Here is a 71,387-nt window from a genome sequence, read left to right on the forward strand (position 1 = left end):
TTTTGCACAAAAAGTAAGTACAATTTGACAAGGCAAAAAAGTAAAAAGGGAGAAAAAATACAAATTCTGTTTTCAACAAAGCATTAAAAAACTTTATGTTTTAATCCAAACATTTGTTGGTCTGAATAAATCATAATTGTTTTAGAAATATGACCTATAGATAATGGTGTATAATATATTTGCTGGTGTATTCATAAAGTTTAAGTTGTTTTTGAATAACATTTATGCGTATAGTGTGATATGCGACTCTGTTGTGAAACTATGTATTTAAGACAGTTCTTTGCAAAGGAAAATCTACTACTGGGGAAATGCTTGGTGTGGTTCAACACATCTGATATATATCCTAGATTTGTAAGTGTCTCCCCAAGACGAAAGCAGCTGTCACTTGACGTTAGACCAAGATTGTTGAAGCAATTGCGAGAATGTTTGACGGGTTTGCATAGTAGGCTAGCGGGAGTGTCTTTGAGTGTTTTTTTAATCAGTTTATAAGCACATCACCAAAGTGATTATTCATAGATCTATTAAAAAAATTGAAAGCCAATTTTTTTCTGAAAATAACATTTGGTTGTGGCTCATCTTGCGTAATGAGATGACCAAAATATATATTATGGCCAAAGGAAAATGAGTGGGTGATACGATTTGTAGTTTCTTTGTTGAGGAGGAAACAATTCATTATTTGTATTTCCGGTGTGTTGCGACTGTGTATGTAGTGTGGCTAGCAATGTGATTACGGCTTGAACTAGACCTGGGAATTACACACAACTTTTCAGGTGGATACCTCAAATTCACTTGCGCCGCTGCGATCTGTTTGCGGATATGGCAAATGAGAAATAGCGCTTGTTTTGAGGATAAACTAGTCAGGTGTCTAGGGGAGCTAATCCACCCTGCTCGTGTTTTCTTAAATATGTTGGATTTGCATAATTCACATGAAAACAATTAGCTGGAATAGGGAGCCAATGTTCTTCAAAGCATTTCTCTGGATGTACACAGAAAAGAAAATGAGGATGTTGGACCAAGGACGCTGATTGCACCGATTGAGAGGCAGTGAACCAGATGCCATTTAAGCTGGTGAAAGATGATGTTGGAGGTTTTGTGCTTTCGCTGCTCTCTAAGATTATGTTAAGCTTAGTTCTTGGCTTTGCGGCCCTAGGTGCTACTGTAATACTATTGTTTATGCCATGCATGGTTGCATCGAGTTGTTTTGATAGTGTTACATTAGCATTAGGCGGTGCGTTGAACCACTAGTGGAAAAAATGCCTTCCATCCCAACCCATTAGTCCCCAAATACTTTGACCCGGGACTAATGGGTCTTTAGTCCCGGTTCTGCTGGTGAACCGAGACTAATGCTTGGAACAACCGGGACTAAAGGGCTATGGTGGGCAGCGGCCAGGGCAAGAACCTTTAATCCCGTTTAGTCCCGGTTGGTGTCCCCAACCGGGATTAAAGGTTTTTTTTTCTGATTTTTGGCTCCCCACGCACCTCCACCCCCCCTGTGGATCACCTTTTTTAGCACTGTAAAATAAAAAATAAAATGATAGAAAATTCAAAAAATAAAATGTTTTCAGATTCTTGTATGTTATGCAACCTAGTATTAGGGAAAATTAACAAATTTGAATTTTCACTTTTTTTGCAAAAAAGTTTTGAAAAATGGTAAAACCGCAATAACTTTTGCATACGACGTCGAAAAAAAACGTATAATATATCAAAATGATCGTGGGAAAAAAGTTACATTCGAATTCACCCGGGTTAACCCGGTTAGCCAATTTTTAGATTCTCAAAATTCCAAATGGAAATACAAAAGCAGGAAGATTTTAGTTTTTGCTATAAATTATGGATTTTATATTTTTTTTATTTTTTAAAACCTAAAATTAATAATTGCATCCTGCATAAAGATTACTTTCATTTTTACCCAATTTTTAGATTTTCAAATTTTTAGGTTTTAGGTTTGGCAAAAAAAAATTAATTAATTAATAAAATTAAAAATAATACAAATTAAAAAGTTAATGTTTATTTATTTATTCAAGATTATTATTACATCATTACTTTTGTTTATTAAAAGAATTATTTGAAATTCAAACAATAAAGAAATGTGACATCGATCAACATGTTAATAGGATTGATATGATACTACTATCACATACATGCGCGTGAAGCACTTGGATGCGGAACGGGATGGAACTCGGAAGTTAAGCGTGCTAGTACTAGAGTAGTGGGAGGATGGGTGACCAAGCTGGAAATTTGACCACGAGTATGTAATTTGACTAGAGATAAGTGTAGTTAGAGATAGAGACTAAACTATGCAAATACCTGAAATAGTAGAAATTCTGAAAAAATAGAAAAAAAGAGGGAGTGAAAAATAATTAGAAACCCAAATGAATTAAAAAAATTAACTCAAAATAGCCTTTAGTCCCGGTTCGTGTTACAAACCGGGACTAAAGGTCCTTCGCGCCGGCGCATGCCAGCCGCCCACGTGGCGGGGCCTTTAGTCCCGGTTCGTAAGCAACCGGGACTAAAGGGGGGGCCTTTAGTCGCGCATAATTAGTCCTGGTTGCGCAACCGGGATTAATGGCCCTTGCGAACCGGGACTAAAGCCCCTTTTTCTACTAGTGAACTATTTTCTTTTCGCTGCCCTTGAATGCTGAACCTCAGTTTTTCTTTTTGACGGGGAAATGTTAAACCTCAATTATATTGTCTTTTATTTGTCGGTAGTGAAACCTGCCCTTTTGGTAGTAGGGAAAAAATCCATAAATATGTCTCTAAATTATGTAATAGGGATAGGAGTTTTTTTTTTTTTTTTTTGCGGAAAATAGGGATAGGAGTTGGGGGTGCGATGCTGGAAGACTTCCGGTCCTGCATGTCGGCCTATTGTAAGATTGTTGTATGTTTTCCAAAAAGAAGTCTTCAATACATAAAAGGTAACACATCTTCCCATCATCTCAATTTATCTGTCTGTATATATTATTTCAATATTATAACAATTGCACAAATTATGACTACAATGAGTGAGCATGCGTATTTAAAAGACAGTTCTTATCATAATGGCATCCACCGGACACCTTAATTATACAAGGCCAGATATCAGGGGCGGCTAGCCATCGAAACATGGTTTTTAACTGGCCCTGGTAGTGACCATGGAGATCCCGGCCTGGTGGCCGAACCTAGCCACCTTGCAGTCGGTGGCGAAGATATCGGAGGTGACGTAGTTCGGAGCACCACCCATGATTGGCATGTTTGCGCTAACACTGAGCTTGTTGACATAGTCAGTGCGGTAAGTTTGGCCGAGCACGCCGTGGACATCATCGGTCAGGTCATAGAACTTGAAGCCGAGGTCGAAGTGGGCAAGGCTGTCATCCTCCGTCACACCGTAGTTGTGGATAATAGAGTCTTCCACGGTGATGGGTACCACACTAGCATGGATGCTGAACACTCCCTTGAGCTCAACTTTGATGCGGTTGGTCATGGAGGTCCTCGTAACGGTCAATGCCGGCACGGTGGTGGGTTGCCATGTCTCGTCAATCTCAGCGGGGATGTCGACTTGCATGCCATCAAATGTCAGCTCGAGGCGGTCCACATCATCATCCCACATGACGGTCTTTTGGGCACCCATGTATAGGCGGTGATCGGCGAAACGGATGCCAAGAGCCTGGATCCAAGTGAAGTCACGACGCATAGCAGGGTTGCGTTTACCGATGAAATGGGCATTGATGTGGAGGCCAGCATCAGAGACGACACAGAAGTTCTGATCCTTCTTTCCATGGAAGTAGAAGTTGTTCCCGTCAGCGCCCGTGAAACGCGGGTCCCCACATGACGTGCCGGGGAATAAGTCGCACTCTTGAAAAGAAGGTAGCTAGTAAATGTAAATATCTAGCTAGTAAATGTAAATAGGATGAAGGAAGCATAAGTGTGCATCCATGCCTACCACAGTATGTCTTGCAGCCTGGGCAGAGGACCAGGCACTTGCCGGGGCACTTGATGGGGCAGGTGCCCTCGCAGTACTGGCTGTTTTTGTCACCTTTGCAGGTGAGCTGTTGGTCCCTCTTCCCGAACTTCGACAGAGGCGGTAAAGTGGTGCCGGCGGCGTCGACGGCGCCGGCCAGGGCGCACATGCCAACCAAAGCGGCGAACACTGCCACAACCAGCTGCTGCCGGGCCATCTTTGGCACGACAACCAGTTGCTAGGCTGGTTTCTGTGTGGTGGACTGGTGGCGATGGTGGACATGTGATGATGGTGCCAATTTATAGTGCCGGGCACTTGAATGAATTGCTAGCTAGCTTATTTGTTTGATGGAGTACTACCTTGGATTCAGAATCCGGGAAAGGGGGACGCGTATGGGTTTAGGCACCCTCATAAAACTCTAGCTACACCTTCATATCTTGGTCAACATATAGGGGTTCCTTGTTTCTCAGTTAAACAAGATGATTCGATGCCATGCATTGGGTTATACGTAGAGACAGAGTACGTACTTGATTAAGATCACTTCGTGGCTAAGCAACTAGCGGTTTGTAAGTTTGTTACGCATAGTTGTAGGACACAATCAGTACTTCCTTATGTTGTTCTTGCCAGCAAGGCCAAACGCAAGAAAAATGAAAATTTTCAATTAGCTCAACTTGCAAAAATAGAATTGCAACCTGTATAAGTCTGGTGTTCCTTTTCCTTGATCCATACCCCCTCCACAGTAGAAAAAAACACATGTGTACTAAAAACACTCACGTTGTCACTTTTTCTAAAGATATTCCAATATAAGTAAACCTAGGGGCGGAGCAATGTTCAAGACCCGCCAAGCCCAAACACTAAAGAGTGAGGGACAAATTGGTCCAGGAAAGCAAAGGAAAATATGGTCTTCATTGGGCAGGCCCACCCAACACTTCTGTTGTCACTACAGGAATGGAGCTAGACGCCGACGGCCACCACGTACGCCGACGGCTTTTTATCGGGGCCGTCGGCGTACGGCCTCGCCAGGGCACCTCCGGAGGACGACCGTCGGCGTACCGATGCCGTCGGCGTAGAGGTGGCTACGCCGAGGGCTGCTCTCGGCGTCTACCAGGCCCTCGGCGTAGAGGTCTCCATCACCTCCCCTCGCTCCCGCGCCGTCACCGCCCTCTCACGGCGTCAGCCAGACGCCGAGGGCTACCCTCGGCATAGGGCATGGCCCCCCTATGCCGACGGCCACCCTCGGCATATAGGGTTTTTTTTTATTTTATTTTTATTTTCTCTCTCTCATATTACTTTATATTATGTTTCTATTATTTATTTACTAGTATGAATTATGTAAAAAATGGTTCTATTTTTTAAGAATTCGTAGATGGCATACATTGCTAACTTTAACCCTAACTCTAACCCTAACCCTAACCCTAACTCTAGCCCTAACCCTAACCCTAGGGTTTCCACATACATTGCTAACGCTAACTCTAACCCTAACTCTAACCCTAACCCTAGGGTTTCCGCATACATTGCTAACCCTAACTATAACCCTAACCCTAACCCTAGGGGTTGATCTGCGGGGTCCCGCCCTAGGGTTTTCCAAGATACAGATCACCGGAGGGTCAGAATTGTTGGAAAACTTGCATCTGCCCCTAACATATATGTACACGTGTGATGTAAGGTTTGGCTAACCTTGGATGTATCCGGCGTTGACGATTTCCGCATAATGGGCTACCACTTGGTAAAATCCAGGATCTGTATGTGGAAACCCCCGTCATGGCTCAAACGGAGCCTATTTTATGGTAAAGTATGCCCAACCTATAGTTTCAATGTACATATGTCCTAAACAAAGCAAAACAAATAAAAAAGTCCACTAGTAAACCCTCGCACGGAGATAGCTATAGGGGTAGATCTGTGGGGTCCCCGTCCCAGGGTTTTCCAAGTTACAGACCACCGGAGCGTCGGAATCGCTGGAAAACTTGTGTGTGCCCACATGGCATGCCCAAAAGTGATTTGAGATGGTTTGATATCCAAGGATACCCCCAAGGTGTGTCCGGCTTCTCGGACATGGGGTTCCTACACTTAGGCAGATTCTGGATGTATAGGGGGAACTCCCTCGGAGGTGAACTGGAGAGAAAAGTGATACATTTAAGAACTTAAGACCCACACACGATACAAAACACTTAAATAACTAGACCCACACACATACCAAAGCGCTTAAAGTACTAGACCCACACACGAACCGAAACACTTAAAGAACTACACCCACACACAGGAACCAAAACACTTAAAGAAACTAAACCCACACAGGAACCAAAACACTTAAAGACACACGGACTCGACACATACACATATTAATCAGAGAAGTCGAAATCTTCATCCTCGCTGGGGGTGTCCTCTGAAGCGGTGGTTGTGAGGTTCCACGAGCACCGTTCATCATTCTCCCCCCATGTCGACGCCTCTCCTTTGGCGTACTCTGCTTCAACCTCGGCCTTCCTCTGCCGCTTTCCCGCCCTCCTCTCTCTCCTGTACGCCTGCTTGTCCTTCCAGAATGCGCGCATTGCCTCGACGTCTCCAGGATGGTCTTTGTGCCACTGTGCCATGAACTTCTCGTCCGCCTCGGTGGTATCAATCCGCCGCTGGCCAGCCCTGTACCGCCGCTTCACCCTGTGAGCGAAGTAGCGGCTCAGTAGAGAGACTCTGAGCTTCCGTCAGAGACCTGACCTCCGGGAAGTTCATTTCGTGGCGCGGCCGGCCAAACCTCCAAGCCGCAATGTCGTATGCACGGGCAGCAGCCTCCTTCGTGTAGAAGGTGCTGAGCCACACACGCGTTCCACCGGCGGTGATTTCAGCCACGAAATGCCCCGCAGGCCGCCGGCGAACGCCGATGAAGCCCGTGTTGCTACGGCGACGAGGAGCCATCTCAGCGGCAGCTCAACTCAGAGGATTTTGTGGTGCTGTTGGATGAGAGAAGTGATGAGGGGAGAAATGTTGCTGGTGCTGTTAGTGGAGAAGACATGGCTATATATAGGCCGACGAGGGGCCGAAACGGCGGGAAAACTTGGCGGGAGAAAATGGGCGGGAAAGGGTGGGCGGGAAAAACTTGGCGGGAGAGAATGAGCGGGAAAGGGTGGGCGGGAAAACTTGGCGGGAAATCATGGCGGGAAAAAAGGGCGGGAGAGAAGCAGCGGGAAAGGGTGGGCGGGAAAAAAGGGCGGGATTCCTACACTTAGGCAGATTCTGCATGTATAGGGGGGAACTCCCTCGGAGTTGAACCGGAGAGAAACTTGAGATCATATGGGATGATCCTTGTTTCCACATGTACCTATGACCTAACCAAGCTCAAAAGGAGGCATATGGCCACCGGGGGACCCCCGATGGGATGCAGTCAAAGGGGTAGAACGCGCGGTCAACAGAACTACGGTTTCGTCGGAAATCGAGCATCGGATGTAGGGAAATGGCCCGAAAACTTGTGTGTGTCCACATGGAATGCACAAAAGTGGTTTGAGATGGTTTTATATCCAAGGCTACCCCCCCCCCCCCAGGTGTGTCTGGCTTCTCGGACAGGGGGTTCCTACACTTAGGCAGATTCTGCATGTATAGGGGGGAACTCCCTCGGAGTTGAACCGGAGAGAAACTTGAGATCATATGGGATGATCCTTGTTTCCACATGTACCTATGACCTAACCAAGCTCAAATGGAGGCATATTCCCACCGGGGGACCCCCGATGGGATGCAGTCAAAGGGGTAGAACGCGCGGTCAACAGAACTACGGTTTCGTCGGAAATCGAGCATCGGATCTAGGGAAATGGCCCCAAAACTTGTGTGTGTCCACATGGAATGCACAAAAGTGATTTGAGATGGTTTTATATCCAAGGCTACCCCCCCAGGTGTGTCCGGCTTCTCGGACAGGGGGTTCCTACACTTAGGCAGATTCTGCATGTATAGGGGGGAACTCCCTCGGAGTTGAACCGGAGATAAACTTGAGATCATATGGGATGATCCTTGTTTCCACATGTACCTATGACCTAACCAAGCTCAAATGGAGGCATATGCCCACCGGGAGACCCCCGATGGGATGCAGTCAAAGGGGTAGACCGCGCGGTCAACAGAACTAGGGTTTCGTCGGAAATCGAGCATCGGATCTAGGGAAATGGCCCCAAAACTTGTGTGTGTCCACATGGAATGCACAAAAGTGATTTTAGATGGTTTTATATCCAAGGCTACCCCCCCCAGGTGTGTTCGGCTTCTCGGACAGGGGGTTCCTACACTTAGGCAGATTCTGCATGTATAGGGGGGAACTCCCTCGGAGTTGAACCGGAGATAAACTTGATATCATATGGGATGATCCTTGTTTCCACATGTACCTATGACCTAACCAAGCTCAAATGGAGGCATATGCCCACCGGGGGACCCCCGATGGGATGCAGTCAAAGGGGTAGACCGCGCGGTCAACAGAACTAGGGTTTCATCGGAAATCGAGCATCGGATGTAGGGAATGGCCCCAAAACTTGTGTGTGTCCACATGGAATGCACAAAAGTGATTTTAGATGGTTTTATATCCAAGGCTACCCCCCCCAGGTGTGTCCGGCTTCTCGGACAGGGGGTTCCTACACTTAGGCAGATTCTGCATGTATAGGGGGGAACTCCCTCGGAGTTGAACCGGAGATAAACTTGATATCATATGGGATGATCCTTGTTTCCACATGTACCTATGACCTAACCAAGCTCAAATGGAGGCATATCCCCACCGGGGGACCCCCGATGGGATGCAGTCAAAGGGGTAGACCGCGCGGTCAACATAACTAGGGTTTCATCGGAAATCGAGCATCGGATGTAGGGAATGGCCCCAAAACTTGTGTGTGTCCACATGGAATGCACAAAAGAGATTTGAGATGGTTTTATATCCAAGTCTACCCCCCCAGGTGTGTCCGGCTTCTCGGACAGGGGGTTCCTACACTTAGGCAGATTCTGCATGTATAGGGGGGAACTCCCTCGGAGTTGAACCGGAGATAAACTTGATATCATATGGGATGATCCTTGTTTCCATATGTACCAATGACCTAACCAAGCTCAAATGGAGGCATATCCCCACCGGGGGACCCCCGATGGGATGCAGTCAAAGGGGTAGACCGCGCGGTCAACAGAACTAGGGTTTCATCGAAAATCGAGCATCGGATCTAGGGAATGGCCCCAAAACTTGTGTGTGTCCACATGGAATGCACAAAAGTGATTTGAGATGGTTTTATATCCAAGTCTACCCCCCCCAGGTGTGTCCGGCTTCTCGGACCGGGGGTTCATACACTTAGGCAGATTCTGCATGTATAGGGGGAACTCCCTCGTAAGTGAACCGGAGATAAACTTGATATCATATGGGATGATCCTTGTTTCCACATGTACCTATGACCTAACCAAGCTCAAATGGAGGCATATGCCCACCGGGGGAACCCCGATGGGATGCAGTCAAAGGGGTAGACCGCGCGGTCAACAGAACTAGGGTTTCGTCGGAAATCGAGCATCAGATCTAGGGAATGGCCCCAAAACTTGTGTGTGTCCACATGGAATGCACAAAAGTGATTTGATATGGTTTTATATCCAAGGCTACCCCCAGGTGTGTCCGTCTTCTCGGACAGGGGGTTCCTACACTTAGGCAGATTCTGCATGTATAGGGGGGAACTCCCTCGGAGTTGAACCGGAGATAAACTTGATATCATATGGGATGATCCTTGTTTCCACATGTACCTATGACCTAACCAAGCTCAAATGGAGGCATATGCCCACCGGGGGACCCCCGATGGGATGCAGTCAAAGGGGTAGACCGCGCGGTCAACAGAACTAGGGTTTCATCGGAAATCGAGCGTCGGATGTAGGGAATGGCCCCAAAACTTGTGTGTGTCCACATGGAATGCACAAATGTGATTTTAGATGGTTTTATATCCAATGCTACCCCCCAGGTGTGTCCGGCTTCTCGGACAGGGGGTTCCTACACTTAGGCAGATTCTGCATGTATAGGGGGGAACTCCCTCGTACGTGAACCGGAGATAAACTTGATATCATATGGGATGATCCTTGTTTCCACATGTACCTATGACCTAATCAATCTCAAATGGAGGCATATGCCCACCGGGGGACCCCCGATGGGATGCAGTCAAAGGGGTAGATCGCGCGGTCAACAGAACTAGGGTTTCATCGGAAATCGAGCATCGGATCTACGGAATGGCCCCAAAACTTGTGTGTGTCCACATGGAATGCACAAAAGTGATTTGAGATGGTTTTATATCCATGTCTACCCCCCCAGGTGTGTCCGTCTTCTCGGACAGGGGGTTCCTACACTTAGGCAGATTCTGCATGTATAGGGGGAAACTCCCTCGGAGTTGAACCGGAGATAAACTTGATATCATATGGGATGATCCTTGTTTCCACATGTACCTATGACCTAAACAAGCTCAAATGGAGGCATATGCCCACCGGGGGACCCCCGATGGGATGAAGTCAAAGGGGTAGACCGCGCGGTCAACAGAACTAGGGTTTCGTCAGAAATCGAGCATCGGATCTAGGGAATGGCCCCAAAACTTGTGTGTGTCCACATGGAATGCACAAAAGTGATTTGAGATGGTTTTATATCCAAGGCTACCCCCCCAGGTGTGTCCGTCTTCTCGGACAGGGGGTTCCTACACTTAGGCAGATTCTGCATGTATAGGGGGGAACTCCCTCGGAGTTGAACCGGAGAGAAACTTGAGATCATATGGGATGATCCTTGTTTCCACATGTACCTATGACCTAACCAAGCTCAAATGGAGGCATATGCCCACCGGGGGACCCCCGATGGGATGCAGTCAAAGGGGTAGACCGCGCGGTCAACAGAACTAGGGTTTCGTCGGAAATCGAGCATCGGATGTAGGGAAATGGCCCCAAAACTTGTGTGTGTCCACATGGAATGCACAAAAGTGATTTCAGATGGTTTTATATCCAAGGCTACCCCCCCAGGTGTGTCCGGCTTCTCGGACAGGGGGTTCCTACACTTAGGCAGATTCTGCATGTATAGGTGACATAGGCATCCCATTTGGGCCTGCCGAAGATGGTACCCGGGGTTTACTGGAAGCCCAATACCCGAAGAATAAGAAGATTCGGGAGCCCAAGATTTACTAAGGAAAGATAGAGTTGTAATAGGAAGTGTTGTTTGTAATCTGGCGGGACGAGTTAGAAAACGTCCCGGACTCTGTAAACTTGTATAGCACGAATCCCTCGGCTTCACCTCTTATATAAGGGGGAGTCGAGGGACAAAAGAATCAACCGAATCATTGTCTGCAAATCCTAGTTTTCACAATCGTCGAGTACTTTTCGGCTGAAACCTTCGAGATCTACTTACCCTCTACTTCTAACTAAACCCTAGCCTACAATCCATAGGCATTGACAAGTTAATCCCTTGTCAATTGGCGCCGTCTGTGGGAATTAGAGGCGTAAGGAGCTGATCTCGATGGCACGCTCAAGATCTTCGACATCGTCAACCGCAAGCAACACAATGGATCGAGGTAAACAGATCGCTACTGGTCTTGTCGATTTTGTTCCTCACCCACCCTCCCGTTTGGATGCATATGCGTATCTGGCGGAGCCCATGGAGATGACGTTCGGAAGGTTCCACTTTCGCGTCGAGAAGGAAGGATCGTATCGTGTCGAAATTCCGATTTCGTCGGGATCATCAGTGGCCGATTCCGATTTTTCAAGCTATGCATCGTCAAACGAGTCAGAAGAAGAAGAAACCTCGGCGACACGCTACGTCGATGTCGAGCAAGAGAGAAACTCGCCAAGATCTTCAACGACATATCGTTTGAGTCATCTGCGGACTCGTATATAAGCGATGGCTCAAGCGATGTCGACAGTCATGACTTCATCGACAAATCTCTCACAGTGGGCAAGGTCTTCATCAATCTCAACGATGATGTCACCAAACCCAACATAGATCTGAGTACAAGGTATCATCAGATTTACGCCATTGAAGGTCAAGAGGAGACATCGAGGCTTTCGACAGGTTTGGGAAATCCATACGTCGATCCCTCCAATCTGCGACAAGGCTTGGGCAACAAATACGTCGGGCCGAGCCGCGAGATAGAGTTCAACTTTCACAAGCAGCGTGGGATAGAGCTGCGAGAGCTATGAACGGCACTGAGAACCAATGGCTACCACAGCCACACCGGAAGAATTGCAAGCATATCAATATAGGCTCGCACGAGCTGCCAGGGAATTGGAAAAACAGACGGCTGAGTTGAACAGGAGAAAGGAGGCAGCACGCATCCGGCGGGAGAAGGGCAGATCTAAGTCGACAATCTAGAACTACGGGTGATAGCCATCGGGAGGCGCGGAACAGAGCAAGATCAAGGCTGCAACACATACCCGAGGCAGAAAGAGAACACTTGGTTCAAAACCTCGACATGTCCTTTATGTCGATAGATACAAGAGGAAACATCATCCCTAAGACACCAGAGGCTGGGTATATGGCGACACATGCTTTTATCCTTGCATCTAAACCACCTACGGGTGATCCAAGGGAAACACGTACAATATGGCGGTAGCAGAGTTGGAGCTATGGGGACGGCGTTTATATCAACGCCTCCCGAAGGAGTGGCAAGGCAAAATAGTCCACGACCCGCAGCGACAACGGCGGCAAAGACCGAAGGGCCAAGTGGAGCAAGAGACACAGCAGCACAAGCAAGAGTCGACAGAGCGCGGCAAAGCGAAGGGATCATCGGCAATCCCCGAACTTAACGACGAAGATATGTGCGGCTTACCATGCTTCACGAGGAGAGTCCGAAAAACGCGAGTCCCCTCGGGATTCAAGTTACCCGATAATTTCAAGAAATTCGACGGCCTTCAAGATCCGGAGGATTGGCTAGTCGACTATCCGGAGACGGTGAAGGCGACGGGGAGGAACTAGGGCAACAGCCATGCCAAGCATCCAGGTGCACCCGAGTGGTGCCGCACGATCATGGATAAAGAAACTCGCTCCAGGATCCATCGACAGTGGGAAAGTTTCGAGGACGTGTTCGTCAAGAACTTCAGATCCACGTGCAAAAAACCCGCATCGTTAGAGGAGTTGAGAGCGTGTCGACAAAAGCGGATGAGCCAATGAGAAAGTACATCCAGAGATGGAATATCATCAAAAACTCGGCGAGAAAACATATCCGACGAGAGAGCAATAGATGCGTTTGTCGCAGAGTCGCGTGGAGACTTTGTCGAGGATTTGGGAAGGACCAATCCAAGGACGGTATCCGCGTTGATGGAGATAGCAAATAAATGGGCGAGATGGAGAAGACGCTGTCCACAACAAACGACACAGTCGCCGAGAGGAGGACCGTGGTCGAAACTATCAACCGAGGCGAAGATTTCCTCGGACGTACCAGAACTACGACGCCCCAGGACAAATTTCGGCAGGTTTTCGGACAAATACAGGAGGCAACAGAGATGATTACCAAAGAAGCAGTGAACAGCGAGGTGATAATAGGGATGATTCACGCAACAGGCAAAATAGTGGGCCGAGGTTTCCAAGACCTTTCGTGTCCCCCGAGGAAATGCTGAACGGACCGTGCCAGATGCATTTCTTCCTCGACAAAGAACGGGAAAAGACAGTCAGGGCACCTGCAGAAAGGCTGTCGAAATTTTCGTGCAATGTTCGGATACGCGAGAAAATGCTCACGCTCGAGCAGCACAGAGAAACCCTCGGGAGCCTAGGAGCGAGGTTCATCTACCGCCACCTCCCGCGATTACAGAGGACAATCGACACCAGCTAAGAATAGCGGCAGCACCTGCACCACCACCCTATGTTGATCCTAACTCCAACGGAGCAGTGTTGATGATTCAGAAGGGAAGGCCGTCCAATAGAGCTCAAAAAGTAATCTCACGACAGGTGTTTATGGCAGAGAAAATGCCTCCACCAACGATTGAGTACCTTAATTGGTCGGGACAAGATATCGGCTTCACAATAGCGAGATCATCCGCAGCAAGTTCCTCGACCAGGGCAGTCGGCACTTATTCTCGCGGCGATTATCGCAGGATTTGATGTCTCTCGAGTGTTCATAGACGGCGGCAGCAGCTTGAACCTCATGTATGCAGATACATTGAGGAAGATGAACATATCCTTAGCAAACTTGAAACCAACAGACACAAGGTTCCACGGCATCACACCAGAGAAACCAAGTTATCCATTGGGAAAAATCAACCTCGATGTTCAATTTGGGACCCGAGAAAATTATAGAATCGAGAAGCTCGAATTTGAAGTCGTGGATTTTCCATCACAATACCACGCTCTGTTGGGACGACCAGCATATGCTAGATTTATGGCAGTACCACACTATACATACCTGTTGTGGAGGTTGCCTGGACCAAGAGGACCAATCACAGTCAAGGGAAGCTTTGCCTTAGCCGATAAGTGCGACAAGGATTTTCACAGGTTGGCAGAAACTTTCGGGATGCAAGCCGAGTACTTGGCGTCAAAAAGCATGACTGATTACGACGTACTGCCAGACGTTGGAAGGCCAAATAAAGAATCAACTTTCAACACAGAGAAAAATTCTAAGGAGGTGCAGATTCACCCGACAGATCCAAAAAGACGACATCTATCGCAAACGATATGGATATCGCATAGGAAAGCGCGCTCGTCAAGTTCCTCCGTGAGAACTGGAAAATCTTTGCATGGTGTCCAGCTGACATGCCAGGAGTACCCAGGGAACTTGCCGAGCACCACCTAAATTTGGATCCAACAGTGAAACCAATCGAGACAACCTTTGCGGCGTTTTTGAACCAAACCGCAAAGCCATGCTTTCAGAAATAAATCGACTCGAAGAAGCTGGTTTTATCGGAGAAATATCTACGAAGCCACATGGGTAGCTAACCCGGTGATGGTGCCGAAGAAAAACACGACAGTCCTTCGCATGTGCGTCGACTTTACGTGTCTCAATAAACATTGTCCTAAGGATCACTTTCCCCTCCCAAGGATCGATCAAATTATCGACTCCACGGCAGGTTGCGAACGTCTTTCCTTCTTGGATGCATACTCTGGTTATAACCAGATCAGATTAAAAGAAGATGATGAAGCCAAGACAGCGTTTATTACACCTTACGGCGTGTTTTGCTACAAGACAATGCCCTTTGGTCTAAAAAATGCGGGAGCAACATATCAGAGGATGATGCAGAAGTGTTTAGCAACACAGATCGGGAAAAACGTGCAAGTATACATCGATGATGTCGTCATAACATCAAAAAAGGGGACAACGTTGATTGAGGATCTCAAAGAAACTTTTGACAACCTCGACAAATTCTGCCTCAAACTGAACCCGACGAAGTGTTCTTTTGGCGTCCCAGCAGGAGAACTTACGGGGTTTCTAGTTTCGGCAAGAGGGATTGAAGCAAATCCCGACAAAATACAAGCCATAGTAACAATGAGAAAGCCAACAAAGTTGAAAGAAATACAGCAGCTAACTGGGCGAGTCGCAGCTTTGAGCAGGTTCGTCGCCAGGTTAGGAGAAAAAGCGTTACCATTTTATGCGCTGATAAAACAAGGAGATAAATTCCAGTGGAACGAAGAGGCCGACAGAGCTTTCGAGGATCTGAAGCGAAAAATCTCGACACCACCAATCCTGGTGGCTCCAAAGGAAAAGGAACCTCTCTGCTATATATTGCAGCCACGCCCCAAGTGGTTAGCACGGTATTAGTTGTCGAAAGAGAAGAAGAAGGGAAAATCCATGGAGTGCACGGCCAAGATACTTCGTGAGCGAAGTCTTGTCACCTTCAAAACAAAGGTACCCTCGGTACCAAAAACTAGCATATGGAGTGTTCACGACGCACGAAAAATTGCGCCACTATTTTTCGGCACACCCGATCATAGTGGTCAATGAAGCTCCCTTATCAAATATCTTGAATAACCCGGAAGCTACGGGTCGTGTCTCCCTTTGGGGAATAGAACTTTCCCCTCGGGACATCACGTATGAAAAAGAAAAGCAATAAAGTCGCAAATACGCCGGACTTCATCGCAGAATGGATGGAGTTGCAAAATACAGGACCTCCAGATTTATCGAGAACTTGGACCATGAACTTTGATGGGTCCAAGAGACTAGAAGGAGCTGGCGCAGGAGTAGTACTCATATCACCTGAAGGCGACAAATTGAAGTACATCCTCCGGATGACGTTCCTTAACGCATCTAACAATGAAGCGAGAATATGAGGCTCTCATACACGGGATGAAGATGGCGAAAGCACTGCGAGCAACTCGATTAAAAATCTTTGGCGACTCACAGTTGGTGGCTCAGCAAGTTATGAACCAATGTGATGCAATCAATGATAGCATGATGGCATACAAGGAGGTGTACAACGAGCTTGAGAAGTTATTCGATGGATGCGAAGTAAATCATATTAGCAGGTTGAGCAACGACGAAGCCGACGTTCTTGCAAACATCGGGTCACAGTGCCTTCCAGTCCCGCCAGGTCTATTCGGGGAAGAGATAACAGAGAGATCCACTAAGCCTACGAAGTCAAAAACGAAGGAGAAGAAACCCTAGGGAGCTGCCAAGGAAAAGCAAGAGGACGAAGAAGAGGATCGGGACTTGGTCATGGTGATACGGATACCGTGGATGCAGCCGTACATATCATACATCATGAGGAAAGAAATACCCGATGATCCAGTTGAAGCAAGGCGAGTAATTCGACGCTCCAAAGCTTTTACGGTGGTCAAGGGAGAATTGTATAAGCGAAGTATTTCAGGCGTTTTGCAAAGGTGCGTTACACCCGAAGAAGGAAGAATAATCCTGAAGGATGTACACGAAGGAATATGTGGCCACCACGCAAGTAGTCGAGCTATCGCAGCCAAGGTTTTTCGGGCAGGATTCTCTTGGTTGACAGCAATCGAGGACGCCAAGGACATAGTAAGAACTTGCGACGCATGTCAAAGGTTCGCCGCAAAACCTCACTCTCCAGCAGCGAGCTAGCACCAATACCATTGTCTTGGCCCTTTGCTCAATGGGGACTTGATATGGTGGGTAAGTTACACAAATCCTGGCCAGGAGGAAAGGAGTACATGCTAGTAGTCGTCGATAAGTTTACAAAGTGGATAGAAGCGAAGCCGATAAATTCACCGAGATGGAGCATCCGCGATAAAATTTGTAAAAGGCCTCGTCTTCAGATTTGGAGTGCCCCACAAAGATCGTCACGGACAACGGCAGCAACTTCACATCCCATGAATTCAAAGATTATTGCGAAGAGGTGGGTATTAAGCTGAACTTTGCGTCAGTTGCACATCCTCAAACCAATGGGCAAGTCGAGAAAGCCAATGGCATCATTTGCAATGGTATCAAGAAGCGCTTGTTAGGACCCTTTGGAAAAAGCTCGACATACCTGGCCGGAAGAACTACCAAGCGTGTTGTGGAGCATCCGAACAACACCAAACACGGCAACGCAGAAACTCCGTTTTCTGGTTCATGGAGCAGAGGCGGTACTACCAATCGAGATAGAGCACAACTCTCCACGTGTCGCTGAATATGATGAAGAAACGTCGAGAAGAGTGCTAGTAGACGACGTCGACGCACTTGATGAAGCTCGAGATGAAGTATTATCTCGGGTCCCCAAATATCACCGGGGGTTGAAGAATTACCACAGTCGACGTTTGCGGCCAAGATCTTTTCAGGTGGGAGACCTAGTTCTTCGGCTCACGCAAAAAAGTCATGAAAAACTCGAGTCACCATGGCTTGGCCCTTACATTGTCACGGAAGTAATTGGAGGAGGAGCATACAGAATAAAGGACAAGAAGACAGGGGTGGAGGAGCCAAACCCCCGGAACGTGGCGCAACTTAGGCGTTTTACGCCTAGAGTCAAAATATAGTCTTTGTAAAGCTTCAATGTACTGAAACGCCCGCGAGTTTTCAGACGCACTCTTTTCCTTTTTCGGGGCACCGAGTGGGGCCGGAGAAGGTTTTTAATGAGGCGGGCTCGCGGTGCTGCAATATAATAAAGATAGTGACAATATAACTTTTCTTCCTTATCGACATGACCAAAGTCTTCGCTCCGACGAATTTCAATATAGTTCATCGACAAAAGGAAAAACTTGCCTTGGTATTCAAATACCTCGTGAGTCAACAAAAATACAAAATAGTGCTCAATAAAAAGCTTGGGGGCTCATATTCGCCTTAAATATATAAATGTCTTGGTTCAAAACCTCGCAAGTATACAAATATAGTAAAGAGTCACCGAAACACTCGGGGGCTAAACAAACAGAGAAATATAATGATTGCTTTACAATATAGTCATGGATTACAAAGAAGAAATATCTACAAGAAGAAACTAACTAGTCTTGATTCAATATGTCATCAAGAGTAACCCTGTTTTCCTCGGGAGCAGCACCAAGAAAATCGGCATAATGGCCATCGGCAAAAAGTCGGCATCCATCCGAAGTAGGTCCTCAATCATTTCTTCGGCTATAGGCGTAACCTTCGTGTTAATCCTGTCAACACCAACTCTCCGCCGTTTTACTTTTTGGTGAACCTTCTCGACAACCTGGGTAAGGTCAAGCTTCGAGTGGCAGATTTGGAGCATGATAAGAGCAAATCGGCACCAGCTACTAGTTGAGCTTTGACAAAATCATGGATCTGCGAGCATCCTTGAACCTTTCCATCAATTCAGGAAGAGTTTTTGTTTGGACGTTGCGTGGAAACATGGTGTTGTTAACCATGGACAAGGTCTTGGTAGAGAAGTCGAGGAAATCGCGAGTTTGAGAGGCGCGATCTTGAAATCGACAATTTGGCGGGTCCTTTGCGGGTAGCCCAAAACAAAGAACCATGGTCCAAGGAGAGATTAACAAGGAGGGTTGTCCTAGCATTCACCCTCTCTTCCTCGGCAGCAGCATCAGTAAAGGCACCTATCAAAACAAAAAAGCGGAAACCTTCAAAGAAACAATAGTATGCAAATAAAGGATATCAGCGGATGAAACAGGCATACCCGACATATCTGCACTGGCTTCATTCATTAATTCGAGCATGAAATTTTCTCGAATAGTCGCCTTTTCAGCCTCGGAAGCAGCAATTTCCTTAGCAGCTACGGCCTCGCGAGCTTGTTGAAGAGCAATTTTTTCGGCTTCAGATGACTTACGAGATTGCTCCATCATCACAAGTGTTTGCTTCTTCGCATACTGAAGTTGTTGCCGAAGTTCATCCAGTTCTTGCGACAAGGTATCGTCGACAGAGCGGTATCACCAAAAGCTTTCCTCGCGCGGGAAGAAGAAGGCGAAACATTGGAAGGAGCAGAAGATGGAGTATAGTTATCAAATATCAACTGAAAAATAAACAAGACAACATCAAATAACAAGCAAAGATAGAAGTCTTCATTAATCTCTTGGAATAATTACAAGGGCATTACAGTGGAGTTAAGAAAGTACGTGTCGCCAAATGACTACTTTGGCGACAGAAGCAAAAGAAACAGAAAGAAAAACAGAGGCATGCAACTAGACCTCCGGCCTCGAGGAGCTAGGAGTTGAAGCTGGCTTGATCCCCGAGATACGCCAATATCTTCTTCGTGTTGGGCTTGGCCGCCTTGATCAGCGACCTCCATCTTGATCGCTCTATCTCGATCGGTGTCGCCAACCTTCATCCAATCAAGCGTCCGTTGGCTGTCGGCAACCAGGGCAACAAGATTCTCGACAGCAACCTTCATATTCTCCTGACGCATCTTCAATCCCAGGTCTTCCGAAGCATTAAACATCTTGGCGAGGTTAAGGAAAGTTGCGGGTTCTTCTTTCTTCGGAAAGAAATAAGGGAACAACGCTGACAATCCTGCATTAGCATTTGCCACGCCTTCACGAATTTCGCGCCCGTGAAACTCCAGAAGAGAAAGTGCGTCAAGGAGAGGATCGTTGACAGGATTATCCAGATCAAAATCCTGGTTTGTTTGGGCTGCCACACGAGACAAGACATCAGTCAAACAACCAAGAAACAGGAAGTGCAGTAAAATAAAAGGGATTGATAATATTACTCAGAGTACGTCGACTTTGCGACTTCAAACGCTTGAGGATTCCTTCGTCACGAGAAGCTTGTGCAGCTTTGTGCTCATCCAAGGCAGCTGTCGCATCCTCAAGTTTCTTCTGCAGTTCCTCGACACCAGCAGCTTTCGCCTTAGCTTCATCAGCTTCGACCTTGGCTTTGCTAGCAGCGAGTTCAGCTTTCTTGCGAGCCGCCTCACTTTGCTCAAGTTTTTGAGCCAGTGCGTCGGCGCGTTCGTTAGCCTCTGCAAGTTTCTCTGTCGAGATATGGAAAAAAGAGAGAAGAAAGATCAAAAAATCGCGGCAAGTAACAGGAGTGACAAATTAAGGAAAAACGACAAGTATGAAAGTCGTTACCTTCGGCTCTATTAGCATATTCACGGTACCCAATAAATTGGGAACCGATGCGGAGAAGATCCTTGATCATAGGCTGTTCAACGTGAACACAGTAAGAGAAACATCGGCATAAAAAAAAAAAAAAAAAAAAAAAAAAGATGTGAAGAAACAAAATAAAGAAAATATAGATGTCGACAAACTTACATCATCTAGGAGAGGGGGCGACGAACTGCCCAACTGAGGGGCAGGATCAACAATATTTTCAATCCGTGCCCTTTTTGGTGAAGGGGCACGGGGGCTCGAAGGAGTAGATGTATCAACATTTTTTGAGGAGGCGACGATTCCTCCCCTTCAACTGGTTTTTAAAATAACTAAAGTATGTGACGTGCTCGTTCGAGCAGCCACATCTAAAGTTGGTGTTTCTTCATCATCACTGTGACAAAATAGTGGCAGCATAAAAGCAAGGCAAAATAAAATTCTTCAAATAAAAAAGGAAAAGAGCAAGGAACCTACGAGCTGATGATACTCTCGATGTATGGATCATAAGCTGCTTTTCGAGGTGCAGGAGCAGTTTCTTCGGGTTTCGAGGTCCGGAATCTTCGGCAGTGCTCCTTTTCCTTTTGCTCTTCGGAGAAACAGCAGGAGGAGGAGAGTGTGCTGATGTTGTATCTTCAGAGGCAGCATCCTTCTCAGTAGATCCCGCAGATTTTCGAGAATCTGCGGGTTCATTCACAAAAGAGGGGTCTCCTGGTTGACATCATCGACAACGGCTCTTTCTTCGACCTCTCCATCCTCAGGAAGAGGAGGAAGGGAAGCCATAGTAGGATGATTCTACAAAGAAATAGTGACAAAAGAGAATAAGTGAGATACCACTGCAAATAAGATACGAGGAACAGTTCAAAACAAGATAAAACTTCGAGAAGAGAAAATACCTCGGGAAGAGGATTGGAAGCACTGTATGGTTCCACTCGACAGGAGGAGGGAATAGGATCCTTCTTGCCTAATCGAGAAATTCTTCGAACCAATTTTTCCAAGTCCTTTACAGAAAGAACACTCGGAGATTCTGTTGGCGTCATTTTCACGAGAATACGTCCAAAGGGGATTTTTACGAGCCTGAAGAGGCTGCACTCTAATCCTAAGGAAGTAGGCAGTAATTTGAACACCAGATAGCTCTTTGCCTCGAGTGTTTTGAAGATGACGGATACGAGCCATGAGCGCCTCTGTCGCTTTTTTCTCTTCTTCAGAAGCTTCGGCATCCCAGGAACGGCGACGCTGAATCCTGGCACTTCCGTCGAAAGGAACTATGTTGTGCTCCACAGAATTGGCGCTTTCTTCGTGGATGTAGAGCCACTTTTTGCGCCATCCTTGGACAGAATCAGGAAACTTGACGTCGAAATAATCGACATCAGTCCGAACACAGATAACAACGCCACCTATGTTATAAGTGACGTTGTGGGAGCCATTACGGCGGAGGCGAGAAAATGCGCTTCCACGAGCCCAATTGGGAGTGATTCCGAGGAAGCATTCGCAAAGTGTGATAAAAATAGAAATGTGAAGGATGGAATTGGGAGTCAGCGGGTGCGGTTGAATCCCATAAACAAAAAGAAGGCCGCGGAGGAAATCGTGGATTGGGGTTGAAAGGCCGCGGATCAGGTGATCAACAAAACTAACCCGATACTCCATTGGAGGCTTGGGGTAGCTTTCTTCGCTAGGAAAGCGGATGGCGTCCTCCTTCGTCATGAGGCCGAGCCTCTTCAGCGTGTTGATGTCTTGATTGGAGATTTTGGATCTCTCCCACTCAAGATCCTCGGCGGCCATCTTGGATTCCGGCGTCTGTGGCGAGTCGAGACGCGTGCGCGGTGGCATCAACGGCGGTGGGCGAGCAATGTGTATGTGCGTACGGAAGATTGGAGAGAGTTGGGCGCAGGGGAAGTTTTGCGAAGAGAAACAGGTGAGCGGCGCAAGCGAGGGGATGAACGAAGGTTGAAGAAGGGTTTATATAAGATTCGGGTGAAGCAGTGTGCCGTTGGATGAAGAAATCGTGTGGTGAGGATGGATCTTCTAGACACAAGGGCAAAAGAGTATTTTCTTGAAATAGGCGTTACCGTACGTGCGCCGGGGAAAAGCGGAGGACGTGTGTCCACTACTTGCACGACGTGTCAACGTAGTCGAAGCAATGGACCCACAGGGCAGAAAAATCACGACTATTCGAGGAGGATGAAGTAAATTTGATTAAGGGAAGTATGTCGACAAGAAAAACGGCGACAGAAAGAATTATTCAATACCTCGGGAACCTTTGGTCAAATACAAGTTTTTGCCCAAATGCTCGGGGGCTACTTCAGAAAAAAGTAAATTTTCGAGTATGATAAATATAGAAATTGCGGGAGCCTACAACCAAGCACAAGTCCTTGGCTGTAGCCTCGGGGGCTACTCCCATCGGGAGCGCTGTTCGCGCACCCGAGAGATAAAAAAAAGAGAGAAGAAGAAAGAGATCATATTGGGAAGTAATGAAAATATAGCGACAAGGTGGACTAACATGTTGAGCCTACAACCAAGCACAAGTTCTTGGTTGTAGCCTCGAAACTACTCCCATCGGGAACGCTGTTCGCGTGCCCGATGAAATTAACAAAAATAGAAAAACAAGAGAGTATATTTCGAGTTATAATTAACTCTACATATACTCCCATCGGGAGAACAATATAAGTCATATATGACTCGATAAAATGTGCCATTCCAACAGCCGGAAAAGCACTCGACAATATATTCTCAGAACGCCGAAGTTGCGATCAATTTCTGAATGCCGCAAATTTGCGAAGGTAAGACCCCAGATCCGTTCTGCTGGGCGTGGCATCGCCAAAGACTGCGCTCTGCTACTTTTATCCGTATCAACAGATACGAAGAAAAATCCTAACGGACGCGTTAGGTACCCGATAAATTTGACTGGGACTCGACAGAATGGTAAGACCTTAAGCGGCACCTGTCGACGTTTACACCAGTATCCCGAGATCATGTCCGGGACGTGATTTTGAAGTAGGTTTTTGCGGATTGCCACTAGAGCAGTTAACTAGTACCTGATCCGTCAGATGAACTAGCCCCAATTACCAGTATCCCTGTACAATATAGAATTTTATGTGAAGAAATATAAAAGGTTAAAGCTTTCGAGTAAAAATAAACAATGGAGATTTTCCCTGACTCTACGATTCAAGCAAAATCTCGGGGGCTACTGACATAGGCATCCCATTTGGGCCTGCCGAAGATGGTACCCGGGGTTTACTGGAAGCCCAATACCCGAAGAATAAGAAGATTCGGGAGCCCAAGATTTACTAAGGAAAGATAGAGTTGTAATAGGAAGTGTTGTTTGTAATCTGGCGGGACGAGTTAGAAAACGTCCCGGACTCTGTAAACTTGTATAGCACGAATCCCTCGGCTTCACCTCTTATATAAGGGGGAGTCGAGGGACAAAAGAATCAACCGAATCATTGTCTGCAAATCCTAGTTTTCACAATCGTCGAGTACTTTTCGGCTGAAACCTTCGAGATCTACTTACCCTCTACTTCTAACTAAACCCTAGCCTACAATCCATAGGCATTGACAAGTTAATCCCTTGTCAATAGGGGGGAACTCCCTCGGAGTTGAACCGGAGAGAAACTTGAGATCATATGGGATGATCCTTGTTTCCACATGTACCTATGACCTAACCAAGCTCAAATGGAGGCATATGCCCACCGGGGGACCCCCGATGGGATGCAGTCAAAGGGGTAGACCGCGCGGTCAACAGAACTAGGGTTTCATCGGAAATCGAGCATCGGATCTAGGGAATGGCCCCAAAACTTGTGTGTGTCCACATGGAATGCACAAAAGTGATTTGATATGGTTTTATATCCAAGGCTACCCCCCAGGTGTGTCCGGCTTCTCGGACAGGGGGTTCCTACACTTAGGCAGATTCTGCATGTATAGGGGGGAACTCCCTCGGAGTTGAACCGGAGATAAACTTGATATCATATGGGATGATCCTTGTTTCCACATGTACCTATGACCTAACCAAGCTCAAATGGAGGCATATGCCCACCGGGGGACCCCCGATGGGATGCAGTCAAAGGGGTAGACCGCGCGGTCAACAGAACTAGGGTTTCATCGGAAATCGAGCACCAGATCTAGGGAATGGCCCCAAAACTTGTGTGTGTCCACATGGAATGCACAAAAGTGATTTTAGATGGTTTTATATCCAAGTCTACCCCCCCAGGTGTGTCCGGCTTCTCGGACAGGGGGTTCCTACACTTAGGCAGATTCTGCATGTATAGGGGGGAACTCCCTCGTACGTGAACCGGAGAGAAACTTGATATCATATGGGATGATCCATGTTTCCACATGTACCTATGACATAACCAAGCTCAAATGGAGGCATATGCCCACCGGGGGACCCCCGATGGGATGCAGTCAAAGGGGTAGACCGCGCGGTCAACAGAACTAGTGTTTCGTCGGAAATCGAGCATCGGATCTATGCTTAACCCTTGACAACACCTGATGATAGATGTTTCTTTTATCTACATTCAGTTGTACCTTGTGTAGTGGTGGTAGCAATTTGGTACAAACACATGGAATTCAATATCTAAGATGCATTCGTTCATAAGTTTATGTAGCTTCTAAATTTGAGGTGTATAACTTTTGATAAACTATTGTATTCACCCCGTTCCTAATAAATTTGGTCAATTTTGTATTCCCCGCGCCGCCAGCCTTTGCGCCGCCCGCCCCTCCCCGTCGCCGGCCGCCCCGCCGCCTGCCGCCCGCTGCCCCTCCCCTCCCGGCCGCCCTCCTCCCCACGGTCTTCGCCTCCCCGCCGCCGACCTCTGCCTCCCCGCCGCCGCCTGCTCGCGCCGCCGCCTCGCGCCTCCCCCGACTTCCCCTGCACGCGCCGCCCCTTCCTCCGCCGCCGCCTCGCGCCGCCTCCGGCCTCCCCGCCGCCCCTGCCTCTCCTATGGTAAGTTTTTTTTCATTTTTTTAACTTTTATTTGTAGTATTGTATGCTATTCAGCAATACAAATAGAATGGAAATAGTTTGTGAAATGTGAAATGTGAAATGTTTGTGAAAGGTGAAAATAGAAAATGTGAAAATGTGAAATAGAAAATGTGAAATAGAAATACAAATAGGAAATGTGAAATGTGAAATGTTTGTGAAAGGTGAAAATAGAAAATGTGAAAATGTGAAATAGAAAATGTGAAATAGAAATACAAATAGGAAATGTGAAATGTGAAATAATTTGTTTTTTAATGAATGGAAATAGGTGCCGTCGTGACCGCCGACCTCGTGACCGCTCCGTCGTGACCGCCGTGTCCGTGATTCTCTCCGTCCGCCGAGGGTGAGCTAAAACATCGCCTCCCCTTCTCCGCATTTTCTTATGTCACTAGATTCGTTTTCCAAGTCCAGTTGCGTAACCTAGGTGTCACTTCCCGTCCGCGAGCGTTACGCGGATAAATATGCATTAGTGGTCCGCATATTTTGAACCGTAATGCTTGCGGCATTTACGGAACAGTCGGCGGATGCGTAGTTTTCTACGTTTTCCATGTTCTACTCCGGTTCGAGTCAGGATTTCGGCGGCGCCTCCCCGTTGTTCTCCGGATGCACATCCTCTCGGCTTTTTGCCGAGACGTGTATCGGGAGAGCAGCGGGGAGGTGCTGCCGAAATCCTGACTTGGACCGGGGTAGAGCATGGAGAACGTAGCCAACTACGGATCCGGCGGCTGCTAGGAGCCCACCTAGTAGAGATGTAGGTTGATGCATGCGTTTCGCCCGGTAAAATAAATAAAAATATGATGCATTTAATTTTCTATTTGATATAAATGCTATGTCTGTGGTTTGGCTCCCAATAAAGCAGAGGATGGCTGATAATGGATGGATGTACAATGAGCGTGTTAGTGCGACAGAGAAAACAGATGAGTGGACAAGGAAGACCCATTTTCTAGTGAATGAGTTAGCGCGTGGTACAAAGGGGCTGGTTCGGGCACTTTGCCCTTGTGTTCGCTGCGTGAAGCGTCTCCGTCGTGGAAAGGATGAAATGTATAAACACCTTCTGCAATATGGGTATATGCATGGGTACGTCCCGGAAGTCGACTTTGATGAGCGCGAACGTGACAGAGGTGAGGTGATGCGGCAGCGGCTCAAAGTGTATACGAGTTGACATTCAATCGTACGAACGTGCAACTCAATATCGTCGTGTTCAAGTGTCATTGGTTCGACCCAATAGGTGGACAGAGAAGTGATAGGTCCATTGGGTTAGTTGAAGTTAAGCCTTCGACCACCTATAGCGGAGCCGATGTCTTTGTTGTGGCTCAGCAAGCCAAGCAAGTTTATTATTTGCCCTACCCATGCCAGAAAGCGGAACTCAAGGGTTGGGAAGTCGTCTTCCAGGTATCGCCACATGGTAACCTACCGATTCCCTCTGAGGATGATTACAACAACATTGACCCCGTGACATACGAGGGGATTTTCTATCAAGAGGAACAGGACGACTGGGAATATATTTTAGAACCGTTTGTTCAAGAGGACCTCGGGAACGATGCAGAAACTCGTGGTGAGTCAGTGGTGGATCTAAAGGACATATCTATGCTCGAGAAGTTACTTGAGGCGAATGACAATTATGATGAGCCTCCACCCGTCGACCCTTCAACTTTGTACTCACAAGATAGTGATAGTGATAGTGAGCCAGAGAAAGAGAAAGAGAAAGAGACGGAGTATGAGAGTGAGCGTGAGAGCGATGATGGCTGGTGAGGGTCTTTTATTCTTAGTATTTATTTGTCAACATGCTTCTTAATTGCACTGTGCCTTTTATTCTTAGTATCTTCATTTTATTATGTCAACATGCTTCTTAATTGCATTGTGCCTTTTATTCTTAGTATCTTCATATAATTATGTCAACATGCTTCTTAATTGCATTGTGCCTTTTATTCTTAGTATCTTCATATAATATGTCTTTGTGCTTAACTGTTTTATTCTTCTCAATGCAGGTGACTGGACAATATGAGCAGCGGCAAGGCAGACTCTGAGAGCTTGCTTAAGACGCTGGCGCAGGTGAAGAGGAATATTCCTAGACCCACTAGACGGAGTGATCGAGCCCCGGTGCAAAATCCGCGTTACGCCGATGGTACCGATGGAGGACGAGGACGACGAGGTGGAGGACGAGGACGAGGACGAGGAGGACGAGGTGGAGGACGAGGTGGCGGTGGGGTACACATGGACTTTGACGAGCCACCCTCCGCTTCTGGTGACGTGGCTCCTGAGTTGTACCTAGAGGGTCCGTCTAGTGGGGAGGTGGAGATGGAGACGGAGTCTACATACGAGTCGGACTCTAGGGCTGAGTTGGAGGTGATGGAGGATGGGGGTGCGCCGAAGCCCTTGAAGGTTCGTGGAGAAGCTAGAGTCCCCGATGCGAGGAAGGAGCCGAAGACCCATGATGACAAGGCCCTTATCATTCCTTCGAGCGATGAGTAAGTGTACTACTTCAGAAATTTCGAACATGTATTTTCATCTTGGGCATAATAAACAATTTGGCATGTGTACTAATGTGTGATTTATTTGCAGCAACTGGACATGGGATGCCAAGCCCCCCCCCCCCCGCATGCCTAACAGCTTGCTTGGGGCTCTGATTAAGAAGTTCTGGCCCAGCAGATACACTCCCCTTAGCACGGTCCCCGGTGGCGAGACGAAGCTAGCCACTACTTGGGCGGACTATGAGGATGCCCCTGCCGTAGGCTTCGCGACAGCTGCTGAGGCTGTGACCACCAAGTTCTGGGTAAGACATATACTTCTCGAGCACCGTTCATTGTTGATGGCCCTAATGTTCTAACTCATGACTTTCACAACTGATTTATGCATGATTGAAGTGCTTCTACCGTGTGGACCCGGAGCATGAGACGAAGGCGCGTCTCACTTTGCGTGGCGCTTGCGAGAGGTTGACACCGCAGCAGTGGTACAACCAAAAGATCACCAGCGCTAGTGCCTTCTGGGCTAACAAGGGTAAGAGGGTCAAGAAGGAGTACTATGTTGGTAACCAGCCTACGGAGGAATGGGCAATGACCATTGAGGAGTACATGCCGGTGAGTAAAATGTCAATGAGATTCTACATTGCTGCTAAGTTTTCATTGGATTATCTTGAGCTGAGTATTGCGTTTTCAGGTTTGTCCCGAGTGGGCCGAGCAGCATAGGGAGGCATGGGAGGAGCTGATTAGGGCGAGGTGGCTCAGGCAGGACGAGGAGTTTGCAGCCGTGTCGAGGCGTAACATGGAGAACCGAGGCACCGGTGGCACACACTGCGCGGGAAACCGCGACTACACCCGCTTCAAGGGGAAAAAGGTATGTATATACATGGAACGACCTTCTTTCATTTCCTGTCATGTCTCATTTGTGATACGCTTAACTTTTCTTTTCGCGATGCAGCTGGCCGAGGCACCACCTGGGGTGGTGCTTCATGATCCCAAGATATATGACATGATGCGGACGAAGCAGAAGCCCAATCCCGCATTGCCTCAGCCACAGTACTACGGCAATGCCAAAGCCGCCAAGGATGACTACTGCGACATGGTGAGGTCTCGTCACCCGGAGGTGGATGACCCCTTGCGCATCCCGACTGACGCCGAGTCGTTGGTCCTGTCGGGGCACGGGCGTCCGCATGGCCGTTTCCCCTTTCTGAATAAGGCGGTCAAGCCTACCCCAGCCACGAGCTACACGCGTCTCAAGCATACCCTCACCGCCGACAGCCCCCAGCCTCGTCCACGGCCTGCTCGTCCACCCGCCTACGATGTAAGTTTTCCTCATTTTCATCCTCTTTCCGGTTTTCCTTCCTACATGGCTAAGTGTTGACGAGATTCATTGTTTCTGAAATTGTAGCCTGAGTTTGAGGCGGCCTTCGAAGCCTGTAATGAAGCGTATCAGCAGGCCGCTGCGCAGTGGAATAGGCAGAATACGGCCTACATGGCGTATATAGGAGTAAGTCTGAATCTTTCTTCTCGCGCAAGTAGATGACAAGTCTCAGTTTGATGTTTTATTTCTGCAAAGCCTAACTTGTAACCTATCTTGCAGGAAATAATGATCTCTATGTCTACTGGTACACCGCCACCGGCTCGAGTTACCGTGGCGGGGGACATGCCTATCATGCCATCGAGGGCAGCTTTCGCTGCGACTTACTACGGATCCACACCGGAGGTAAGTTTTTTGCCAAACCGGTAGTTACCACTTTTCTTTGCCTCGCAAGTTGCTAACATGTAGGGAACATGTAGGGAACGGGATGGTCCGGGAACCAGGCATCGCCGGGTGGGCGCGAGGTCACACCGGTTCATGAAGGTGGTCGGTCTCCTGGGCGTTCTGCTGGTGCCTCTCCGTCGACTACTCCTGGGACTACTCCCGGTGCCTCTCTGTCGACTTCTCCTGGGCGTAGCACCGGTCCTTCTCCAGGTGGTTCTTCTGCAGCTTCTACCGGAACGCAACCCCGGGCTGCTCGTTTCGCCAACGATGTGGGCGGACACACCCCGCCCGATTCCTTCCTCCGCTAGTCAGCTTAGAACTAGGGTTTGCTTGCTACTACTATGTATTTGGATGACATGGCACTCACCGCTTGTATGCTATTATGTGCACCATGTATGGTATTATGTGGATTATATGATATTTATGTGAATTATGACGAATTTGGTCGATTTTGGATGAATTTGGATGAACTGGACCTGCTGAATTGAATTTGAATTGCAACAGGGAACAGAAAAAGGAACTGGAAAAAGAAAAAAAAATTGTGCAAGGCCTGGTCAGGTCTATGCCGACGGCAATGCCGTCGGCGTAGGCCTTGCGTCTGGATGGCCGCCACGTGGCCATGCATGCACGTCGATATGCCGAGGGCATGCCGAGGGTGAGGCCGTCGGCGTACGCGCACAGCTGGCGTCGCCAGGCCGCGCCACGTCGCCTCGCTCCTCGCCAGGTCGCTGACCTATGCCGAGGGTGAGGCCGTCGGCGTACGCGCACAGCTGGCGTCGCCAGGCCGCGCCACGTCGCCCCGCTCCTCGCCAGGTCGCTGACCTACGCCGAGGGCCCGGCCGTCGGCGTATGACGATGCCCGTTAACAGCGACGGCGCGCCGCCAGGAGACGCCGAGGGCGGCGACGCCGAGGGGCTCACCTGGCCGTCGGCCTAGCGCGGATACGCCGAGGGCCGGCCGTACGCCGACGGCGCACCTGGCTACGCCGAGGAGGCTATACGCCGAGGGGCTAGGCCGAGGGCTGCCGTCGGCGTAGCCTACTCCGAGGGCAAGGCATGGCTACGCCGAGGGCAGCTGGCCGTCGGCGTAGACGCCGATTCCTGTAGTGTGTAGCTCCGCTAGTGGTTAATCAACATTATTTTTCCTTAACCGGCCCTTAATTAGTAGTACAATATTTTTTCCTTTGCTTGGTTGACTACCACATTTGAACATAGATGGTAAGATTTTTTGCTTGATCTACATTAGGAAAGTTATTTTGATTCATATAGTGACTCATTTTTTTTGTCCTTTTATACATTTGACCCGTATTTTTCCATGTGGAATACACTAAACGCATGAGCCTAGTCTTTTTTTGTCACTCAAATAGTGGGAATAAAAGTTCCCACTGTGTCATTTTTCATTTATGTAAGGGGCAGAAAATTTACAATGGTACAAAAGTTATGAATAAAGTTTACAATAAGGCAAGCCAATCTTGCGTGCCCTCTTTCAGGCTGGGTTAACCCTATGCCTGACCATCATAATGGATTATTTGAAAAAATTGTGACACCTGTCAATATCATGTTGTATACCATCAAAAATGATGGTGTTCCATTGATTCCACATACTCTAGCAACCAATGATCAGAGCTTCTTTAAAACAATTATTGGATGATCTTTGCTTTGCCTGATCAATCTTCCACCAGAAAGTCTGATTGAAATCACATGAGAAGAATAAGTGTAGTAGAGTTTCATCCGTGTTGTCATCACAGAGCACACATGATTTGGAAGTAACATGGAAGTTCTTCCTCAATGTCAGGTCTTCATTATTTAGACGGACTTGTATCAACAACCAGAAAAAGAATCGATGCTTCGGAAGGCATGCCGATCTCCATATCCATTTAAATGGTGCAGGGGCTCTGGGAGGGTTGTTGATTAATGACAAGTACACTTTTTTAGTTGGGTATTTCATATGATTGCCACGGATTTTCCATTCATCAGGGGTCATAGATCTCTTATATGTTTCCTGAAGTATGACTTACAAATTTTGACATTGCCGAGCTGCCTCAGTGGATCACAAATTTTGACATTGCCGAGCTGCCTCAATGGAGGACAATGGCACCTGAGGATGCGTGGAGATCCTCAAGATCCATATGGCATCAAATTTTCCGTCCGTAAAGACATCCATGGATAGAGCATGCAATCCATGAGCATAGCCTATAAATACATGCATGACAATACCAACAAAAAAAACATTTACAAACAATATTGAAAAATTTGAAAAATAACAACCCAAACCAACAAAAAAATTAATTGTCGCATTGTCATAGAACGCGACATTTTATTATCTAGGGATAATTGGGAAATTGTACCAACAGGGCAAGAAATACTTCATTGTCTAGATGAGATTAGGAATGTTTGCATAGTCCAAGCCATGTTACGTGGGCTCCACTCGCTTGATGGACATCTGTTGGAAATCAATGGATCACAAATTTCTCCATGTCCAACAAGTGAGTTCACGGGTACCTGCCATGTGAATGCAATGGACAGAAAATGCCCTCCATGTCCATGCTAGCAGGTTAGATATTTGTGTATAACCGTGTTTCGACATGAAAAACCGACGTCCTAACCTCTGGACGAAGGGGACTTTTTAAAAGCAGCTGAAAGGATACATGGATCCATGGACAATATTGACATCCCTACATATGGTTGATAACATGGTGGGAATTTCATACTAACATTAAATGTACAATAGGTTTTTTTAAGTATGACAATGTATTTGTAAAAATTAAAAATTTCATAAAATTGCATTTGTATATAAGAACTATTAATATTATATTTGAGGTGCATAAACAAAATAAGAGATGCAAACTCTTCGTGAAAGCTTATGCGTTGGTTATACATACAAATGATAAAATTTATAAATTCTAAAAATAATCATTAACCAATCAATCTTTCTAAAATTATGGAAGTATATTTGGAAAGTAGGATAGTATTGAATAATTGAAAAATTAGAAACAATGAAGACTTCCCGCATAAGAATTTATGTGTCAAAAACTAAATGTATTCGAGGAAGACTTGGATGAACTTCTCAAACATAAGATGCTTCCGCCATAACAAGATACCGAAGGGACTGCAATACCGATTTCCACGGAAAATGTAAACCCTTATGGCCTGCTTAGTTTGGACCATCCTTGCTCAAAATGGGAAATATTTCGCCTTTTTGTGTATTAATGGAATCTCTATTTTCATCTAGCTAATTATTCCACTTTTTGTTTGCCCAATAATTAGTGCACAGTTGTGCTAAATACTTCACAGTTCACACACGGTAATGGTGCTGCTGAGATAAGATTCTCTCTTCTGTCCGAGACCTTGCATGTGATACTACCACATAGTCAGGTACCCAAGGTGCCTCCCCTGCCGTGAGGATTCTGTGGCGTGTCATGCAAAGAAAGCTAGGTGTTCCAGCTGTGCATATGCACTCAGCGCTCCTTCGAAGCGATGCTCTGCCGCTTTGCGTACGCCCGTGTGCTGGAAGTTTAACTACGATCCTTCCAACGCAAAACACGGCAACACGACACGGGGTTCTGAGGAACTCATACCACCGATGTGTGATCTAACATCATGGCCAGCATAGGATCATCTGCAGGACACTTCAGATTTAATTAAGCAAACACAAACAGGAAACCCCTGTAGAGTTGACCATGAGCTGGACGAGGATGATCAAAAGCCGTACGCTTGCATGCACCTTTCCTAGATTCTGAAGCCAATCACTCATCTAAGTAATCACACTGGAATCTATCGCACATCTCATGGGTAGCCATACTTGGTACCCTATAAATTGTAACCATCTGATGTCCTAAATATCACATCACAACAACAACAACCACCACCACCACACTTAGCAGACATCAATCATCTCACCCTTGCCGTGCCAAGATGGCTCGGCAGCATATCGTTGTACTGCTCGCCGCTTTGGTGGCCTTCTGCGCCTTGGCAGCCGCCGTGGACGGCGCCGGCGTGAAGGGCTCAGGGACGCCTCCGAGGACGCCACCCAACACCAAGATGATCCGCCCGGGGAAGAAGAACCAGGTATCCAGCTGTGACAACACCAAGGACCACATCAAGCCTTGCAACGCCACCTGCCCCAACCGCTGCGCCGACGAGTGCTTCGTCCAATGCTCACCAGACGAGGCTCTGAACTGCAAGACATTCTGCCGTAAGCACAACATTTGTATCCTTGTTGCATCCTACTACTTACATTCATCTAGCTAAATGCTTCAATTTATAACATTTTTATTCCAAGTGTGCGACTTCTACGGTGTCTGCGGAGACCCGCGGTTCATGGGCGCCGACGGCAACGACTTCTACTTCCATGGCAAGAAGGACCAGGACTTCTGCATCATCTCCGACACCGACCTCCACATCAACACCCACTTCATCGGCAAGACCAACCCTACCATGACCCGTGACTTCACCTGGATCCAGGCTCTCGGCATCCTCTTCGCCGACCACCGCTTGTACATGGGCGCCCAGAAGACCATCAAGTGGGATGACAATGTTGACCGCCTCGAGCTCACCTTCGACGGCATGCCCATCGAAATCCCTGCCGAGGTTGATGGACACTGGCAATCAACAGAAGTGCCCGCATTGACCATCAGGAGGACCTCTACCGCCAATGGCCTCAGGGTCCAGCTCAAGGGAGTGTTCGACATCATCGCCAAGGTGGTGCCCATCACGGAAAAGGACTCTCTCATCCACAACTATGGAGTGACTGAGGACGACTGCCTCGCCCACTTCGACCTTGGGTTCAGGTTCTATGACTTAACCGATGATGTGCACGGTGTGCTCGGGCAGACCTACCGCACTGACTACGTCAACAAGCTTAGCGTGAGCGCCAACATGCCAGTTATGGGTGGTGCATCTACCTACGTTTCTTCCGACATCTTCGCAACCGACTGCAAGGTCGCTAGGTTCGGCCGCCATGCCGGAATCTCCATGGTTACTGGTCAGGCTAACTAAAATACCCCGACTTCCAGTGGGCCGCCCGTCCCTGAGGGCCATAAATAAATTTGTCTTTCACAAATTGGAACTAATGATCAATTTCTGTAATACATCCTTGTTTGTCTTCACAGAGCTCCTTGTAAGGTCGATTCACATATAAGTTAATGAAGGGGTATATTTTGAATTTCTCTCTTTGCCAAATATAGTGTATCTTACTTTTTCTAAAAACCAAACGATTCAAAATTTCATCCAGTATATAGAAAAAATATTGGTTCATGCTGATATAAATAATGTATTTTTGCAATGTAGGCAAAAGCTATATATGCCTAGTTTCATTACGATAAGAAACTAGGATGGAAAACAGTAGAAAAAAAACAAAACAAAGTCGATACAACCGGTGAGATTTTTGAACCAAACAATGATCCACAACCAAATAACAACCACTAGCTAGGATGATTGGGAGCAATATCTTCAGAGAATTCACCAAGAAGGAGAATGACACGCATATGTGCCCTCGTCACCATCATTGACCCCCTTCGAAGACCAAGCCAAATGGAGAGGAAGTACTCTCTCGATGATGCTACCGAGAAACAAAATGATGCATTAGAGCGCCATCACCGACATCATGGACACCCGTCTAAGAATAAGCTTTTTCCTAGGCTTAGCCTCTTCATCTATCAGAGCTTCTGGGAGTCCACAGCAAGATCAAGCCGAAGCTATATATGACCACATAAATGATGACGAACCCAACCAATAAGGGTATGTTTCATTCAAATGAGTTCAAAAGCACATGAATATGAAAAACACAGGAATAGAATTTCATGACATTTGAAATCCTACAGGAATTAAAAAAAGGTGGGAATTAGTTGCAGAAGTCGTTTGGTTGCACCAAATGAAAAACACAGAAAATTTCTATACAGATTGAGTACATGCCATAGTTTCCGTAGAAACATAAGAAATTTTCCAAGAGATCGAACCTCTTGCTCAAAATCCTATGAGCTTGTAGTATAGGAAACAAATCCATAGTAATTTTAAAGGATTTAATATTTTTAATCAAATGCCCTACATAGAAAATTTTCCTATGAGTTAGAATCCTAAAAAGAATCCTTAGGAATCCTTTGAATCGAACAAACCCTAAGTCTGGGGAGGAAGCCAACTATACGAAAAGATGAACCGCACCACCACCATCAAAAGCAGGACACACACCGCTACCACATGAAACACGTTGTCCACGGTCAACACAAGCCTAGATTGGGCTTGCACTGGTCCAAATCAGGAGGCAGCCACACCTCCACTCCGCCACTACCACGTAACCCGGACGTAAGCAACACATTATCGCTAGAGTGGTAAAGGAAGCCACCCATGCCTGCAATGCCACTGGAGGGAGATGGTTTGGGGCGGACAGATGGGGCTCGAGCTCACTCAAAGGACGACATAGTCGCCTCCGACAAGTAGCCACCGTTAACGAACCGCTTCCGGCGCTGCAGCCAGCCTACACCATTCTCCACCGGAATGTCACTCACGTGTCGCCGCGCTTCTAGTACCTACACCGTGAGTAACAAAAATCTCGGGCGACTCCACCCACCAACACTTCGACTAGAGAAACATGCCCCACAGCTCCGTCAGCTCCACATAGGTTTACCATGTGGAGTCTAGCAACGACAAGGGGAGCACTACAATAGCACATGCGGGCACTAGCGATTTTAAATACCGAGGTACATGCCTAAACGTTGTGCTCATGCTGAGGCATCAAACAAAAGCCACCAGAAATAAGTGCATCGAAGAAAGTGAGGACAGCGATGCTTTTTCCCTCACGGCGCATCACGATCCGTCACACGCTGTCATATGTGGCTTCTAGATTGAAACCTTCGTAGAACACAAGGCGCAAAATTTAGTATCGTGTACAAGATGATGCACATAACTAGGTAGATCTTTTACGGTATCTATATTAATCATAACCAACAGTTAATAATTAAGTGATTATTCCTTCATACAGATAGCAATTTCCATTAGGGTTAAAGATACTTATAAAATTCCACGAGCTAGTAGATAAAAGGCATAGACCCTGTGAGGTAAACAGCCTAGGAGAACACCCGCTCTTCTTGAACCAACATGCTCCAAGGCGCTGCGCGTGCCGACAAGCGGGTGCGGCGACGTGCGGAGAAACCATATCTACTTCTCCCACCTTCGCCGCTTACAACAAAAATATGAGATCCCTATGGGCGCCAAGATATATCATTCTGAAAACAACTGAAAGATGCACACATATAGAGATATCATCTTGCAACGATCCAAGTCCAATGAAAAATCCAGACTGCCTATTTGTATGGGTGCAGATATACATTTATAGTAAACATCTTGCTACCTCATTATTATATTGAAGACATTAAACTCGTTCCAAAACACAAGTATAATTCAAACTACGGGCAGGCAACAATGGGCTGAAAACAGTTTTCAGGCATGCGCATACTACCAGGAAGTTGCAAGCTTGTCAAGATCGGGCAAAGATCAGAAAAGATAAGTACACAAGCAGACAGGAACAGAGATAGCGCACACCATCTTAAGTCTGAAATCCTGAATAAGTTAAACATGTTGAAATACCTGTATATGGTATGTATTGGGCACGGTGTAGTACACCGCCCCAATACATACGGTCTCTGTAACAACCACGACAGGGGTTTTTCCTGTCTATATAAACGCGCAACCCGGGCTCCAACGAGTCACCGGTTAAACCCAAAACCCTAGTTCTTTAACATGGTATCAGAGCAATTCTCTTCCATGACCTAGCCGCCGACAAAATCCTCCACGATCCCCACGATCGGAAACCACAAACCCTTCACGATCTCTACGATCGGAAATCCAAAACCAAAACAACAATTGCCAACGATCCTCCAGATCGGAAACCCAAAAATCCTCTCTACGATCCTCTTGATCGGAAGCCACTCCCACGATCCCCTCGATCGGAAATCAATCTCACGATCTTAGATCGGAAAAAAAGCTTCGAGCCATGGCATCCTCATCCACCGCATCTTCTCTGGCTGCCTCTCTCGGAGCCCCACCTTCCCAGAAGCTCACCAGGTCCAATTTCCTCTTCTGGAAGACGCTTGTTCACCCTGCCCTTCGTGGTGCTCAGGTGCTAGAGCTCCTCGACGGCACTGACGTCGCACCGGTGAAGCAGCTGGAGGTGGAAGACTCAGACAAGAACAAGCAAAAAGTTCCCAACCCGGCTTATGCAGCCTGGGTGGCACGCGACTCCACGGTGCTGAGCTGGATCCTGAATTCGCTCTCGCCGGAAATCCTCGCTCACACCATCGGCGTTGAATCAACAGCCGCTGTCTGGGCAATCATCACGAACCTGTGCGGCTCTCGTTCCCGCTCCCGAATCAACCAGCTTCGCGGATCTCTTCAAAGCACCAAGAAACTGGACATGTCGGCCTCTGTCTTCTTTGCCAAGATGAAGGCCTTTGCTTCCGAGTTTGCCGCTGCAGGGAAACCAGTTGAAGAAGATGAGATGGTTGGGTACCTGGTCAATGGACTGGATGCCTCATACAATGACGTTGCCGCTGCAGTCAACGGAAACAGCGATACAACTATCGACGATCTCTATGATCAGATCGTCGCCCATGATATGCGTCAGGAGATGCTCTCTGACAGCGGCAACATTGGCTTCACTTCATCTGCCAATGCAGCTCGACGCGGACAAGATACTGGGCGTGGTGACCGCGGTGACCGTGCCTATGGACAACGCTGGGATGATCGATGCCGCGACGATGGCGACAGGCGCCGTGATGATGATCGACGCCGCGACGATGGCGACAGGCGTCGTGATGATGATCGCCGCCGTGATGACGGTGGTGGACAGGGCCGCCGTGACGGTGGTGGACAACGCTGGGATGACCGTCGCCCACAACAGCGACGTGATGGTGGCTATGAGCGCCGGCGTGATGATGGAGGACGTCGCCGCGGACATGGCCGTGTCCCTACCCCGTTTGTGGATGTGACGTGCCAGATCTGCACCATCCATGGACACCCGGCATCAGACTGCTGGTGGCGGTTCAAGAAAGACGACAGCGACGACGAGGATTCTGGGCGCGGGAAGAAAGGAGCACACATTGCTTCATACGGCGTTGACTCGAACTGGTATTCTGACACAGGAGCAACCGACCACATCACAAGCGAGTTAAACAAGCTCACCACCAGCGAGAAGTACAAGGGACAAGACCGCGTCCACACTGCCGATGGCAATGGTATGGTTATATCGCATGTTGGTCATTCCATGTTGCATACTCCCCATAGTACATTGCATCTAAACAACATCCTTCACATCCCCACTGCATCAAAGAATCTCTTATCTGTTCACAAACTTACACTTGATAATGATGTTTCCATTGAATTTCACCCTTGGTTCTTTCTTATCAAGGATCGGGAAACTCGAAGAATTCTGTTTAAGGGACCATGCTATGGTGGTCTCTACCCGCTAGTGCCTCTGCCTACCGGGTCCTCCAAGCAAGCCTTCGTCATAATAAAGCCATCTTCATCCACGTGGCATCGCCGCCTAGGACATCCTTCTTCATTTGTGGTGCAACAGATTGTTAGGAAAAATCAGCTTTCATATAGTCCAGAAATAAATCCTTATGTGTGTGATTCTTGTCAACTAGCTAAGAGTCATCAGTTGCCATATCCTGTGTCCACCAGTGTGTCCACAGTTCCTTTTGAACTTGTGTTCTCTGATGTATGGGGTCCAGCACCTGCCTCTGTTAGTAAACATTCATACTATGTAAGCTTCATCGATGATTTCAGTAAATTTTCATGGATTTATTTGCTCAAGAAACGTTCTGATGTTTATCAAGTTTTTCTTAACTATCAAGCCTATGTTGAGCGTAAGTTTGGTAGGAAGATAGTGACTATGCAAACAGATTGGGGTGGCGAGTATGAAAAACTCAATACCTTCTTTCAGAAAGTTGGCATTACTCATCATGTGTCTTGCCCCCATGCCCATCAACAAAATGGTTCCGCTGAGCGTAAACATCGCCATATTGTGGAAGTAGGACTGTCTCTACTTGCACATGCATCTATGCCTCTAAAATTCTGGGATGAAGCCTTCCTCACAGCCACCTTCCTAATTAATCTTCTTCCTAGCAAAGTCATTCAAAATGAAACTCCTGTCGAACGCCTTCTCAACACCTCCCCAAACTATGAATCTCTTCGGATTTTTGGGTGTGCCTGCTGGCCCAATCTCCGTCCTTACAACAAACGAAAGCTTGCTTACAGATCAAAAAGGTGTGTATTTTTGGGATATAGTCCCCTTCATAAAGGTGTCAAGTGTCTAGATGTGACCACTGGTCGTGTTTACATTTCTCGAGATGTGGTGTTTGATGAGAATGTTTTTCCCTTTGCATCTCTACATCCCAATGCTGGAAAACGCCTTCGCGAAGAAACCCTTTTGTTGCCACCACAAAATACTGCATGTACTAATGGGGATGCGTCACATGTTGATCATATGCCTTTACCTATTATACCAATTGTCACTAACCATGTCCAGGATACACCTCCACCTGATGATGATCGTGAATCTCTATCCGATGCTGAACACGATGGTGAAAATCTGACTGAAAATGACGAAGAAACGAGTGAGAACAGCTCCCAGGAAAATGTTGCAGAAAACGACGAACTGGGCGCTGACTCTGAGGAGGATTCTCCTGCAACCTCGTACTCCTCGGATCCCGAGGCGGATCCTGTCTCCTCTGCGCGCGGGAGACAGCAGCAGCAGCAGTCCCCGCATGCTGGCCCTGCCCCGTTCCGCGTCTACACGCGTCGCCCGCGCCAGCCGTCCCCGCTGCGGGACCCGCCAGTAATCAATGCCTCTCCGACAGAACAACGCATGGAGAATCGGTCGCCGCCTCAGGCCCCGTCGCAGTCCCGCTCTCCTGTGCGTCAGCCACGGTCTCCTTCACCGATTGGCCAGGAACCTGGCCCAGATTCTCCTGCAGATCCCCATGTTGCTCCTGCCTCCACCGGATCTTCTGTGGCTCCTCCCGCTGCAGTAGCTCCTGTAGCAAGAATGCAAACTCGGCTACAAAAAGGTATTAAAACTCCAAAAATTTATACGGATGGTACAATACGTTATGGATTACTCGCAGCTACAGGTGAACCTTGTTCTCTTTCGGAGGCTCTTGGAAATCCCAAATGGCGCAAATCAATGGAGGAGGAATATGATGCATTGCTTAAAAATCAAACTTGGCACTTGGTACCACCTAGCTCAAGTAAAAACCTGATTGATTGCAAGTGGGTGTATCGCATCAAGAAACGGGCAGATGGCACCATTGACAGGTATAAAGCTCGCCTAGTTGCAAAAGGTTTTAAACAGAGATATGGCATAGATTATGAGGATACCTTTAGTCCTGTTGTTAAAGCAGCTACTATTAGAACTGTTTTAGCTATATCAGTTGCTAGAGGGTGGACATTACGGCAGCTAGATGTCAAGAACGCGTTTCTACATGGTGTTCTGGAAGAGGAGGTTTATATGAGACAACCACCAGGTTTTGAAAATCCAAGTGCTCCTAACTTTGTTTGCAAATTGGATAAAGCTCTCTATGGTTTAAAACAGGCCCCTCGAGCATGGTACTCTCGGTTAAGTTCAAAATTGCATAGTCTCGGTTTTGTACCATCAAAGGCAGATACATCTTTGTTCTTATATCGAAGATCAAATGTTACAATATTTATGCTAATCTATGTTGATGATATCATTGTCTCAAGTTCTTCAGATCAGGCCATTGTTGCTTTGGTTAAGGATTTGAATAAGGATTTTGCTATCAAGGATCTTGGTGACTTACATTACTTCTTGGGAATTGAGGTGAAGAAAATACAGAATAGATTGTTGCTCACACAAGAAAAGTATGCTATGGATATATTGGATAAAGTTGGAATGCGAGATTGTAAGCCTTCTCCTACACCATTATCTTCTTCGGATTCTCTTTCTCTTGTATCAGGAGAGCTTCTAGGTCCTGAAGATAGTACAAAATATCGCAGCATTGTTGGTGCTTTGCAATATCTCACACTCACACGACCTGATATTGCTTTCTCAGTTAATAAGGTGTGTCAGTTTTTGCATGCTCCCACTACAGTTCATTGGACAGCTGTCAAAAGGATACTACGTTATGTTAGAGATACTGTTGGCATTGGTATCACTTTTCAGCCTTCTTCTTCTACATTCTTGAGTGCTTTCTCAGATGCAGATTGGGCTGGTTGTATTGATGACAGACGCTCCACAGGAGGTTTTGCAATATTTATTGGACCAAACTTAGTTTCCTGGAGTGCAAGGAAGCAAGCTACAGTGTCAAGATCAAGTACTGAGGCTGAATACAAGGCACTAGCAAATGCTACAGCAGAGATGATATGGGTTGAGGCACTTCTAAGAGAGCTTGGTGTTAGGCTCAGAGAAAAACCATGCTTATGGTGTGACAATCTTGGTGCTACATATCTTTCAGCAAATCCAATATTTCATGCTCGTACAAAACACATTGAAATCGATTTCCACTTTGTCAGAGAACGAGTGGCAGAGAATAGGCTTGCTATCAAGTTTGTCTCTAGTAAAGATCAAGTTGCTGATGGCTTTACCAAGGCTTTACCAGTTAGAGGTCTTTTAGAATTTAGGCGTAATCTAAATCTTCTTCGCAGTTTAGATTAAGAGGGGCTGTTGAAATACCTGTATATGGTATGTATTGGGCACGGTGTAGTACACCGCCCCAATACATACGGTCTCTGTAACAACCACGACAGGGGTTTTTCCTGTCTATATAAACGCGCAACCCGGGCTCCAACGAGTCACCGGTTAAACCCAAAACCCTAGTTCTTTAACAAAACACTTACCAGTAATCCATGAAGTTTGTTCTTACTCGGAAACAAAAGGAACAGAGATAGCGTGCATTCTAAAAATCTGGAGGGAGAAGCCACATGGGAGGATAAGGACCTCTCCTCGCGTAGTATCCTACCGCCCTGATCATATCCACACCATCATGGTCATCTTCCTTGAAGTACACAGGGTCACCATCGTTGTTCGAGATTGCCAAAAACACCAGGTCATCCTCCGGGACCACATTCCTCCCTAAGCAACTACGGTGGATGTAGTAGATGCGGTTTCTCTGCACACCACCATGCCTGTGCTCCGGCACGTGCACAGCCCTCGAGCAATTTGGACCCAAAAATAGGGCGAAGTCACCCAAGCTTTTCACCTCTTCCCATTTGAACGTGCGATATGCCATCCCCTCACCGGTGTCGACGTCAACGAGATTAAACACCTTGAAGTAAGGTCTGAAGTTGGGTGACCACGGGAACTTCACAGCCATCCCAAGCTTGCCATTCAGTTCAAAAATGTAACTGACATCCACCTTTTTGTACCAGACATCATGAGGGGGCACCTGGTGCTCTGTGGTGACCGCCGGCCGATTGACACCCGTGACCAGTGGCGCACCATCTTTGTTTATGCCGATCTCCAACTTCACAAGGTCAAAGTACTCTAGCGTGAGGCCATAGAGCTCGCCATTCCAGAAGGTGATATCCGCAAGCCTGACACTGTATCTTCGTTCTTGTATCGTCCACCCACCATCTGGACAGCCAACCCTACAGAGCGCAAGAGGAGAAACATCCGTGATGGCGGCGAGGATACAGTCGCTCGAAGTGGGTGGTTTGGAGAATATGATATTCCAAATCATTGTTTTGCAAAGGCGGCCAGAGCGGGGAATCCACTTCTGCTTCTCAGAGAGTGCCACCTCAAAGCCTGAGAAGAGGTTCACGATTTTGAAAGGGCCCGGATCATACGTGGCAACCCATCCACCTTCGTGACAGCCAATGAACCAGTGGTCGATGAAACATCTCAGGGCCGGGACACGCAGGATCTGGTTGTCCTCATGACAGTAAAGGCGCTTCATCTTGTTGCCATCGCGTGGCAAGAGGAGCAGCCACGGGAGTGCGGGTGGAACGGGATGCCGTGCAGCTGTAGCAAACCACGACTTGCAGACAGCAGCAAAACGCACGCGGCTGCGTGGATCCGGCACCCTGTTGTAGATGAGACCGAAGAGATCTTGTGGAAGCTTGGTAGACCAGCATTGTACCGTCGTTGCACTACTATCATGAACGATAAACTCAATGGAGTCCTTGTAATCCATAAATTCCTTCCACTGATTGCTGATGATTTGCTGGTAAAAAAAAAGTTGTTCAGCACAACTGGAAATGTTGATGATCAAACAGAATGAACTTAGACAATATAAGGAACATATTCAGGACAAACAGAAACACCTCAGAAAATTATCCCCACGGACCACCAACCTACTCTCAGTCCGGTACGAAATAAAAAAGCTAATAATACTCCCTCTGTAGACTCATGTGTGGCATTTTTGGACTTTGCACAAAGGTAGATGATAAGACTAACCTCTGATCATTTACGGAGGTGAGGGCGTACTTTGCATGGGTGGTAGTGCTAATGAATAAGTGCGTACAAGGCAGAGAAAGTAAGTAGCAGCATGATGCATAATATACTTCATTTATCCTACATCCATGACATACATTTATCAAAGAAGCTTTGGAAATATTATGCCTTACATTTATCATAAAAATGTTGCAATTTATTTTAAAAATCAGTGAAAAATTTCAGTCATACAGCACAGCTCAACACGCTATTTTAGCTGAAATTGTTACACTTTTACCTACAACAATTTATGTTGGAAACCACAACATAGATGCATAGTACAACCAAAGATAGCAATCCTTTCATGTCTAAGTTTCTTCGACAATTTTCTGCTGTTCACAGTACTGCATATATCGTTTGAGGAATATAAGTTTCTTCAGTTACATATGCTGTACTCTTCAGATATTCAGAAAACCGTATAGTTAAAATAGCGTTTCTAGCGTTCAGAACGACATTTGGCACATGCCCACTCATTCACCACAACAAGCTCGTCCATTTCTATGTCAAGATCCCTGATAGGCACCGAGTATCCTTCGTCCTCCCTATGCATGGTGGACTGAGGTGGAACTTGAAATACACACACATGATTAGGTGAGGCAAACTGACAAACAGATTCAGAGCACACACACGCGCGACCAAGAACAGATTATGAGCACACGTGATTATCCAGCAGGGAGCTGTGCAGGTATATAACCTTGCGGGCAAGCGGCATACACCAGGTCATGCGAGTCACCTCCCAGCCCCTGTTTACAACGACACCACTGGCCCATCCCTTGTCTGCTCAATAAAATGCAGTCCTAGTGACAGAGTCACAGTGTTCAGGACATGGCTTACCTAGATGTCCTCTGTCCCAGTTTACAAATAACACAAAAACGAAAATAAGGCTTAACTGACAGTGGACAAGGTTAAAAACTAACAGTCCCAACACTATAAGTGCTTACATTTGACAAATTTTTAATCTATGATATGATGCTGCAAACTACACTGTTGTTGCTTGTACTGAAACAATAGACTTCAGTATGAATTTGAGAACTTATACCTGAGCAGGTTCATTAGCAGAATCTTTAGTCCATACAGCTATCATGTCCTGTGTCCCACGCACGCTGAGGACTGCACCACAAATTTCATCCCCACATTCGAATCGTCCACCAATCAACGGCAGCAACTAAACATGAAGTTGTGAAAAGGTACTTAGGGTGGAATTTGCAGGTAAGGTAAGTGTCCAAAAGAAGGAGGCAAAAGACGCTTACTGTATGCACCCACAATGTGTCAGATTTCCCTTTGCCACAACTGATGGTCCATTTACCTCCATTAGCACAAATGGGGTCTCCCAATTTCGGCTCAATCTTATCCTTGAGGCAGTAGAGGTCAGCTCCCACGCCCAATTTGCTAGGGTGGAGGATATTGTTGTAAAGGCTGAAATACCATCCAACTCGTTAGCCATAAAGGAATACATTAATCTAGTAAACGAAAAGGTTAAAAATTCAGTAAAGAATGAATGAATTGTCAAAACGAACATATCCTGATTTCCTAAGCAAGCCATTCTCCAAAAAATTGGCCTGAAATATGTTGCGAGTAACAACAGATGTTATCATCAGGGAGAAGACAATCGAGGAAGTCAGCCAATGCACACTACCCACTTAAACTTAATAGGTGGATTTTTCACATGTCTCCAAACACTAGATCGAAAGAGCATCATAGTTAATATCAATAACAATCAGACTGCTGAAGTTTCAGTATACCATGGTACTACCCAAAATTACTTTCCCGATTGTATGAGGCTTGGAAATTCACTAAGAAACCAGCTGCTACAGTTGATTGAGAGCATCGTATCACCAATTGAAAAGTTTCATGCGTTCCCTAAGGCGAATATGTTGAGAGACATCTGAAATTACAGCATTAACTCCCGCCTACGAGTATCAGCTGAGAAATCAAGAATACATCGGACTTATGGGATAAAACCTCCAGAATTCGTCGACGGTGGAGAAGGTGTGGACGGTCCTCTCCGAGGCGACCTGCCTTCTGGCCTCCACCTGCGGGCTGACGAGCCAGAAGGCCCAGCCGTGCTCGAGCGTTTGGCCGTTAGCCTGCCCGTGCTCGGCGACGGCGGCCGCCATCTCCGCGTCGGTGGTCGCGGGGATCGTGACGGCGACCTCGGCAATGCCGGCGGCGGCGGGGATGAGAACACCGTCTAGTGGTAGTTGAATGGAAAAAGCACCGTCATATTTAACTGCGAAAATACACTTTTGATATGGGATAACTAATAAGAGCAATTCCAATAGTGTAGCCAGTTGTTGGCTATAAGCCAAGTGCCATGTCATCTATAGCTAATTTAGAGCCAACATATACAATAGTGAGCTATAAAAGTGTAGTACTTTTACAATACATGGCCCACCTTTTAATCTCACATAGTCTTCAGGAAAGACGCGTCTAGAAATTTCGCTATATAAGATAAGAGCCCACTCCTCTTCTCTCTCCTAATCTCTCTCCTCCAACTAAGCAAGTTTATAATATTTTATCTCTTATAGCCAGACTGTACCTTATTGTACTTGCTCTAAGGCTGGTCATAGTGGGGAGTAACTTAGACTAGTAACATATGACATGTTACTAGTCTAGGTTATTACCTTCATAGTTGGTAGTAATTTATATGTGGTGTCATGCATTGTATTATTTATTATGTTGTAGACTCATCTTGTCTTGAGGTGTGTGATGTTATGGTAGTTACCACCTCACTCTCTTTCTTCATTTATTAGCATGCCATGTCACCAAAATGCCTTGAGATGTGTGATGTTACTAGCTATGTTACTCCCACTATGAGCAGTCTAATAAGCTGCTCCTTCTCTCCTTCTCTGTCTTCTTTTATAAGCCACCAGATTTATTATCCGAATTTCTAAATTAGTTATGGGATATAACTAATTTAATAGCCTCAATTAATAAGTGTCTTATGAGAGAAGCTTGGGAGCATGCAGCTTATTTTTTAAGCTGGCAAAACAAGTGGACCTTAGACACATCGCCGTGTTTCTACGAAATTAAGACTGTATTATCAAAAATTAGAAAAGAGCCATTGTGTCTTGTGGTGACCCAGAGAGGGGAAATGTATCACTTTTTTTTACCAAATTCAGCTTGACCTAGTTCCGTCTTCCGTATATGAGCAACAGTGCTCCTGAGCTTTAAACATATTTCTTGTAAACAAATTGAAATTAAATATGTACATACATATGAAGATTTTGAAGGTACGGAGAAAATTTTGAAGAAAAATATGATGTATTTTGAGCTACATAAAAAAGATAAAATTCTGACAACTATATGCTCCTATACACATTCACAAATTTATTTTCTCTTGTAGCTTAAAATATAGCGCAATTTCTACCAAACTTTAGACGAATATTCAGGATATGTGTATGTATTCATGGAATAAATTTAATATATTTTCAAAACACAAATAATTTACAAATATTTTCAAAACCGGAAGCATGGGTGCTCATGTGCGTCGAATTTGCTTCCCTAGTTCTGGCCATTATTTATCCACTGCATGTTTGTATTCTCCTTTAGAATTGATATGATATGAATTGTAAGTGCAAATTTTTATCTGAGCTTTATTGAGAAAGTTCTTTTTAGAGAGTTATATTGATAAATGACATGTGCCTAGATTCGAAATGTTTCCTCTACCAAGTCAGTACTAGGTAAGACATATATACCCATATATCCCTGGTGCACGGTATATGGTGTGACATGCCTATCGGACTAGCCACACGTCCAAAAGTATTGTATCACGCTTATTCTCTCGCCTGGCTGGCAAATTTACCCACCCTTGGCCACATGGTGCATCCCAATGTAGTGTGCCACGTGCATATATCAGTGGTACCTGTGGCGCACCAAATACGGCCATACATGTGCACAAGGATATATGAAAATTAAAAATTTGAAATTTGGAGCAAGTATAGGCGTGGCACACAAGGTACTCAGTGAATCGCCTTTTCAGTTTTTAAAGAAAATTTAAAAAAATGGTAGAAATTTTTAAAAAATAAAATCTTTTGAGATATCAATGTGTTAAGTCGTCTAGTTATAAAGAAAATTAACAAACATGAATTTTGACATATTTGGTAAAATGATGTCATATTTCGGCAAAATGGGTTTAAATCTTGCATACCACCTTTGATGAAAAGTTTTTTATATGAAAAGTATCCACAGAAATAGTTACATCCGATTTCAACTGTCTATGATCATTTACCGATTTTTTAGATTCTTCAAAATCAAAAAATAAATTGTACTTTTTCAGTTTTTAGTTTTCGTAGCAAAAAAAAATCAAAACCTTACCTATGGAGCACCAAAATGGTGGCCATCCCTCTCATTTACTCCCTCATCCACCTCCACTCTCTCTTTTCTTCACTTCCTCCTCCTCCACCACTCTCTCTTTTCCACCACTAGTCATGAAAGCATGTATAGTGGCTGTTGATCAGCATTCAATTTGCACATGCAAATGATTAACATTGAGTAAAGAATATCCACGAGCTTAATCAATTTTTTTTGCTTCCAATGCACATATCTTATATACTCACACACACACTACAGGCCTGCCTACAAAAATGACAACCTGAAGCTAGCTAGAACCAACTTAAAATCATTCCAAGCAATGAAAGAAAGTACTATTCTTCCATGTGAATTCAAAACCTAGTAAAATCAACTACACACTGTTCTCTACTTTATTTATCGTGCATAACAACCAATGGCAACAAGGTGCCGAAATAAGTGTTTAGGGTCAAAATAGGTCTAACTTGCCATAAAATAGAGCAAACCACCTTGGATGGTGCCAATATTTGGCACACTTATGCATGGTGGGGTGCCTTACCCTTTTTTGTTTGGGTTTTCAAAGTTGTTTGTGTGCTTCATGGTGATCCCATGGTTGGAAAAAACCAAAACAAGGGTTTTAGGGGCAAAAAAAGATCTAACTTGCCATAAAATAGAGCAAACCACATTGGATGGTGCCAATATTTGACACACTTGTGCATGGTGGGGTGCCCCACACTTGCTACATTGGTATTTCCAAGTTGGTTGTGTGTTTCACGGTGATCCCATGGTTGGGAGGTGCCGAAACAAGGGTTTTAGGAGCAGAAAATAGGTCTAACTTGCCATAAAATAGAGCAAACCATCTTGGATGATGCCAATATTTATCACACTTGTGAATGGTGGGGTGACCCACCCTTACTATCTTGGGATTTCCATGTTGGTTGTGTTTTTCATGTTGATCTCATGGTAGAGAGGTGCCAAAATAAGAGTTTTAGGGGCAAAATAGGTCTAACTTGCCAAAAAATAGTGAAAACCACGTGCCAATATTTGGCACACTTGCGCATGGTGGGATATCTCACACTTGCTACCTTGGGATTTCCAAGTTGTTTGTGTGTTTCATGTTGATATCCTGATTGGGAAGTGCCGAAAGAAGGGTTTTAGTCGCAAAATAGGTCTAACTTGCCCTAAAATAGAGCAAACCACCTTGGATGGGGCAAATATTTAGCACACTTGTGCATGGTGTGGTGCCCCATCCTTGATATGTTGGGATCTCCAAGTTGGAAGCTATACACGAATAATCCACCGGGTGCGGGTTTTTGGATCACGAGTGATACAAAGCGTTTTTAACGTTTCAAAAATGATGATTTCAAGTTTTTAAAAATACGCTACATACTTCTAGATGTTGGAAATAATGTAATCTAGCGACCCGAAAAAATCTACCATGTATTGCAAAAAAAATGATAAAAATCTGCCATCTAAAGTGGTGAATAGTGCAAGAAAATTGAACCTCTAAAATCTGAAACATTTCATCATTTTGTTTAAGCCCAAAATATAAGGTATTCGGGTTTATGTCAAGAATTTCTTTTAGAATCGTTTGAACATTGAAATAGTGGTTTTAAATTTCGAAAAAAATAAAGAGCTTCAAAGGAAATTTCCGTAATGCAGCAGATATTTGTTCAAGACTCAAGAGTACGAACTAGAAGAAGGCTGGTGTGGTTTGGCAAAAAAAAAAAGGCTGGTGTGCAATTCAACCTTATCCGGGGCGTACTCTCCGAATCGGCAGTGCGTCACTATATGATTCGGTTTTATTTTTGTTACGACGATAGGACAGTACAGTGTGTCAGTGCAACATATGAGAGATCGACACGTACATACAAGCAGCTACGTACCAAGCTAGCCCCATCACTGTATCTACTGTCGCGCCTGCTTCTCCCCTCACGAGCCTCGTCTGTCGTCTCCCATATCAGACTAGATTTTGATGTGCGCCTTGGCGCACGACCCCATGAGATTCGTGTATAGATGGGAAAATGGTTATATTTTTATTAGAACTTACAAAATGTAGTGAATCAAAAGAAATTGCAAATACAGGTGATGGAGGGAATACTCAACGTGATCCCGTAAAATTTACGCTGATTTACATTTTATAAAACAATGATAGAAATAAGGTCAAAAAATGATAATAGCATGAAGAGAAAAGTCTAAATGTTCTATAGATAGACCATAAGAGGTAATTATAATTCTAATAGGGTCTCCATAAATATATGCTAACTCACTCAAGCTTACTACCGAACAAATACGCAGAACAGAAAATTTCATGTAAATTTTACGGTAGAACCAAAGGCAGGCAATCCCGTGAAATTCGTGTAGATTTACATGTCAAAAATAAGCAAAGCTAAAATTCATGCCAGATTTTTTTTGTAGACCCTTTGCTTATTCTACAAAACAAAATCTCCCATGTAAAATAGCCAGTTTATATGTTTCAAAATACAAGCAGCTAATTATCAAAACAACACGATTACAAAGAGGCATGTTCCATTCAAAACTGTGGTAGCGGTCGGCCCACACTCTAGTCTGAGTGGATCTGTGGATGTCTTCTCTCTCACACCTTCTCACACAGTCCGACCGATAGCCGGGCAGCCTGCCTTCCTTGGCCCCCAATCTCCTCCATCCCCCGTCCCTTAGTCCAACTAAATCAGATCTAATGGCTCAGAGGCAAAATGCAAATGTGCAAGGGGCAAGCAGATGGAGAAGACATAGAAGCAAAAAAAAAAAAACGAGGCAAGATGCTGAAAATCGTAACATTAGTAAACTGTAAAATAGTACAATGTGGATACAGAATTAAACACATTAATAGTTATGTTCAAAGATAAGAAAAATACCATGACATTTGGGTTGAATGAATACAACAGAGGCACAAAAATGATCGTGCAATGGGGAGGACGATTCAAATTCAAAGATAAGGAAATTTTAAAGTAGGAGCTTGCCTAGAGATCGGAACCTTTGATCCGGTCATGGCAATTCACAACAGCCATATCTCTTTCTTTGCTTCCTCCCAATATGATGTGACCACCCCTGTAAGCGTCGTGTTCCATCTGGAGATAAATGGCACACATGTGCAAACTGGCATTTGTACCATGCTCTTGCAAACTAAAACAGATTTGCACTACAGCTGGAGTGTACAGAAAAGAACATAGTTGTGTGCACACACACATATCTTGGTATGCAACAGCTCATCTACTATGACATGATCTTATTTGCATGCCTAGCATGACCTCTTGTAACCCCACATAGAGAAAGAGAATGAATATGGCAAATTATTAGTTGAGAACTCACCAAGGTGGATGGAGAATAGTGGCACAATGTCCTGCCCTAAGTGAACAATAAACCAAACATCAAACTGGATAATATTTATTACTTGCACCAGATCATTTAGAAGCCTCAAAGTAAAGAAATATAATTACAAATAACTTGCCAAGGCAGATGGTTTCTAAAACACCATATTTAGCACTACATGGGGAAGGATATTATAATCACAAAGGTCTAAGGGGATATTGTAAAACACATCAATGCATGAACCCAATATGAGAACCCTTTTATCTTGTTTACTTCACTTCTTTTGCGATGGAGTAGACACCCTACCAAGTAGTGCCGACCTAAGAAAAAGCAAAAAAGAAAGCTTGAGCCCCATCTATCAAGAAAACCAATCAACACTAACAAGCAGCAGCATCAAGCAATATGCGTTGTACGGCTGTTGATCCATGGCTAGCAGTTCAGATTCAACATGATGAATAGGTAGAAGCTCTATACCACGTCCGTGCGCGCTCAAGGCCTCAGGCACTGGCGGCGCTTCTTGGAGGCCAACCTGGGTGCTGGCCCAGTCTTATCAAAGTGAAACTTGTATTTATTAACTTATTTGTCTCACTATATCTACTAAATACTGGTCCGATTAAGAGATGTGGCTCTATTGGCCCATGCTACCACGGTGGGATGACGATTCGGCCCATGCTAATATTTCACTCACGCTCCGCCTCTGGCCTCAGGCCCATCCATACTGGACTCGCAGCGGACATCAGCTAGTCATGCCAGATTCGTTAAAGACAGTTCTCTCTAGTGAAAGACAAGTAGATTGAGCCGACCCAATGAGTGCCAGAAACATAATTGTCTACATAGCACCATCGAAATAAGAAAATATATTACAAGAGACCACCCAATGAGTGCCCACATTGAAGAATCATGGCATCTTCAAGAAAAAACCCACTGAAAAGATACAAAAGGTAGGTCCATCACTGCATTAATCAAGTCCAACAGTCAGGGTGATGCACTTATAATTTGAATAATAATGAGTTCTCTTGCGCAGGGCTCGAGAAATGTTGAAAGCTAAATGAAAACAAATCCAATTTCACAACACCTAGTGCTATCTGCTTCAGAGTACGGAAAAGTAGAAGGCATGATCAACACACATCAGTGGTCGAAATATACTCTTTTTTTAAAAGGAGTGTCCAAAACAAAAGCACGAAACTGAAAGAAGTTTTACCCTTAAAAACAATGCTTGAGAAGCAGCCACAAATTAAGTAGAGCAAATTATCCATTTGTGCAAATCAAAGGAAGACAATTCATAAGCTTCAAGCACCCTTAATATTTGGTAAAATCATTGTCTTCTCTTAATATTTGTCTGTGCATATGGGAATAGTCATTCTAACTTCACACACCCTTCTAACTACAATATTTGGTAAAATCATTCTATTTCCACACACACATATGTTCAATGTCTCACCTTTAAACAACTATCGAAGGAACAAACTAAAGTTAACTGAAGAACAGATACCTGAAATTGGAAATAAGCAAACCATACGAGACAAGTAATTACCTAGTTTACAACTTCTTTCAAATACATTCATTCATAATATCATACTCTTCTTACTGCAACGAACTAACCACAGAGATAGAACATTTCTATCTAATCATCCTTATATAACCGAGGTACAACATGATCAGGAGAATGAAACAACATAGTGGTCGAAATTATTTTTCCATCTCATAAATCAAGATAAAAAAACCAGTGAGAAACACAAAAATTAGTCCGAAAGATAGTAAGGAACTTCTTGGTTACATAAGCCAGTCCATATAAGTAACTGGAGATTTGATTAAGCAACATATTTCACATGCATACCATTTGCTGGTTGACAGGAATTAGACATAATTAATGGTCATCATTTATGAATAGGATCTTTTATTGGCTTTGTTTGCTAAACAACCTTACACTGCCCTGACAATATGTACCCATGTACAAGCCGATACCTCAACATGGATGAAGCACTGAACATGTACAGACTGTAGGTCAAGAAAGTAGACAAACTGTAAATATAGAGGAAATACGCAAAGCCTGTATAATTGCAGGCTAGCACCTAGTAAGAGGAAAAAAATTAACATGGAGAAAACAAAACCATCCAAGTCAGTCAACCTGAAATTTAACATGCAGTGGCAGTAGACATAGTGGACCTTTCTTGGCTGCTTTGCAGGCACAACACCTCAACCTCACTGCCCAACAAAATGGAAGATTTCCATTTATTGAGACCATATTTTTAACATCACCAGAACTTATGTGAGGTGTGCACATAAACACTGACCTTTCTGGAATAAAATGGCGAAGCGCGATGGATTGTATGATGGTTAGCAGAGAGAACAATTTGGTCCCATCCAATTCTGAAAAATGAAGCAATCTTCTTATTATCTACACTAATCATTGTCCATAGTTTTAGAAAGCCATCAAAACCAACAGTGCAGGCATAAAAAAAGAATCTGATATGCAAAAAATAGTTTATGTATAGAACAACTGGTAATACCACTAAGAGCATTATGTTCAATTAACTTCTAGACTGAACAATTAAAAGGCACCACATGTCAGTCAAAAACAATTTGCTAAATTAATATATCTAGACCAGACCTAACTATAACCTAACATATCCGTAAAGCTTACTAATCCCATCATCAAAATCTATAGTCAAGTGCTCCAATCGAGACGCACATCGCTGAAATCGCTGAAACATTTTCTATGCAATACCAGGACAATCATGCAAAGTTGCATGAATAAGGGCATCAAGAGGGAACAGAGAGACCTGAGATCAAGTGTAGGTGCTGCCTCCATGATGCGAGGACGACGGTGGCGGAGAGAGTGCAGCAGCGGCGCGAGATCGATGGGGCGAGGTTAATCCTAATGAACACCGCCGAGGGTCTCATCAACGATGGCGGCATACCATGTAGAGCTACATGATAAAGGGGGTCCAGAGAGGGAGAGAGAGAGGGGAACCTGCTGTTGATGGTGTGACCAGGCCATTGACGGCAGCTGCAGCGCGTGCTCCTTGTCGCCAGCGCCGGCGGCCGCATCACGTTCTCCTCGTCTCCTTCGCCGGCAGCGGATCCTGCCTCCACATCTTCACTAGAGGAAGAGGGAGAGGAGATAAGGGAGCAGGAGAGCACGAGCGGTAGGGCGATGGCCGAGGACGGGGAAGGCCGCCGCCGCCGCGGATCGGCCTAGCGCCGGCCCGTCTCTGGCCGCGCCAGGCGGCTCCGGTCGCCGCCGCCACCGCCGCCTCCGGTCGTCGCGGATCCGCCCCGCGTCGGCCCGTCTCTGGCCACGCTCAGCGCCTCCGGTCGCCGCCGCCATCCGCCCTCCCTTGATCTCGCCATCAGCTCCTCGACGGATGCATGGAGGAGATCTGCCGGCGAGGTGGGGAGACGAGGCCTGGGAGGAGGAGAAGGGCGGGTGGCGGCCTAGGAGGTGGAGCGGCGCTGGGCAGGGATTGGGGGGAGGAGGACGGTAGGGGATTGGTAGGAGGAGACGCGCGAGACGATTGGGAGCGAGAGATCTGGCCGAGCGGGGCTTTTCGCGACCCATGGATAAAAAGTGGGTCTGCGGGAGGGCCTCAGCGCCCTGGACGGAACGACGGCCGAGATCGCGCCACGTCAGCTCGATCGGACGGCCGAAAATCCAAAGCGCTGTGAGAGCTCCATGGGGGTGCAGCAATCATACCGTGGGATGCAAGGTTCTTGCCAACAAATTAAATGCCTCTTGGTGAATTTGAGCAGTGCGAAATTATGTTGGGCGAGATGGCAAGTTTGGCAATGTTTTTCCATTAGTTTAGTTATTAATTATGTGCATTAGTGGAAGCATTGTCGTCGTTGGTTTTGGATTTTCGTCACCGGATCCGACGAAATGGCGGTTCGAATTTAGAAATGGTTAATCTAGGTGCGAGACTAGGATGTTTATTCGACAGTGCATCTTATCTCTCCGTAAGAAATCGTAGGATCTACAGTACAATAATGCTACAGATCCGTCGAATGCCTAGCGGCTTTGAGGGTAAAACCCCAATGTTCGAATCTCCTTGAGCAACTCAATTGATTCAAGCATCTCAAGTAGTGCCGTAGGAAAAGAAACATAATGATAGATAGATCCATTAACTTTAGACACAAGAAGAACAGAGGATAACAAGGAACAGAGGAATAGCTAGCTAGCGTGCGCTTACATCCTCGGCCGACCACGAACAAGCAGCATAATTAGGGAATGAAATGCATAGGCCCTGAGCCAACAATCTACGAGGATCCGCCGGGCAGAATCTTGACGGATCCGCCGGGCAGCAGCTGGCCGAGTTGGCGGGTGAGCTGCTCGTTGGCCGCGGCGCGCGCCTCCTCCTTGGCGCGGACCTCGGCGGCGGTGCTCTCCGGCATCTTGCTGATGGCCATGAAGATGGGCCGCAGCGGCGCCATCGCCCCGTTCACCGTGGACACCGCCCCCTTGAGCTCCTCGGGGTTGGTGCTCGCCGGGTTGTAGCCGGAGAAGACCTTGACGGCCTTCGCCATGGCATCCTGCCGCTGAGGCAGATCGTCGTCGTCCTTCGCGGCGGCGAATGCTCCGACGCGGTCGGTGCTGGCCATGGCGGCAACAAGGGCGAGCGTGACGAGGAAGGGGATGAGCTTCTGAGCTATGGTGAATGGTGATGGGAGGGGAGCGGATCGAGTAGTGCGTCTGCTCTGCTGGGGAAGCTAGGAAGGTGATTTGTACGGGCATGGAATACCGGATTGGCAGAGAGGTATGTAGCACCGATGTTATCACACCAAAGAATAGGAGGTCTAGGTTGGGGAATGCCCAACTCCTTAATCAGCGACTTTATCCAAATGAGCTCAGCAGTAGCATTAACAACAGCCTTGTATTCTGCTTCAGTACTACTCCGAGAAACTGTCGCCTGTTTGCGAGCACTTCAGGCAATCAAGGTAGAGCCAAAGAATACTGCATAACCCCCCGTGGATCGCCTGTCATCAGGATTGCCTGCCCAATCAGCATCAGAATAAGCCGAGAGCACAACAGAGGAACTCGGCCGGATATGTAGACCATGGGACACTGTAAGATGCACGTAGCGCAAAATGCGCTTCACAGCAGACCAATGAGTGTCACGAGGCTCATGAAGATATTGAAAAACTCGATTGACAGCAAAGGAGATATCTGGGCGAGTAAGCGTCAGGTACTGAAGACCACCCATAATGCTTCTGTATTCAGTGGCATCAGCAGAAGAAAGGAGCTCACCATCTACAGCAGTTATCTTGTCAGTGGAAGACATAGGAGTCGCAACTGTCTTACACTTCAACATCCCAGTACGCTGCAAAAGGTCCAAAGAATACTTCTTCTGTGTCAGAACCAGACCACGGTCACGAGGAGTGACTTCCAAACCAAGGAAGAAATGAAGCGGACCAAGATCTTTGACAGCAAAGTCAGCACCCAAGGATGTAATAAGAGCAGCTGCAGTGGAAGAAGATGAACTGACAAGAATAATGTCATCCACATAAACCAAGAAGTACATAGTAACCTCGGGCTTCTGAAGAAGAAATAAGGACGTATCAGCTGTAGAAGGCACAAAACCATGAGCACGGAGCGCAGTAGCAAGACGCGCATGCCAAGCACGAGGAGCCTGTTTCAGACCATAGAGAGCTTTGGTGAGTCGACAGAGATAATCTGGACGAGCGGAATCAACAAAGCCTGGGGGCTGACGCATATAAACCTCCTCCTCCAAGACACCATGAAGGAATGCATTCTGCACATCTAACTGACGCATCGACCAACCTCGAGTAACTGCAACAGAGAGAAGTAACCTGATGGTGGTAGGCTTGATCACAGGACTGAAGGTATCTTCATAATCAAGGCCATAGCGCTGCCGAAAACCACGGGCAACAAGACGCGCTTTGTAGCGCTCGATAGATCCATCAGCATGTTTCTTCACTTTGAAAACCCATTTAGAGTCAATGACATTTACCCGAGGTGGTGGAGGAACAAGAGTCCAAGTCTCATTACAAAGCAATGCTTGATATTCCAGTTCCATAGCTGCTCGCCAATGAGGGACAGCCATGGCAGCTTGATAATTCCGAGGTTCAACAGACGGATCAAAAAGGGCAACAGCCGAGCAAGCAGCATACCAGGCGACTATACCATTCGTGCGGTGAAGCGGTCGAACAATGCCACTGCGACTGCGTGTGTGTGGTCGTAGAGCCACAGGAGCAACCGCGACAGGAGGAACAACCGGTGAGTCTCGCGGAGCAGGCGACGGGCTGTCCGCTGGAGAGGGATCAGCCACGGGCGAGGCGGTCGGAGAAGAAGCCACGGGCGAGGCGGGCGGAGTGAGCACCGAGGCCGGGGACCCGCGCACGGGCGACGCACGCGCAGGGGACGCGGGCAGATCGACGTCAGGGACACCAGACCGTGCATGAGCACGGGCGTCGAGGCCATGCAGGGGCCGATCGACGAGAGGAGGACCTGCTGCATGGGCACGCTCTTCAAGGCCATGCACGGGCTGTGGCGACGACGTTGTTGGCGATGAAGACGGCTGATCAACATGCGCAGCCGTATCTGAATGGACACGGCCATCAAGACCATGCGGAGGAGCACCACGATCGACTGTATCCATAGTTGAGGAAGAGGAAGACAGCAATGGGGGCGCGACATCCTCGAGCAATTCCAGCCGTGCACCACGACCGATCCCTGCACCATGATTAGGCAACAACATAGGGGAGTATGCAACATCATCAAATTGGTCAGCAGGAACATGATTGGTAGGAGGTGGAGATGACTCGACGGTGGAGGACGGTAGGTTGGCAGAAGGAAACAGGTTTTCATCAAACACGACATGCCTAGAGATATAAACACGATTTGTAGGAACATGAAGACATTTGTATCCCTTATGAAGAGAGCTATACCCAAGAAAAACACACTTTTTAGAGCGAAATTCCAATTTACGTTTATTATAGGGGCGCAAGTGAGGCCAACATGCACACCCAAACACCTTGAGAAAGGTATAGTCAGGAACTTCATGCAAGAGTAATTCAATGGGTGTCTTCATGTCAAGAACTCTAGTGGGAGTACGATTTATGAGAAAACAAGCGGTGGAGAAGGCATCACTCCAGAACCGAAAAGGAACAGATGCATGAGCTAGCAAAGTGAGGCCAGTTTCAACAATATGACGATGCTTACGTTCAACAGTGCCATTCTGCTGATGTGTATAAGGACATGCTAAACGGTGAGAGATCCCAAGCTTTTGAAAGAAGGTGTTGAGATTGCGATACCCGCCACCCCAATCCGATTTAACATGAATAATTTTGTGCTTGAGAAGCCGTTCAACATGGGTTTGAAACTGAATGAAAACATTGAACACATCAGATTTGCGCTTAATAAGGTATAACCAAGTAAAGCGACTATAAGCATCGATAAAACTGACATAATATTTATGACCACTGACAGAAGTATCAGATGGACCCCACACATCTGAAAACACAATTTCTAGAGGATTCTTAACTTCTCGACTAGATGATGAAAAAGAAAGTTGATGATTCTTGCCCTGCTGACATGCATCACACACTGCAGGATCTTTATTACTAGACAAACTAGGAAGCTCATGGCGATGGAGAATATGGCGAACAATAGGTGTGGCTGGATGACCAAAGCGTGCATGCCACTGTGACGACGAAGTGCGAACTCCACTGAAGACCTGAGATACACGTGGCGACTCCAACCGATAGAGACCTTGACATAGGCGCCCACTAAGAAGAATGTCCCTCGTGGCTCGGTCCTTGACAAAAAGATCAAAAGGGTGAAATTCACAAAACACATTATTATCATAGGTGAGTTTCGGAACAGAAAGGAGACTACGTGTCACAGAGGGAACTCTAAGAACATTACGAAGGTGGAGATTCCTATCGGCATGTCTAGTAAGAAGAGATGCTTGACCAATATGAGAGATGTGCATACCTGCCCCATTGGCGGTGTGAACCTTGTCGGAACCATGGTAGACATCACGGGAATTGAGCTTGCCCAACTCGCTCGTCAGATGATCCGTAGCACCGGTGTCCATGTACCAGTGAGGATCAACATAGGTCTGAGTGTGCCCCTGCTGACCCTGAGGAGCGGGGCGATCGGCCATGGCAGCTTGACGGGCATTGTTGCGGGTGTCCTTGCCGTCATTGCCGATGCCGAGGAAGCTGCGCTGAAACCGGCGATGACACTTGGAGGCGAGATGACCGTCACGCCCACAGAGCTGGCACACGCGTGTGGGACGGCCTCCGCCTGAGTGATCCGGTGCAGGAGGCGCAGGTGGCTTGGGGGCGTAGGATTTCCCGGAGCCATTGGTCGGCGTGGGACGGAAACCACCCTTGTTGGCGGCGAGGGCCGAGGAGTCGCCGTGACCCCGGTGTCCTGGACGAGCCTCCACACGCTGCTCAGTATTGAGCAAGCGCTGGTACAGCTCATGAGCGGGCATAGGCGAAGTAGCTGTGCGCTCATTGACCACCTCCACCAGACCGTCATACTCCTCATCGAGGCCGTTGACGACGTAAGAGGTGAATTCGGAGTCACGAAGAGGCTGGCCAATGGAGGCCAGCGTGTCGGCGAGTTCCCGGACCTTGTTGTAGTAGTCCGTGACGCTCAGGTCAAGCTTCTCACACTCGCCAAGATACGTCTCCGACGTATCGATAATTTCTTATGTTCTATGCCACATTATTGATGATATCTACATGTTTTATGCATACTTTATGTCATACTAGCATTGTGCCCGCGCGTTGCTGCGAACAAGCAATAATTGTTTACTTAACATTAAAAATATGTTTGCATGGTCGATGCTTCAGTTTGTCATGTAGAGCAAAAGGACATGCAATTGAGTCGGGGTTTCGGTAGAAGATTCGAGGCTTGTCTAGCAGGCTCCTGCTTTTAATATCGGTAAGGAAGTTATGAATTTTTTGTTTGTATTGCAGCTCGGCCTTGTGCTTTGTTAATGATTCTTTTACAATTTTCCTATGTATTTTATGAATGAAATAAGCGCCTAGTGCTGATAAAATTTTGAGAATGTATATCAGAATTAATGGTTGATTCTAACTACATTCATCAGATTAATCGATCAATATTAATCGACTGTAACCGTGACACATTTTAAAATTGATCAGAAGGAGTAATTAATTTTACGATCAAGTTTAGAACATAGTATTTTTATATCTGCATGGAGTAAGAGCATCTCTAGAAGACCCTCCATATCGGCCTGGAAAGGCAACCTCGGGCTAATATTGGAGTTTCAGCCCTTTTTTGGGCCAGATCAGACCCCGTATTGGTGGTCTGGCCTGGAAAACGGATCCAGACCGAAAAGCCCGCATATATAGCGGTCGGCGAGGTGGATGGGAGCCAAACCCCATCCGCTCCTCCGCTTCCCGCCGACGTTAAATCGTCGCCCCGCCTGCGATCAATCGACCAAGCCGCGTGTAGATCGATCATCCCCACCTCCCGCCGGCAACGATGGTGGCAGGGCACGGGCGCGGGGGTAGCCAGATAGGCCGCGGCAGAAGCTCCACCGAGCGCGGTGGGAGCTCCACCGAGCGCGGTGGGAGCTCCACCGCTCGTTCCGCCGGCGAGAAGACGAAGGCAGAGAAGATCAAGTCCGACGCGGCGCACATCCGCGGTAGCTACCGCTACCGCAACTACGGCGTCGCGGCGCCACCCACCTTCGCCAAGCGGGAGTCCGACCGCTACCGCCGCCGCGCCTCCTCCCCTTCCGCGGTGTCCTCGTCGTCGAGCTCCCGCCAGTGCCCGTCGACGGCGTCGGTGGTGAAGATGGAGGAAGACGCCGAGCCGCCGCACCTCCCACAGCCGCAGTTCGCGCCCGACGACTACCTCGACGACGCCGAGCTGGAGCGACTCCTCCCACAGCTCGGCGTGAACACGGGGCTCGCGCCGAGCGACTTCGTCGAGGACCGCAACCTCGACACGGTAGTCGGCCTCATCTCGCGCTCGAGCCAGCACGACGCGGACAAGGCCGACGAATGGCGGCGCATCACGGAGGAGCAGGGCCGGGTCTTCATATTTAGAACACAAATATTTAGACAAGTAATTATACACATAACATAAAATAGCCCATTTGTTTCATATTATGTCCCTGATTTATTATAAATTCTGCTCCTTTTCTCCTACCTTCTTTTACGCAAAACATATTTGTTCTTTCTCACGCAAATAAAAAAAGTACGGTGCCAAACTTGTACAGAGTTCACGTAGAGGCGGCTCAAACCTCAGTCCGGTTAGAGTAGAGATTACTTTTGTGCGATGGATCGGAATCAGATCTGCGCGAAGCGCGCTTGGGTAATTGACTTGCAGTTTGCTTAGGTAGGTACGGTGGTGCCGCGGTGCCGGTAATTGACTTGCAGTTTGCTTAGGTAGGTATTTTTTTCACGTACGGAAACAATTGAGCTTTCCGAACCGTATTATGCTTTAATGAGCTGGGCCTAGGTGGGATTTCCACATAGCGATGGGCCTAGAACAAACACATCTTTAGCCCGTTTGTGACACCAGGCAGCCACCTATTGCAATTTAATAGTAAAGATATTTATGCATTTTCCGGCACTAACCTATTAACGAGATGCCGAAGAGCCAGTTGCTGTTTTCTGCTGTTTTTGGTTTCAGAAATCCTAGTAAGGAAATATTCTCGGAATTGGACGAAATCAACGCCCAGGGGCCTATTTTCACACGAAGCTTCCAGAAGACCGGAGAGCTAACGAAATGGGGCCACGAGGTGGCCAAACACTAGGCCGGCGCGGCCCAAGCCTTGGCCGCGCCGACCTACTGTGTGGGCCCCTCGTGACGCCCCTTGACCTGCCCTTCCGCCTACAAATAGCCTTCGTCGCAAAACCCCCAGTACCGAGAGCCACGATACGGAAAACCTTCCAGAGACGCCGCCGCCGCCAATCCCATCTCGGGGGATTCAGGAGATCGCCTCCGGCACCCTGCCGGAGAGGGGATTCATCTCCCGGAGGACTCTTCACCGCCATGGTCGCCTCCGGAGTGATGAGTGAGTAGTCTACCCCTGGACTATCGGTCCATAGCAGTAGCTAGATGGTTGTCTTCTCCTTATGTGCTTCATTGTCAGATCTTGTGAGCTGCCGAACATGATCAAGATCATCTATCTGTAATGCTATATGTTGTGTTTGTTGGGATCCGATGAATAGAGAATACTATGTTATGTTGATTATCAATTTATATCTATGTGTTGTTTATGATATTGCATGCTCTCCGTTATTAGTAGAGGCTCTGGCCAAGTTTTTACTCTTAACTCCAAGAGGGAGTATTTATGCTCGATAGTGGGTTCATGTCTCCGTGAATCTGGGGGAGTGACAGAAACCTCTAAGGTTATGGATGTGCTGTTGCCACTAGGGATAAAACATTGATGCTATGTCCGAGGATGTAGTTATTGATTACATTACGCACCATACTTAATGCAATTGTCTGTTGTTTGCAACTTAATACTGGAAGGGGTTCGGATGATAACCTGAAGGTGGACTTTTTAGGCATAGATGCATGCTGGTGATACGTCCAAAACGTATCTACTTTCCCGAACACTTTTGCTATTGTTTTGCCTCTAATTTGTGTATTTTGGATGCAACTAACACGGACTAACGCTGTTTTCAGCAGAACTGCTCTGGTGTCTCGTTTTTGTGCAGAAATCCAACTTTCGGGAAAATCATCGAAATTTATGCAGAAGGCCCTATTTTCCCAGAAAACTGACGGAGCCAGAAGGACAAGTCAGGTGGAGGCCCGAGGGCCCCACACCATAGGGCGGCGCGGCCCAGGGGGGCCCGCGCGGCCATGTGGTGTGGCCCCCTCGGCCGGCCTCCGACGCCCTCCTTCGGACTATTTATCGGCCTCGACCTAAAAACGCACGGGGCGAAGTCGAAGTCGCCAGAAACCCTCCAGAACGCCGCCACGTCGCGAAACTCCGTCGCGGGAGCTAGAAGTCTCCGTTCCGGCACTCCGCCGGGACGGGGAATTGGAGGAGATCATCGCCGCCATCACCGCCAACGCCTCTACATCAACCAGCCATGTTTCCCCCATCCATGTGTGAGTAATTCCCCCGCTGTAGGCCGAAGGGGATGGTAGGGATTGGATGAGATTGGTCATGTAATAGCATAAGATTGTTAGGGCATAGTGCCTAGTGTCCGTAATTGGTACTTTGATGATATTGTTGCAACTTGTTATGCTTAATGCTTGTCACTAGGGCCCGAGTGCCATGATCTCAGATCTGAACATGTTATTGTTTCATCAAGATATTCATTGTTTATGGTCTTACCTATAAGTTGTATACACATGTCGCTGTCCGGAACCAATGGCCCCGAAGTGACAAGAATTGGGACAACCGGAGGGGATGGTAGCGATGTGAGGATCACATGTGTTCACGGAGTGTTAATGCTTTGCTCCGGTACTCTATTAAAAGGAGTACCTTAATATCCAGTAGTTTCCCTTGAGGCCCGGCTGCCACCGGCTGGTAGGACAAAAGATGTTGTGCAAGTTTCTCATTGCGAGCACGCACGACTATATATGGAACACATGCCTATTGATTGCTTTGTACTTGGACACCGTTTTATTATTATCTGCAAATGCCCTGCTATGATTGTTACATGAGTTTCTCTCATCCATGCAACGCCCTTCATCCGTCCCCGTGCCTACAGTATTTTAATCCTGCTGTTTACTAAAATCACTACTGCTGTCTTTGTTACTCTGCTGCTGTTATTTCACTATCGCATCGCTATAAAACTGTTACTCGATAAACTCTTGCGAGCAAGTCTGTTTCTAGGTGCAGCTGAATTGACAACTCCGCTGTTAAGGCTTCCAAGTGTTCTTTGTCTCCCCTTGTGTCGAATCAATAAATTGGGTTTTACTTCCCTCGAAGACTGTTGCGATCCCCTATACTTGTGGGTCATCAAGACTATTTTCTGGTACCGTTGCCGGGGAGCATAGCTTTATTTGGAAGTTCACTTGGATTGATATTGTTCGCTGCAAATTCTCCATCATGGGAAAACCTCGCGATACTAAGATCGCCATATTGCCATCCACTACAAGAAAAGGTACAATTCTGAATACCTCCGCTACACTTGATTCACCATCTGTGATTGATAAACTTGTTTCACCGCCACATGCTTCACATGCGGGTACTTCTGCTGAATCTGAAAACTCTCATAATATTGATAATATTTCTGCTGTGCTTGATGATAGTGGTTCATTGGGATCTTTTCTAGATGCTACGATTGCTAGGTCTAGACAAATTGAAAATACTGAAACTCCTAATGTTACTACACCTGTTAATTCACCTGAACTTGATTATTTTAGTGATGATCCTGATGAAGATTATGTGGAGCTTAATGATGATTTTATTGAAAAATGAAATGCTACTACTGATGCAAGAAAAATTAAAAAGTTGCTTGCAGAACATGCTGTTAGATATAAACTGTCTCCTGATCCTAAATTTGCCACATCTCCTATAAACATTAAGGATAAAGATTATGATTTTTCTCTTGATCTATCTCATATAGCTATTGTTGAGAAAACACCCTTTTGTGGTACTGAAAAAGAAAGTGCTGTTGAACACATGACTGAGTTATCTACTCTAAGTAGCTTGTTTTCTGATGATGTCAAGATGCGTACTTACTTCATTGCTAAAATCTTTCCATTCTCATTAAAGGATGACGCTAAAACTTGGTATAATAGTTTGCCACCTAATTCTATTAAAAGTCCAAAAGAATTGCTTGATGTTTTCTTTCGTAAATACTTTCCTGCTAGTGCTCAACATATTGCTTTGCAGAGAATCTATAATTTTGACCAGGGAGATGGAGAGAAATTGCCTGAGGCTTGGGCGAGATTTTGTTCTCTTATTAGAGCTCGGCCTGATCATGATTTGGAAAAGCATGATTTGCTTGATATATTTTATAGTGGACTAACCATTGAGTCTAGGGCATACCTGGATAGTTGTGCTGGTTGTGTTTTCAGGAAAAGAACTCCAGACGATGCTGAAGAATTATTGGCTAAAATAGGCCGGAATCATGATGATTGGACTACGCCTGAACCAACTCCAACGCCAATATTAAAGAAGAGGGGTTTAATTAAATTGAATGATGAAGATATGAGGGAAGCCAAGAAGTCTCTCAAGGAGAAAGGTATTAAATCTGAAGATATGAAGAATCTTCCTCCCATAGAAGATATATGTGAGATAATTCCCCCTTCATCCATGATTGAGGTAAACTCCCTTCAGCGCTTTACTAGGGAAGATATTCCGTATTCGAAACCTCCTGCACAATGCTTAGATGAGTTTGATAATTATATTGTTAAGCAAGAAAATTTTAATATGAGAGTAGAGAATCATTTAATGGAAAATTCTCGAGCTATTAGTGAACTGCATGGTATTGTGGAGAGAACCTCCAATGATGTTAAGATGCTTGTTAAACATTTTCATATGATTCAAACTCAAATTGATCAACTCACTAAAGTGCAAAATGACTTGCTGGGGAATAATTCTAAAGAGAAGCATGCTTATGAAGTAACAACTAGAGGTGGTGTCTCTACCCAGGATCCTCTGTATCCTGAAGGGCATCCCAAAAGAATTGAACAAGATTCTCAACGCATTGAACCTAGTGCTCCTTCTAAGAAGAAAAAGAAGAAGAAAGATAAAAATGTTGTAGAATCCTCTGAACCTGCTAATGATCCTAATAGTATTTCTATTTCTGATGCTGAAACTGAAAGTGGTAATGAACATGATAATGATAATGATAAGAATGATGCTTCTGATAAAGAAGAGGTTGAAAAAGAACCTGAAAAGCATGCTAAAAATAAAAAGTACACTAAAGAAGATTTTATTGCTGAGAAACATGGTAATGAAAGAGAACCTTGGGTGCAAAAGCAAATGCCTTTTCCTGCTAAGAAATTAAAATCAAAGGAAGAAGAACATTATAATAAATTTTGTGATTGGATGAAACCTTTATTCTTGCAAATCCCTTTGACTGATGCTATTAAATTGCCTCCTTATTCAAAGTATATGAAAGATATTGTTACTAACAAAAGGAAAATCCCCAATGAGGAAATTTCCACTATGCTTGCTAATTACTCTTTCAATGGCAAAGTGCCAAAGAAGTTGGGCGACCCAGGTATACCTACTATTCCTTGTTCTATCAAGAATAATTATGTTAAAACTGCTCTATGTGACCTGGGAGCCGGTGTTAGTGTTATGCCTTTTTCTCTTTATAAGAGACTTTATCTAGATAAGTTGATACCTACTGATATATCTTTGCAAATGGCTGATAAATCTACTGCTATTCCTGTAGGTATATGCGAGGATGTTCCTGTTCAAGTTACTACTAACTGCTTGATATTAACTGATTTTGTTATGTTGGAAATGCCTGAAGATGATAATATGTCTATTATTCTTGGGAGACCCTTTCTTAACACCGCAGGGGCTGTTATTGATTGCAATAAAGGAAAGGTTACTTTCAATGTTGATGATAAAGAGCATACCGTCTATTTCCCCAAGAAGATTGATAAAGTATGTGGAGTCAATACTATTTTTAATGTGAGAACTATCAAAGTGGGAACTATTGATTGTCCTATATATGAGCCTAAAGAAGAATATCAAACTCTCGTGATTGGATCCATATCAATACAATTCAAGGTAACATAATTGATTTGAGGTTTATTTCTTCTTATGCTATGTAAAATTTATTTGGTGGCAAGACTTGATCAACCTTGTTAACAAATACTTTTTATATGCATAGAGGAGGTAAACAACATCTCTTTCTTCTTCCACTTGCTCTAGTTGCTGTAGCACTTTTAATTTGCAAAGTTCCTTAGTTAATTGGAGATTTCAAAAAATTTCCCGGCCAGTAATAATAAATTAAATACCCAGAAATGTGCATTTTTCAAAGTTTTCAAAAATTCACAAAAATTATACCGTTGGTCCTATTTTTCGACGAGGCACCTGGGAGCACCAGAGGATGACCTGTGGGGCACCACAGGGTGCCACACCACAGGCCGGCGCGGCCAAGGAGGGGGGCGCGCCACCCTGTGGTGTGGGCCCCTCCTTGCCCCACTTTGCCATCTCTTCCTCCCAGCATCTTCTCTCTCCCGAAAAAACTCGCACCAGGTTCCTCTCACTCGCGTTTTTGCTCAAGAGCTCCAGATTTCTCGATCTCTTTGCTCAGCCCAGATTTCTTGCTGAAATTTGGCACATTTGCTCCTTGGTATGTGACTCCTCCACCCATCCAAGTAGAATTTTGTTTGGTTGAGTATATCTTGAATATTTTGCTGCTGTAGGTAACATGTTTAGTGAGCTTGCATGCTTGTTCTAAGTGGTAGAAACTAGTTTTGATGCATGATTAGTACTCTAGCAAGTTCCTATAGTAGTTCCCCATGATTATATGTCACCAAATCAAATTTTATATTGTTTGTTGAAAATTTCAGAGAAAGGATGAAGAAGTTCAACTTTGGAGAGTTGTTCAAGAAAGAAACAACCAGCACCGGGAGGCCTTCTAGGGCCGCCACCCGGATTAGGCGATCGTACAATGAGGATATCATCGCGCCTAGCTTCGCGCCCGAAGAGGACAACGAGGCTCCTAATGCTTCATCCTTCCCATGTTATGATTTTCTGACAAATGCAGGGATATTGGATGATTTCTTCACCCTTGTCAACAAGGCGGGCTTAACCACCTACGTGGGAGACGAAAGGGAGCAATACTACATGCTCACCAAAATTTTCGTCGAGAGCTTCAGGTTCAACAACACGCAATACGAGCCGACAGTTGCATTCAAGATCTATGGTAATCCTGTTACTATGAAATTGGAAGATTTTTGTCGTGCATTGGATATTGCCCCTGTAGGTACAGCAAGTAGGATTGATGACAACCCTCGGGACTTGTTGGAGCTCTATCGAGGGATCACCGATGATGATTGTCGCACCATTCAGCGTGGCAAGATAAGGAACATTCAACTCCCCGCCATTAAGTATTTTGCATACTATATTGCTACTAGCATTCTTGGTAGGGAGAACACTAGCAATATTTCTAGTTACCATCTTGCTTTCTTGAATATTGTACTTACTGGTCAGACATCTTATCATCTTGGTTCTCTTATTGCTCGCCGCCTGACTAACAGGGGGCCTATTTTTGGAGGAACTATTGCACTGCGCGTTTTAACATATTTAAGACTTCCTCTTGATCCTAATGATGTGCCGTTGATCCCTAGGAGACTCGATATTGCTGCTATGAAGAGTCATCATTTTGTTACCACTGATTCTACTTTAGATAATATGGTCTATAGAATGTTGTTTGCTGACGGGGAGGAGAAGGAAATCCCTCTCCCCCAACCAGGTTTGTTCAGTATTGACAGGCAATCATGGTCGTGCACTAAGGAGGAGGTGGATGAACATATGAAGATACAAGACTTCCACCAGCGGCATGACTCCGAGGACGCCGAGGCTTCCTACGACTACACCGTCACGTATCCGGGTGCTTCTTCTAGCACATACCCGGAAGATGATCCATCTTCGTCGTACTACGGAGATACTAGCTCATGGGATCGATGGGATTGAACTCCACTTAGGCCAAAAGCCTAAGCTTGGGGGGAGGTATACCGGCATCACTCATTCTTTGCATATTATGATTGCTGGATACTTGTATATACTTGTTTAGTCTCTTTGAGTGGTTTTCTAGTGAGAGGGAGATGATATTTGGGGAAGTGCTGCCTGAAAACAGATTCTGGACTGTTACTAGAAAAATTCGTGCGCACAGCCAGAACGTTATTTTGAGCTGCCAATTTTTGTGCAGGTTCCCCAGATTGTTATCTAACTTTCATTAGTTGAACACTTTTCGATCTAAGCAACGTAAGATTTTTGTAAAAATCGATTTCTGTACTGCTGTCAGGTTTTGGCAGATTTCTGCCATCTCGCTTTTCTGTGTTTCTTCTAGTTTGCTATTTCTTGTTTTTTGCTTTGTTTCCTTTCCAAAACACAAAAAGACCAAAAATATTTCTGTTGTTTCTCTTCACCATTTGTTTGCTTTGGTTTCTTGCATTTGTTTCGCTTTATTTGCTATTGCCAGTTTGCTATAAGAAAACCCAAAAAGATTTTGCTTTGTTTGTTTGTTTCCTCTTGTTCTTGTTCTCAAATTCAAAAACACTAAAAATATTTGCTGTTCTTCTTTGGTTTGTAAAGTTCATCTTGAGTTCAATGGTCTTCGGTGGCTGGAGCGTGGTTTTCATTTCATATTATCCAAGCTACACAAGTGAAAAGGCAATAATGACGATCTACGACAATCTGATTGTGGTGAGAGGCTGGTATGAACTCTATTTGTTTTCATTTTTGTACATATACTCATCCATGTGAGCATGCTTAGTTGGTTCATGTGAGGTATATGTTATTTGAGAAAGTCTAGTAGTTTATGATCTCTCATGTTTAGCTCCAATCTATTAATATGAGTAGCATGTCATGGATGTTTGCTTGCATTGTTTTATTCATAAGTAAGTATGGCATTGTGGTATCCTCCTCTGAATAATTCATTTATATCGACTTGGCACATGCTCACGCATGCATATGACTGAACAAAAAGTCAATTAAGCCTCGATGATCTATATTGCTTCAGAGTTCTTGTATCATTTTTATGCCTACGTTAATTTATTTTGCCGCAAGCATGATTATGACAGTTACTGCTCTCTTGATTTGTCGCTCCCTAGTCTATTGCTAGCCTTCACTTGTACTGAGCGGGAACGCTGCTCGTGCTTCCAAACACCTGAAAACCAAGTTGTTCCAAAAGTGTCCACCATAAATACCTATGCATGGCATTTCAAACCATTCCAAGTAAATTCTCATGCGCTACCTTTGAAACCTTCAAAATGCTTCTCAGTTTGTGTTTATGTTTCATAGCTCATGAGGAAGTATGTGGTGTTTAGCTTTCAACCTTGTCATTTACTTTTGACGGACTCTCATATGGATGATGTCTACTTTCCCCCTCCTTTCCTGTAGACAGTGTTGGGCCTCCAAGAGCAGAGGTTTGTAGAACAGCAGCAAGTTTTCCCTTAAGTGGATCACCCAAGGTTTATCGAACTCAGGGAGGAAGAGGTCAAAGATATCCCTCTCATGCAACCCTGCAACCACAAAGCAAGAAGTCTCTTGTGTCCCCAACACACCTAATAGGTGCACTAGTTCGGCGAAGAGATAGTGAAATACAGGTGGTATAAATAAGTATGAGCAGTAGCAACGGTGCCAGAAAATTGCTTGCTGGCGTGTAGTTGATGGTGGTAGTATTGCAGCAGTAGTAACACAGTAAAACAGTAAACAAGCAGCGGTAGCAGTATTTAGGAACAAGGCCTAGGGATTACACTTTCACTAGTGGACACTCTCAACATTGATCACATAACAGAATAGATAAATGCATACTCTACACTTTTGTTGGATGATGAACACATTGCGTAGGATTACACGAACCCTCAATGCCGGAGTTAACAAGCTCCAGAATTAATGTTCATATTTTAGTAACCTTATAGTGTAAGATAGATCAAAAGACTAAACCAAGTACTAACATAGCATGCACACTGTCACCTTCATGCATATGTAGGAGGAATAGATCACATCAATACTATCATAGCAATAGTTAACTTCGCAATCTACAAGAGATCATGATCATAGCATAAACCAAGTACTAACACGGATGCACACACTGTCACCATTACATCGTGCAGGAGGAATAGACTACTTTAATAACATTGCTAGAGTAGCACATAGATAAATTGTGATACAAACACATTGCAATCATAAAGAGATATAAATAAGCAC

At 45.9% G+C, this 71,387-nt stretch overlaps 4 protein-coding genes and 2 long non-coding RNA genes across 7 annotated transcripts; 2 read left to right on the forward strand and 4 right to left on the reverse strand.

Annotated features, from left to right (window-relative positions):
* Positions 1–2,931: 2,931 nt before the first annotated feature.
* Positions 2,932–4,193, reverse strand: LOC127338983 (uncharacterized). Its single transcript, XM_051364903.2, has 2 exons — positions 3,920–4,193; positions 2,932–3,831 (listed from the first exon to the last, which is right to left on the reverse strand). The coding sequence occupies exons 1-2, from the start codon at positions 4,152–4,154 to the stop codon at positions 3,110–3,112; spliced, it is 957 nt and encodes a 318-aa protein (XP_051220863.1). The 5' UTR covers positions 4,155–4,193; the 3' UTR covers positions 2,932–3,109.
* Positions 4,194–33,376: 29,183 nt separating this feature from the next.
* LOC127346078 (uncharacterized) lies at positions 33,377–34,670 on the forward strand. The gene is made up of 2 exons (XM_051372608.2): positions 33,377–33,699; positions 33,787–34,670. The coding sequence occupies exons 1-2, from the start codon at positions 33,420–33,422 to the stop codon at positions 34,500–34,502; spliced, it is 996 nt and encodes a 331-aa protein (XP_051228568.1). The 5' UTR covers positions 33,377–33,419; the 3' UTR covers positions 34,503–34,670.
* A 2,821-nt stretch (positions 34,671–37,491) lies between these two features.
* Positions 37,492–42,171, forward strand: LOC139838320 (uncharacterized). Its single transcript, XM_071827727.1, has 8 exons — positions 37,492–38,010; positions 38,174–38,471; positions 38,639–38,731; positions 39,143–39,240; positions 40,027–40,567; positions 40,625–40,814; positions 41,241–41,577; positions 41,680–42,171. Exons 1-8 carry the CDS (start codon positions 37,492–37,494, stop codon positions 42,169–42,171), a joined length of 2,568 nt encoding a protein of 855 aa, XP_071683828.1.
* Positions 42,172–42,324: 153 nt separating this feature from the next.
* Positions 42,325–46,184, reverse strand: LOC127346081 (uncharacterized). The gene is made up of 4 exons (XM_051372609.2): positions 45,910–46,184; positions 45,198–45,363; positions 44,987–45,112; positions 42,325–43,678 (listed from the first exon to the last, which is right to left on the reverse strand). The coding sequence occupies exons 1-4, from the start codon at positions 46,062–46,064 to the stop codon at positions 42,413–42,415; spliced, it is 1,713 nt and encodes a 570-aa protein (XP_051228569.1). The 5' UTR covers positions 46,065–46,184; the 3' UTR covers positions 42,325–42,412.
* Positions 46,185–50,587: 4,403 nt separating this feature from the next.
* On the reverse strand, positions 50,588–53,245 carry LOC127346083 (uncharacterized). Its single transcript, XR_007879308.1, has 2 exons — positions 51,568–53,245; positions 50,588–51,326 (listed from the first exon to the last, which is right to left on the reverse strand). It is a non-coding gene; the product is annotated as an uncharacterized lncRNA (long non-coding RNA).
* A 73-nt stretch (positions 53,246–53,318) lies between these two features.
* On the reverse strand, positions 53,319–55,260 carry LOC127346082 (uncharacterized). Of its 2 annotated transcripts, XR_007879307.2 has the most exons (5): positions 54,542–55,260; positions 54,351–54,445; positions 53,862–53,937; positions 53,696–53,772; positions 53,319–53,565 (listed from the first exon to the last, which is right to left on the reverse strand). It is a non-coding gene; the product is annotated as an uncharacterized lncRNA (long non-coding RNA). The 2 variants fall into 2 exon arrangements; XR_011754413.1 differs by having other exon boundaries at positions 53,319–53,772; positions 54,542–55,259.
* Positions 55,261–71,387: the final 16,127 nt, after the last annotated feature.

The sequence above is a fragment of the Lolium perenne genome, chromosome 3 (genome assembly GCF_019359855.2).
Source record: "Lolium perenne isolate Kyuss_39 chromosome 3, Kyuss_2.0, whole genome shotgun sequence".
Lineage (NCBI taxonomy): Eukaryota > Viridiplantae > Streptophyta > Magnoliopsida > Poales > Poaceae > Lolium > Lolium perenne.

Bases quoted from the DNA above. Each gene is read 5' to 3' on its own strand.
- LOC127346081 (XM_051372609.2), bottom strand. From the start codon at position 46,064: ATGGCGGCCGCCGTCGCCGAGCACGGGCAGGCTAACGGCCAAACGCTC. The intron at 45,364-45,909 runs GTTTTATCCCAT...ATGGTATTTCAG, and splicing joins ACCGTCGACGAATTCTGGAG to CCTTTACAACAATATCCTCC. The intron at 43,679-44,986 runs GTATAAGTTCTC...TTTTTTTACCAG, and splicing joins CTGCTAATGAACCTGCTCAG to CAAATCATCAGCAATCAGTG.
- LOC127346078 (XM_051372608.2), top strand. From the start codon at position 33,420: ATGGCTCGGCAGCATATCGTTGTACTGCTCGCCGCTTTGGTGGCCTTC. The intron at 33,700-33,786 runs GTAAGCACAACA...TTTTATTCCAAG, and splicing joins GAACTGCAAGACATTCTGCC to TGTGCGACTTCTACGGTGTC.
- LOC139838320 (XM_071827727.1), top strand. From the start codon at position 37,492: ATGGCATCCTCATCCACCGCATCTTCTCTGGCTGCCTCTCTCGGAGCC. The intron at 40,568-40,624 runs GTATTAAAACTC...GATTACTCGCAG, and splicing joins GCAAACTCGGCTACAAAAAG to CTACAGGTGAACCTTGTTCT. The intron at 40,815-41,240 runs GTATAAAGCTCG...CATTGTCTCAAG, and splicing joins GCAGATGGCACCATTGACAG to TTCTTCAGATCAGGCCATTG.
- LOC127338983 (XM_051364903.2), bottom strand. From the start codon at position 4,154: ATGGCCCGGCAGCAGCTGGTTGTGGCAGTGTTCGCCGCTTTGGTTGGC. The intron at 3,832-3,919 runs GTAGGCATGGAT...CTTCTTTTCAAG, and splicing joins AGGCTGCAAGACATACTGTG to AGTGCGACTTATTCCCCGGC.